The sequence below is a fragment of the Lolium perenne genome, chromosome 6 (assembly GCF_019359855.2).
Source record: "Lolium perenne isolate Kyuss_39 chromosome 6, Kyuss_2.0, whole genome shotgun sequence".
In the NCBI taxonomy this organism is placed as follows: Eukaryota; Viridiplantae; Streptophyta; class Magnoliopsida; order Poales; family Poaceae; genus Lolium; species Lolium perenne.
The window spans coordinates 32989386-33061474 of record NC_067249.2 but is presented as its reverse complement, the minus strand read 5'-3'; the positions used below and the strand labels follow the sequence as shown (position 1 = coordinate 33061474).

Sequence of the window (72089 nt, the reverse complement as noted above, 5' to 3'; positions counted from 1 at the left end):
CCAGACCAGTACCTCGCGGATTCGTGGCGGTCGGTCGGGGGGTAGACGGGGCCCGGGCGGATGATGAAGGTGACAGATCCGCAAGTCGCCAACTCGGAAGTTTGGCGGATCTTCTCCTTCTTCACAGAAAAGTAGTATTGGAAGAGAGAAAGCTCTGGGGTTACCCGGAGGTGGCCTTCGCAGAGAGCGACGTGGTTGCTGATGGCGAGCACGCTGTTCGGAGATATGTTGTGGGGTTGGAGTCCGTATGTCTTCAGAATCTCCCGGAAGAAATCCGAAGGCGGAAACGAAAATCCGCGCTCCACTAGTGCCTTCGTCAACACCATCTCGTCGTCCCTTGGAGCCGGAGCTGGTTCATTCGGAACTGACCTCCAGCTTCCGGGTTGCAGGAAGCCTTCCGACTCGAGATTCTTTAATTCCATCTCGGTGGTGGTGCAGGGCCACCACTTCCCCTTAGCTTCGGAGTCGCGCTTCCGAGCTTTTGACTTCTTGGCAGCTTCTTCTGTTTGCTGCTCCGACTGGCCCGCCCCGGAGGTTTTTTTCGGGTGCGCGGAGGTCCCCTCAGTCTCCTTGCCGGAATCCTTTGAAGGATCCAACCTGATGGGAACAAAGGGAGGAGGGGCGGAGGAGATTGGCGTCGCCATGATCGGTTCCGAGCTCGGAGGCGGAGTCGTTGAAGACATCTGAAGAAAAAGGTTGGCGGAAACTTTCCTTAGTCGGATCCCACTTCGTCTTCCCCAGGTTCATCCCTACCAACTACGACGCGAAGTTTGAGCTCGAGGGTTTACCGTAATGGCGCGTGCGGTGGTCGGAGTTGCCGGCGGCGAGTTTTTCGCGCAGTAGGTTCGCCGGAGTTAAGAACACGAAGAACACTGCGGCGGAGGGCTCGCTCCGGCGATGCTCCGGCAGCTTTCCGGCGGGTTCCGGCGCGGCGGAGAAGAGGTTCACGGGCGGCGCTCGGAAGAGAGGTGAGAAGGGGGTGAATGAGGGGTAAAGGGGTCGACGGCTGATATTTATAGGCTGAGGGGATAAGATTCGTGTTCCGCATCCTGTGGTCGGAACGCAAGCGTCGCGCCGTTGGATGCGTGACACGTGTCCCAAACCCTAGCGGTAAAAATGGCTAGAGATAAGTTACCGCGCGAATCGCGCGAAAATGGCGCCAGAATTGGCGGAACCGTTTGAGTCTTTTAAGATTCCGGGTAATTGCGTGAAGATAAGTTGGCTCTCGTTCGCGAGCATGGAGTAACCCAGAAATGTTCTTTGGAACGTCGATGGATGAAGTCCCGCAGGATGAGAGCATTTTCCGGCTGTAAGTTGGAAAAAGAAGAAAATGCAAAGTTGGAGCTCTTCAAGTTTCTCCGCGTTGCCGACGATGCCGGAAACCTAAGGAGCAAGCATGGCGGAAACTGCAGGCGAAACTCGGAGAACTCGGGGGCTCTTGTTGTGGGTATACTTCATGGGTGTACCATCGACGGTGCCTAGATCCGGCAAGCCCGGGTGGCCCACAGACGGTGATGAGGCATGTGGCCCATCGGGCGGCCCGATTCTTGTTGATCATGAAGGAAGAAGTCCAGCCCGGGATCAGCAGGCCGGATCCGTACCGACGTAGGAGTGACCCGGATCCATGGAGGCCCATGAGGGACCCGGATCCGGGGACGACGAGTATGGAAGGCGGATCCGTGGCGTGCACGGCAAGATATTGTACCGTAGCTAGGCTATACGTAATCCGGCTAGGACTCTCCATGTAAACCCTAGATCCGTGCGCCTTTATAAGCCGGATCTGGGAGCCCTAGAGGCACAACCACAACTCATTGTAACAACGCGAAAGCGCCCGGATAATTCAGGACAAGCGGCGGTAGGCCTGTCATCGTGCAGGTGTTCCGAAGCTGGGTAACTCGCGTACCACCGTCCCGTGTGCACTCCGCCCTATGGCCCCTACTTCTTCTCCCCCTCGTGAGGATCCCTCCTCCGAGGTACCGTCGATTAGGCAACGACAGCGCAACACCAGGGATTCCGGCGCCAACGTGGAACCTGCACAACACAACCAAAGTACTTTGCCCCAACGAAACAGTGAGGTTGTCAATCTCACCGGCTTGCTGTAACAAAGAGTTAACCGTATTGTGTGGAAGATGATTGTTTGCAGAAAATAGTAGAACAAGTATTGCAGTAGATTGTATTTCAGTAAAGAGAATTGGACCGGGGTCCACAGTTCACTAGAGGTGTCTCTCCCATAAGACGAACAGCATGTTGGGTGAACAAATTACAGTTGGGCAATTGACAAATAAAGAGGGCATGACCATGCACATACATATCATGATGAGTATAGTGAGATTTAATTGGGCATTACGACAAAGTACATAGACCGTCATCCAACTGCATCTATGCCTAAAAAGTCCACCTTCAGGTTATCATCCGAACCCCCTCCAGTATTAAGTTGCAAACAACAGACAATTGCATTAAGTATGGTGCGTAATGTAACTAGTGACTACATCCTTGAACATAGCACTAATGTTTTATCCCTAGTGGCAACAGCACAACACAACCTTAGAACTTTTACATCCTTGTCCCGGTGTCAATGCAGGCATGAACCCACTATCGAGCATAAGTACTCCCTCTTGGAGTTACAAGCATCTACTTGGCCAGAGCATCTACTAGTAACGGAGAGCATGCAAGATCATAAACAACACATAGCATAACTTTGATAATCAACATAACAAGTATTCTCTATTCATCGGATCCCAACAAACGCAACATATAGAATTACAGATAGATGATCTTGATCATGTTAGGCAGCTCACAAGATCCGACAATGATAGCACAATGGGGAGAAGACAACCATCTAGCTACTGCTATGGACCCATAGTCCAGGGGTAGACTACTCACACATCACACCGGAGGCGACCATGGCGGCGTAGAGTCCTCCGGGAGATGATTCCCCTCTCCGGCGAGGTGCGGAGGCCATCTCTGGATCCCCGAGATGGGATCGGCGGCGGCGGCGTCTCTGGAAGGTTTTCCGTATCGTGGCTCTAGGTACTTGGGGTTTCGTCACGGAGACTTTTTATAGGCGGAAGGGCAGGTCAAGAGGCGGCACGGGGGCCCCACACCACAGGGCCGCGCGGCCAAGGGGGGGGCCGCGCCGCCCTAGGGTGTGGCCCCTCCGTGGCCCCTCTTCGTCTCTCCTTCGGACTTCTGGAAGCTTCGTGAGAAAATAGGCCCTGGGCTTTGATTTCGTCCAATTCCGAGAATATTTCCTTACTAGGATTTCTGAAACCAAAAACAGCGAAAAACAAAGAATCGGCACTTCGGCATCTTGTTAATAGGTTAGTTCCAGAAAATGCACGAATATGACATAAAGTGTGCATAAAACATGTAGATAACATCAATAATGTGGCATGGAACATAAGAAATTATCGATACGTCGGAGACGTATCAGCATCCCCAAGCTTAGTTCTGCTCGTCGAGCGGGTAAAACGATAACACGGATAATTTACGGAGTGACATGCCATCATAATCTTGATCATACTATTTGTAAAGCATATGTAGTGAATGCAGCGATCAAAACAATGTATATGACATGAGTAAACAAGTGAATCATATAGCAAAGACTTTTCATGAATAGCACTTCAAGACAAGCATCAATAAGTCTTGCATAAGAGTTAACTCATAAAGCAATAATTCAAAGTAAAGATATTGAAGCAACACAAAAGAAGATTAAGTTTCAGCGGTTGCTTTCAACTTGTAACATGTATATCTCATGGATATTGTCAACATAGAGTAATATAATAAGTGCAATAAGCAAGTATGTAGGAATCAATGCACAGTTCACACAAGTGTTTGCTTCTTGAGGTGGAGAGAGATAGGTGAACTGACTCAACATTGAAAGTAAAAGAATGGTCCTCCATAGAGGAAAAGCATCGATTGCTATATTTGTGCTAGAGCTTTGATTTTGAAAACATGAAACAATTTTGTCAACGGTAGTAATAAAGCATATGCATCATGTAAATTATATCTTATAAGTTGCAAGCCTCATGCATAGCGTACTAATAGTGCCCGCACCTTGTCCTAATTAGCTTGGACTACCGGATCATCACAATGCACTGTTTTTACCAAGTGTCACAAAGGGGTACCTCTATGCCGCCTGTACAAAGGTCTAAGGAGAAAGCTCGCATTGGATTTCTCGCTATTGATTATTCTTCAACTTAGACATCCATACCGGGACAACATAGACAACAGATAATGGACTCCTCTTTTATGCATAAGCATATAACAACAATTAATAATTTTCTCATTTGAGATTTGAGGATTGTTGTCCAAAACTGAAACTTCCACCATGGATCATGGCTTTAGTTAGCGGCCCAATGTTCTTCTCTAACATATGCATGCTTAACCATATGGTGGTAGATCTCTCTTACTTCAGACAAGACGAACATGCATAGCAACTCACATGAAATTCAACAACGAAAAGTTGATGGCGTCCCCAGTGAACATGGTTATCGCACAACAAGCAACTTAATAAGAGATAAAGTGCATAATTACATATTCAATACCACAATAGTTTTTAAGCTATTTGTCCCATGAGCTATATATTGCAAAGGTGAATGATGGAATTTTAAAGGTAGCACTCAAGCAATTTACTTTGGAATGGCGGAAAATACCATGTAGTAGGTAGGTATGGTGGACACAAATGGCATAGTGGTTGGCTCAAGTATTTTGGATGCATGAGAAGTATTCCCTCTCGATACAAGGTTTAGGCTAGCAAGGCTTATTTGAAACAAACACAAGGATGAACCGGTGCAGCAAAACTCACATAAAAGACATATTGAAAACATTATAAGACTCTACACCGTCTTCCTTGTTGTTCAAACTCAATACTAGAAATTATCTAGACCTTAGAGAAACCAAATATGCAAACCAAATTTTAGCATGCTCTATGTATTTCTTCATTAATGGGTGCAAAGCATATGATGCAAGAGCTTAAACATGAGCACAACAATTGCCAAGTATCACATTACCCAAGACATTTATAGCAATTACTACATGTATCATTTTCCAATTCCAACCATATAACAATTTAACGAAGGAGAAACTTCGCCATGAATACTATGAGTAGAAACCAAGGACATACTTGTCCATATGCTACAGCGGAGCGTGTCTCTCTCCCATAAAGTGAATGCTAGGATCCATTTTATTCAAACAAAAACAAACCGACGCTCCAAGAAAAAGCACATAAGATGTGATGGAATAAAAATATAGTTTCAGGGGAGGAACCTGATAATGTTGTCGATGAAGAAGGGGATGCCTTGGGCATCCCCAAGCTTAGACGCTTGAGTCTTCTTGATATATGCAGGGGTGAACCACCGGGTGCATCCCCAAGCTTAGAGCTTTCACTCTCCTTGATCATGTTGCATCATACTCCTCTCTTGATCCTTGAAAACTTCCTCCACACCAAACTCGAAACAACTCATTAGAGGGTTAGTGCACAATATAAATTGACATATTCAGAGGTGACACAATCATTCTTAACACTTCTGGACATTGCATAATGCTACTGGACATTAATGGATCAAAGAAATTCATCCAACATAGCGAAAGAGGCAATGCGAAATAAAAGGCAGAATCTGTCAAAACAGAACAGTTCGTATTGACGAATTTTAAAATGGCACCAGACTTGCTCAAATGAAAATGCTCAAATTGAATGAAAGTTGCATACATATCTGAGGATCATGCACGTAAATTGGCTTAATTTTCTGAGCTACCTACAGGGAGGTGGACCCAGATTCGTGACAGCAAAGAAATCTGGAACTGTGCAGTAATCCAAATCTAGTACTTACTTTTCTATCAACGGCTTAACTTGGCACAACAAAACACAAAACTAAGATAAGGAGAGGTTGCTACAGTAGTAAACAACTTCCAAGACACAAAATAAAAACAAAGTACTGTAGGTAAAAATATGGGTTGTCTCCCATAAGCGCTTTTCTTTAACGCCTTTCAGCTAGGCGCAGAAAGTGTGTATCAAGTATTATCAAGAGACGAAGTGTCAACATCATAATTTGTTCTCATAATAGAGTCAAAAGGTACCTTCATTCTCTTTCTAGGGAAGTGTTCCATACCTTTCTTGAGAGGAAATTGATATTTTATATTACCTTCCTTCATATCAATAACAGCACCAACAGATTCGAAGAAAAGGTCTTCCCAATATAATGGGACAAGATGCATTGCATTCAATATCCAAGACAACAAAATCAACGGGAACAAGGTTATTGTTAACGGTAATGCGAACATTATCAACTTTCCCCAAAGGTTTCTTTGTAGAATGATCAGCAAGATTAACATCCAAATAACAATTTTTCATGGTGGCAAGTCAAGCATATTATAAATTTTCTTAGGCATAACAGAAATACTTGCACCAAGATCACATAAAGCATTACAATCAAAATCTTTAATCTTCATCTTAATGATGGGCTCCCAACCATCCTCTAACTTTTTAGGAATAGAGGCTTCGCGCTCTAGTTTCTCTTCTCTAGCTTTTATAAGAGCATTTGTAATATGATGTGTAAAAGCCAAATTTATAGCACTAGCATTAGGACTTTTAGAAAGTTTTTGCAAGAACTTTATAACTTCAGAGATGTGGCAATCATCAAAATTCAAACCATTATAATCTAAAGCAATGGGATCATCATCCCCAATGTTGGAAAAAATTTCAGCAGCTTTATCACGAGCAGTTTCAGCAGTTTTAGCAGTTTCGAGGCAGTTTTTCGCGCTTTGCATTAGAAGTGGAAACATTGCTAACACCAATTCTTTTATTAGTATTAGTAGGAGGTGCAGCAACATGTGTAGCATTAGCATTACTAGTGGTGGTAATAGTCCAAACTTTAGCTATATTCTTCTTTTTAGCTAGTTTTTCATTTTCTTCTCTATCCCACCTAGCACGCAGTTCAGCCATTAATCTTATATTCTCATTAATTCTAACTTGAATGGCATTTGCTGTAGTGGTAATTTTATTATGATGATTCTCATTAGGCAAAACTTTTGATTTCAAAAGATCAACATCGTGACAAGACTATCGACTTTAGAAGCAAGTATATCAATTTTCCCAAGCTTTTCTTCAATAGATTTGTTAAAAGCAGTTTGTGTACTAATAAATTCTTTAAGCATGGCTTCAAGTCCAGGGGGTGAATTCCTATTATTGTTGTAAGAATTCCCATAAGAATTACCATAGCCGTTGCCATTATTATAAGGATATGGTCTATAGTTGTTACTAGAATTGTTAGGTAAGCATTGTTGTTGAAATTATTATTTTTAATGAAGTTTACATCAACATGTTCTTCTTGTGCAACCAATGAAGCTAACGGAACATTATTAGGATCAATATTAGTCCTATCATTCACAAGCATAGACATAATAGCATCAATCTTATCACTCAAGGAAGAGGTTTCTTCGACAGAATTTACCTTCTTACCTTGTGGAGCCCTTTCCGTGTGCCATTCAGAGTAGTTGATCATCATATTATCAAGAAGCTTTGTTGCTTCACCAAGAGTGATGGACATAAAGGTACCTCCAGCAGCTGAATCCAATAAATTCCGTGAAGAAAAATTTAGTCCTGCATAGAAGGTTTGGATGATCATCCAAGTAGTCAGTCCATGGGTTGGGCAATTTTTAACCAGAGGTTTCATTCTTTCCCAAGCTTGAGCAACATGTTCAGTATCTAATTGTTTAAAATTCATTATGCTACTCCTCAAAGATATAATTTTAGCAGGGGGATAATATCTACCAATAAAAGCATCCTTGCATTTAGTCCATGAATCAATACTATTCTTAGGCAGAGATAGCAACCAATCTTTAGCTCTTCCTCTTAATGAGAAAGGGAACAATTTTAGTTTAATAATATCACCATCTACATCTTTATATTTTTGCATTTCACATAATTCAACAAAATTATTAAGATGGGCAGCAGCATCATCAGAACTAACACCAGAAAATTGCTCTCGCATAACAAGATTCAGTAAAGCAGGTTTAATTTCAAAGAATTCTGCTGTAGTAGCAGGTAGAGCAATAGGTGTGCATAAGAAATCATTATTATTTGTGGTTGTGAAGTCACACAACTTAGTGTTTTCAGCGTTGGCCATTTTAGCAACAGTAAATAAAGCAAACTAGATAAAGTAAATGCAAGTAAACTAATTTTTTTGTGTTTTTGATATAGCAAACAAGATAGCAAGTAAAGTAAAACTAGCAACTAATTTTTTTGTATTTTGATTTAGTGCAGCAAACAAAGTAGTAAATAAAACTAAGCAAGACAAAAACAAAGTAAAGAGATTGAGAAGTGGAGACTCCCCTTGCAGCGTGTCTTGATCTCCCCGGCAACGGCGCCAGAAATTTATGCTTGATGGCGTGTATTTCACACGTTCGTTGGGTAACCCCAAGAGGAAGGTATGATGCGCACAGCAGCAAGTTTTCCCTCAGAAAGAAACCAAGGTTTATCGAACCAGGAGGAGCCAAGAAGCACGTTGAAGGTTGATGGCGGCGGGATGTAGTGCGAGCGCAACACCGGGATTCCGGCGCCAACGTGGAACCTGCACAACACAACCAAAGTACTTTGCCCCAACGAAACAGTGAGGTTGTCAATCTCACCGGCTTGCTGTAACAAAAGAGTTAACCGTATTGTGTGGAAGATGATTGTTTGCGAAAACAGTAGAACAAGTATTGCGGTAGATTGTATTCGATTAAAAGAATTGGACCGGGGTCCACAGTTCACTAGAGGTGTCTCTCCCATAAGACGAACAGCATGTTGGGTGAACAAATTACAGTTGGGCAATTGACAAATAAAGAGGGCATGACCATGCACATACATATCATGATGAGTATAGTGAGATTTAATTGGGCATTACGACAAAGTACATAGACCGTCATCCAAGCGCATCTATGCCTAAAAAGTCCACCTTCGGGTTATCATCCGAACCCCCTCCGGTATTAAGTTGCAAACAACAGACAATTGCATTAAGTATGGTGCGTAATGTCACTAGAGACTACATCCGTGAACCTAGCCCTATAGATTTATCCCTAGTGGCAACAGCACAACACAACCTTAGAACTTTCATCACTGTCCCGGTGTCAATGCGAGGCATGAACCCACTATCGAGCATAATTACTCCCTCTTGGAGTTACAAGCATCTACTTGGCCAGAGCATCTACTAGTAACGGAGAGCATGCAAGATCATAAACAACACATAGCATAACTTTGATAATCAACATAACAAGTATTCTCTATTCATCGGATCCCAACAAACGCAACATATAGAATTACAGATAGATGATCTTGATCATGTTAGGCAACTCACAAGATCCGACAATGATAGCACAATGGGGAGAAGACAACCATCTAGCTACTGCTATGGACCCATAGTCCAGGGGTAGACTACTCACACATCACACCGGAGGCGACCATGGCGGCGTAGAGTCCTCCGGGAGATGATTCCCCTCTCCGGCAGGGTGCCGGAGGCGATCTCTGGATCCCCGAGATGGGATCGGCGGCGGCGGCGTCTGCGGGAAGGTTTTCCGTATCGTGGCTCTCGGTACTGGGGGTTTCGTCACGGAGACTTTTTATAGGCGGAAGGGCAGGTCAAGAGGCGGCACGGGGGCCCCACACCATAGGGCCGCGCGGCCAAGGGGGGGGCCGCGCCGCCCTAGGGTGTGGCCCCTCCGTGGCCCCTCTTCGTCTCTCCTTCGGACTTCTGGAAGCTTCGTGAGAAAATAGGCCCCTGGGCTTTGATTTCGTCCAATTCCGAGAATATTTCCTTACTAGGATTTCTGAAACCAAAAACAGCGAGAAAAGCAAGCGGCACTTCGGCATCTTGTTAATAGGTTAGTTCCAGAAAATGCACGAATATGACATAAAGTGTGCATAAAACATGTAGATAACATCAATAATGTGGCATGGAACATAAGAAATTATCGATACGTCGGAGACGTATCAATTACCTTCTGAGAGATTGCATTGAGGAATGCACATAGCTTCACAATGGCTACTCGAACATTTTGCGGCAGGAGCCCCCTCAAAGCAATCGGAAGCAATTGCGTCATAATCACGTGGCAGTCGTGAGACTTCAGGTTTTGGAACTTTTTCTCCGCCATGTTTATTATTCCCTTTATATTGGACGAGAATCCAGAAGGAACCTTCATACTGCTCAGGCATTCAAAAAAGATGACCTTCTCTTCTTTGGTCAGAGCGTAGCTGGCACGACCTTGAAACCGTTCCGGATGCCGGTCATCAGGGTCTTTCAAACTTTGCTGGTCCTGCCGTGCTTCCTTTGTATCATTTGACTTTCCATACACGCCCAAGAAGCTTAGGAGGTTCATGCAAATATTCTTCGTAACGTGCATCACGTCGATTGCAGAGCGGACTTCTAGGACTTTCCAATATTCTAGCTCCCAGAATATAGATTTCTTCTTCCACATGGCTGCGTGCCCGTCAGCTCCCTTCGGAACTGATTGTCCGCCAGGACCCTTTCCAAAGATGACTTTCAAATCCTTGACCATATCAAATACCTCAGCACCAGTGTGTTCCGCAGGCTTCGGCCGGTGATCTGCCTTGCCATTGTAATGCTTGCCTTTCTTTCTTACTGGATGACCTTTCGGAAGAAATCGACGATGCCCAAGGTACACGTTCTTCTTACAATTTGGCAAATGTACACTTTCAGTCTCATGTAAGCAGTGCGTGCATGCATTGTATCCCTTATTTGACAGTCCCGAAAGGTTACTAAGAGCAGGCCAATTGTTGATGGTTACGAAAAGCAACGCTCGTAGGTCAAATTCCTCTTCTTTGTGCTCATCCCACACACGGACACCAGGTCTGCCCCACAGCTGTAAAAGTTCATCAACTAATGGTCTTAGGTACACATCGATGTCGTTGCCGGGTTGCTTCGGACCTTGGATGAGCACTGGCATCATAATCAACTTCCGCTTCATGCACAACCAAGGAGGAAGGTTGTAGATGCATAGAGTCACGGGCCAGGTGCTATGGCTGGAGCTTTGCTCGCCAAAAGGATTCATGCCATCCGTACTTAGACCAAATCTTATGTTCCTTGCGTCAGCTGCAAAATCTTTGAACTCTCTCTCGATCTTTCTCCATTGCGTTCCATCTGCGGGGTGTCTCAACTCCCCGTCCGACTTACGGTCCTCTTTGTGCCATCGCAACAACTTGACATGCTCTTTGTTCCTGAACAGACGTTTCAACCGTGGTATTATAGGAGCATACCACATCACCTTGGTGGGAACCCTCTTCCTGGGTTTCTGGCCCTCAACATCGTCACCAGGGTCATCGCCTCTGATCTTATAACGCAATGCAGTGCATACCGGGCATTCATTCAAATTCTCGTATTCACCGCGGTAGAGGATGCGATCGTTGATGCATGCATGTATCTTCAGAACCTCTAAACCTAGAGGGCGGACAACCTTCTTTGCTTAAACATCTTGCCGGGCAACTCGTTATTCTTTGGAAACATATTCTTCAACATTTTCAGCAAGTTTTCAAATGCCGAGTCAGCTACACCTGCATGTGCCTTCCATTTCAGCAAATCCAGTGTGCAGGCCAGCTTTTTCAGACCATCATCGCATCCGGGGTACAGCGCCTTCCTGTGATCCTCTAACATGCGATCCAAATTCTCCCTCTCCTTTTCAGTTTCGCAGCGTCTCCATGCATCAGCAATGGTCCGACCAAGATCATCAACGGGATCATCACGTGCCTCTTCTTCACCTTCCCCTTCACCTTCAGCATCCTCCATGAAAGTATCACCGAAATGAGCAAGATAGGTTTCATCGATGAAATCATCCCCTTCTTCATCTTCTTCCATTATAACCCCTCTTTCTCCATGCTTGGTCCAACAATTATAGCTTGGCATGAAACCGTGCCGAAGCAGGTGCATGTGAACATCTCTTGAGGAAGAGTAACCCTTCTGATTCTTACGATTAACACATGGAATGAGATAACAAAACCCCCCTGCTTGTTCGCATTAGCCACTACGAGGAAATCTTTCAAACCCGTAGTGAACTCGCCGGAGAGTCGGTTACCGTACATCCATTGCCGATTCATCTGCATTATTATAATATAAAATATATAATTAACCATCATGCATTTGTTAAACTAACTAGCTACAAACAATATAAATTAAACAATGAACTACACACATGCATATTTTATCAATGACACATCAAAGGTTCAAGTTGCTAACCGCGATCGAGGAGGAAAAAATAAATGAGAAAGCTCAAGTGTGGCTCCAACACTTCATATCATGTTTGTTTCATGCTCTTGGGGCATTTCATCAAACACCTTATGTGCATAAGAGGAACCAAAAGCAAACCTAACACCCACTTGTGAAGTTTGTGAAGAGAATGGCTCCAAATGGCTAAGTGTTGGCTGCTGGATGGGTATATATAGGGGAGGGGCTTTAGTCCCGGTTGGCCTGGCCAACCGCGACTAAAGGCCTTCGGGCACCTTTAGTCGCGGTTGGCCTGGCCAACCGCGACTAAAGCCCCCCACGTGCACCAGCTGGCCACCGAGCGCCCTGGTCCCAGGCCTTTGGTCGCGGTTCGCCTCCCGAACCGCGACTAAAGGTCCCATTAGTCGCGGTTCCTATAGCTTCGCGACTTATGGGGCTGGACGGAAGCCTGTTTTTCTACCAGTGTAAGCTTTAGTCCAAGTAATCTCATATACGTTAAATGTATGTTGCCAAGTCATCTTAGAAGCACCTAATGTTTGCGAGGAAAGAAAAAAGGGTAAACAAACTACTCCTTCAAATCCATATTACTTGTAGCTGAAATAAAATGCATGCGAACCAAAGAAGACAATAAGACCTCATGGAACACATAGCTAGTGGAAATTTCTTTACGCATGTCAAGAAGACGGTAAGACACTCATTGGATAAGAGAAACCCTATTTCACCTAGAAAACAATAATACAAGAGAAACCTTTTCGAAAAAAACTGATCAACAAAAGACGTGTAGAAACAATCGCCATGCATAGGCGGCGACGGTGAGTGGCCGAAAGAGGACGAAAAGAAGATATTATATTCGTGGTGGATGAGTAATTAAGGGCAGACCGCACGGTTCAATGAGTGGTGCGGGGTACGAATAGCACTAGAGGTTACTCACTCCCCTTAAATAAATACACCCTAATTACTGTTCAAGTAAAAAAATACTTTGACTAATTTTTAATAAGAAATGATATATTAAGATAATCATATAGAAATAGTGTTATAAATGTTAAAACTACTTTTTATTTAAGCTATATTCTTTCATATCTTTTTAGGTCTCAGTTGATCTCTAATGATTAACTGTCATACCTAGCATATGGTTCGAGCGATGCATACAACACCACCGAGGACGGTGATAGAAATTCATCGCCATCTTGTTGACAAGATCTAGAAACCACCATCCAGATCTGGTCCAGCATATCCGCGCAGTTGCACCAATGCGCTCACCCCGGATGTTGTCGTCTCCGCTATCTTCCACTGACCATCTTGAAGGTGTAGATCGATGCGTCGACTGTCGTCACGACATCCAATGAAACCACCGTAGTGCTAAGCAGCACCACCGCCCTCACCTATGCACGTTCAGGTCGTCGTTGATACACAATGGAACCATGCCACTGAATACAATCTGCCGCGACAGCTTGAAGGCTCCGGAAGATATGTCTTGTGTAGAACCTACGGATCAGTTATGACTTAGCGTAGCACCTGTCGGCCAGGCATGACTTGACATCTCCGTCGAAAAATCTGTGCAAGGCGAAGTCGCACCCCCATCGCCACCACCATACAACATGACCCTCCAACCACGTTCGACTTCAAAAACGATGCCCACAAGAGGGTCATGGCATGGATGTCACCATCGTCCAATCGGAGGCACCGTATCTGAGGTTTCCCCCAGAGCAAGGATGGGAGGGAGACAAGCACCCGATCCTAGGAAAACGCCTCAAGAGGTAAACGATGCGCACATACATCATCGTGGTCAGCTCTGGCCAATATCTAGAGCAAACTTGCATTTGGCACCCACTCGCCGAGACTCTCCAGTTAACCAGTCCACCTTCAGCCCTTGCCCCTTGGTGCCGGCCAATCGTGGCTAGGGTGGCCCCATCCTCATCAGTGGCCAAGTCTGGCTGCCCACGGTGCCCCCCTGTCGCGTGCTCCCGCTAGACGCTGAGACGATGACGATGTTCCAGGCCACCACGTCACGCTAGCAATGCCACGATGACCCATTCACCGCTGCCACCTGTTGGACCGCCGGAAACACCATGGTGCCCAGCAAAAAGCACGAACAGCGTTAACGTGCACACCCGCTTCCCATTCCATGATATGAAGGCCTGCCCAGCCCCAGATGGATCACGGGCAGGCTCGAGGTCATTGTCGTTGCGGCAGCAGGGGCGCCTCCCCTGCAGGGAGACCGCGTCTCCGCCGTGCCACACGCTCTATCGGTGTCCCGCAACACCGCGCCACCAAATCGCCGATGAATCCGTGTGCAACCGCCCTGCCTAAGAACACGTCGCCACCGTACAAGGGAGCGAACCCCGCTGCCGCCATCATCCCCCTACCCGGGCTTTGCCCAGCAGGTCTTCAACGGTTCACGATATCAGAGACGGCAGTTACCTTGCTTGGCCGCGCAAATGCGATCACCTTCGAGTTGCTCCGTGTGACCTGGAGGTACCGTTTCCTGTTGTGTTTTTCTGAAAATGGGGGAAATTTTACTTTTCGGCACTTGGCACCAACTAAGGATGCACACAACCATTAAGCATGAGTCCTAGAGTTTTTAATCTTGATTAAGATTAAATCCTAATCCTCCAGATAAATTTCATAAGTACCAGAACCAGCCTAGGTGATAAGTATAAATAGAAACTTCAATTCGTATCCATGAGGATTTGAACGCATGTGTTAAATTTATACATCTACTTTCGCAACCTGTTGAGCTAGGCTCACTTCCTAAATGCATACAGGGCAATACGGCACCCTTTTCACGTTTTGGAGTGCGATAGTACTGCATATACAATTCAGGTTCCTTAAGATCATGTGGCAATATCATAGTGACCGAGGGTGAGGAGGGTTGCTTGCGATGACTAATCACGTAAATCAAGCTAAATGGCATAATACCAGCTTAAGTAGGTCCTCAACTTTGGAAGCTGCATGTTTTTTATAAAGGGCGTTTTATTATTTGAAAGATTTAAGCTTACACCTAGTCTTTGCATAGCTGAGATAAACACAGCTACACAAACATTGACGTCCAATGGTGGACGAAAGGTAAACTATAAAATGCACAATACAGTCGATCAAGTCAGAACCAGAACGAACGCCTAGGGTGGTGGAGATCCAATCAACAAATTACGCTACTACCCGTGTTGCAAAAACAAATCCCTCTCTATGTCCTCCAAATGTGTAGATACCTCCATAAATAAATCACATTTTTCAACGCGCTGAATAGACAACCATAAATGGAGCAAAATAGTGCATAGGTGAAAGGACATGGCTGCCACCTAGGTGTGAATAGGAGGTTTGAAACTTCTAAAATAAAGGCTTCGAAAAATGTGGAATAAAACTATTGTTTTAATATGTGAAGCACACAACTTATTGGATACCCCAGAAACACCACCAAGCAGTCTAGGACTGAAATACCCAAGAGAAACAAGCTACGGGTACAAGCAGCTGAAGGAAGATACTCATAAACTTTAATTTCCACGTACGTGGAGAAATCAAAATGATGAACCTAATGCAATGGCAAGTCCTTCACTATAAATTCCACCAAAGCTATAAGATCTTATGGGGGAATAAGAGGGAAAGAGGAAAGGAAATCCATAATGAACTCCAAGATCTAGATCTACTATATTCCTCTCACTTAGAATATTGATTGGCAGAAATGTAGATCTAGATCTTCTCTCACTTTTCCCTTGAAAAGATTCAAGAAGCATAAGAGAAATAGGGAAGTAGGGCAAGCTTTGAAGGTTAAAAATGGAGGAGGGAGATTAGGAAAGAAGCAACTCACCCATGGAAAGAAGGGGAGCTTTTTATAGGTTACCCGACAAAGTATAACCGTTACAACCACTTAACACCGGAGACTCTGCCCCCATATAGAACATAAGGTAGACTTGAAAACAGAGAGACCACGTTCAGACCGGAGTCTTCGGCCGTGGGAAAGACAGAGCTGAAATCAAAACAACTACAACTTGAGCATCCGAATTCCGATATTAATGATCTTGGGCTCGTTTTGAAGCTAGAAGCAAGATCTACAATATCATGAAGAGAACCAACATAGTACAGAAAGGGAGGATATAACTCAATGAAGAAAATTTGACATATCTAAAAGAACATACAGGTGAAAACTCCAATAACAAAAACGCAATAGATAATGCAAATGAAATCCGTTTTCGATGAACATGAGCTTGTCACGAAGATTAAAAAAATCTCTAAATCCTCCAATGGATAAGTATCAAATAAGAAACAACAAATATGATGACAATGATGTAAAAGTTTGAGCTCTCTCTGAATGGTACGATTAAGTTACTCATTCGAGAGCCCCTCTTGATAGTACGGCTATCTATCATATAAACTGATCTCACAACTAAACTTGGGACCGCTAAGAAAAAACCAATCAAGAACAAACCTTTTCTTTGCGCATATTTCACTTGATCTTGATGATGATGATTTTGTCCACCTCAAGATGAAATGTCTTTCTTGCTTGCACTTGCTTTTTGAAGTCTTGCGATTGCTCCGCCATATTCCACTATGGGAGAGCTTATATTTAGACATATCCTCACATATCTATGATCTCCATAAGGACGGGAAGCTTAAAGCATATGATCTCTTCAAGATGGCTCATCTTAAACTTGCACATATTTTCTTATTTCTTCATTATGTTGATGTTTTGAAGATAAACATGAGAGCTCACTCTAGCTTCTTCTTCAAGACATATTTACCACTTGATAATTCTTCATTTTCTTCTTCTTGCATCCTTGAAGCCAACATATGGTTCTATAATTGCCTATGAAAAAGTTCGACAAATATAACTCAATGCAAAAGTTAGTTCATAGCGATTGACATTAATTACCAAAACCACACATGAGAACACCAAGAACTTTGAGCCGGTAGAGAACCTGCAAGAGAGAAAAATAATTTATCATTAAAACCCTTATTATTTATACATAGTCACATCGACTAAATAATGGCAAGCTCTCCCGCCCTAATAAGTTTCGTAAACCTATGATCCACCCCACTTAGCCAGTTGCCGAATATAGTAGCAACGTTACATGGTGGATATAAGGTAAAACCTATTTGGATGACTAAACATATAGATCTAGCAAACTTGCACTAGAAGACTATGTGTTGATAGTATTGTCATGATGAGAAATTGTCCTTATGATAATTAGAACTATTCGAAGATACCGCGTAAAAACTTTTATTTTTAGTGATATCTTTATTTTCTAATTTTTATTATTATCAACTGGCACGTTAGGCTAGATCATAGCACTATACATGGACCCCGCATAGAATTTGCCACTCTCGTGTAGATTCTAATAAAACTTGTCAGTTCCATGCACTAACTGGACCATATCTAGATGCTGAAGCAAAACATTCCAAGATGCTAGTTTTGGACCAACAAGTTTTTTCTGAACGTCACATTCGGAGGTAAAGTTTCCATCAAATTTGCTAAATTATTCGACTTAGGAAGCACAATATTGTATATAAGTATATTGCATGATATTGTTCGTGGAGAGTGGCATTACCAAGCCACTTATCCAGAACCTTATACATTGCAAAATAACCCCATTAAATCAGTGAATCCATCCATTGCTGATCGGCATATCTATATATAGCTCAGAATATCAGATCTTCCGATCAGAACAAGAGGATGCATGCAGGCAACGTAATTAATCAATCATCTTCATTTTAAATCAAATCATCATTCATCCGTTCAATTTCAGAGCCCTCACAGGAACATAATTAGACTCAGGAGACACACTATCTATCTACTGCTAGCTCCACCACAGACAAATCATCATGTGTGAAAACGAAAACCAAAACCAAAACGAATGGTGATCCGGAATCGGATGGATGGATGGGATGACATGGATCATCGCACGACGGCGCGCGCGGACAGGCATGGCACCCATCCATCCAAACGATATAGGCAACAAAAATGCTTCTCCCATGCCACCGTACGTGATCGGTCGCACGGCGATTAGCTAGGCCTTGCTTGATCACCAGTTCACCGACGCGCTTCTCCTCCCGCCGACCGCGCTCCGGCGCCGCTGCCTCGACTCATCGGGCAGGAGCGCCGCGACGGTGGCGACGAAGTCCTCCTCGCAGCAGGGGATGCGGAGCCCGCCGGCCTGGCCGAACCCGAACTCCTCGGCGGCACGCTCCATGAGCGCCCGGAAGGCTGGCTGGCAGAGGAGGCTCATGGGCACCACGAACCGCCGAGCCTCCGCGCCCACGTACACCGCGAAGTACCCTTTGGGCACCGTGCCGGTCGATTCGCCGTCGAGGAGCAGCGCCGCGCGCAGGCTCTGGCCGTCCCTCTCCGGCGACGACGACTTCCTCCCGCCCAGCTTTGGTGCCCGGAAGTATCCCATCATCAACATAGTGCGGCGTCTAGGAAACAAAGATCAAGCCTTGCGGTGCCAGGAAACGGAGATCCTCAGGATCTTGGGTGTGCAAGCAGCAAAGAACTGGAGGAGGGAGAGTGGTTGGTGATGGGTGCGATGTTGGCTCTGCTCCAAGAAGCTGGCAGGGAGGGGATTAAGATGAGGAGGAGGAAGGGGGAGGGATCAAAGCATGTGATGGGTGTTCTTGGCCGGGCAGCATGTGTAGATATATTGTGGCTGCTGGGGTTGGTTGGGGTGTGAGGACAATGAGAAGGCTTTGTTCTTCGGAGTCTACATAGCTGGACCGCCTTGTAGCAAGTGTGCAATTTTGTATGAGCCTGGAAACTAACCCATTGATTGCTACGCGTACAACGCACATGCTAGCTAGTACTGGCTGATAATACCAGGTATTTTCGGTGCCACACGGATATTATCATGTTGAGTTGCATGCATCAACTAAGCAGATCAAGTGAAATGGGAAAATGCACTTCGACGTGAAAACTTAACAACACGCGTTAATTTTGTTGCAAGTGTTAATTTTCGTAAGCGCATTGCGTTCGTCCTCGATCTGCAAAATTTAATAGTAGAGAAAATATATGGTGATACATTTCCTGGAAGAAAAGATGATACTGCTAGGTTTTCCTAGTATGCAATGTAATGTTTACAAATATACTATTAGTAGCAACTACTATTTCTCTAAAAGACAAAAGTTATCCGGAGTCAAGGGTTTGCGTTCATATGTTCTCCAATAATTTCGTTTAGTTATTTGGATCCTTATTGCTAGGGTGGGTTTGATGATTCGGTTCAAGATATATCTTACTCCCTCCATACCGGATTAATAGGCAATTACGCACTTCGAGAAATAAATTTGACTATAAATTTGGTCAACAAAACATGAGATATATGCCACAAAAATTATACCATTGGATTCATATTCAAAAAATGTTTCCAATAATATAATTTTTGTGATGTATATCTTATATTTTGTTGACTAAATTAGTAATCAAACTTGTTTCTCGAAGTACGTAATTGCCCATTAATCCGGTATGGAGGGAGTATTTAATTGGTTGTGGAATGAACGAGTCAATTAACTAGCTGTAGCTGTACTAGCCAGCTATCTGTTCTTCAAGCAGTTTTGCTGTTTCAGTTTCAGTTATCCGTTTCTCCGAATAAACATGTTCCACGATAGCCTAATTTAAGGGTTTTAGTTTTATATAAAGTTCATTGTCTTGCAGAAATGAGCTTCTCTGTATAAAACCCTTGCAAACGAAAGAGAAATACTCCCCCCCTTCACAGAATAATGTCACAGATTAATCTAAATTTAAATGTTTCCATAGATACATTTAAATTTAGACAAACTTATGACATCTTTTTATTGAGAGAGGTGGTACTTGGAAGCTCCCCGTAAGGCATGGTGGAGATTAATATACATAGTAGACGCCAAGGCACTCATTTGGCTACAAGAGAGACCATTTTGACCTAAAAAGAAATACAAACTAGTGAAACCCTTTCGAAGGGAGCTGAATAAAGGCGCGTAGAAATTATCGTCGTGCGTTGGCGACGACAATGTTGACATTGCCAGAGTGGCTGGAAGAGGACAAAATGGTACGATCAGAAGAAGATATCGTAGTTTTCATAGATGGGTGCGCACGAAATGCGAAGGGTACGGTCAGATGAGGTACGGAATGACACTATGCGTTAGGTAGCATGCCATTTCCTCCTCTCGTTTCTCATTGATCTTCTTAAAGAAACAGATCCGAGTGATTCTTGGTATCTTTCCAGGTCTTAATCGATATCTGCTCTCTTGTACTTCTTTGGGTCATGCATACATGGCACCCTTTAAACAGTTTTCTTGTTTCAGAGTATATGACAGCGCCATAATCCATCCAGGGTTTCTAACTGGATAGCTGTACTGATTTGCTAGCTGTTCCTTAAACAGTCTTGTTGTTTCAGAGTAATCCGGGTTTTCCGAAGAAGCATGGGCATGGCTCATGCATGCCTAAGCTAGTTTTTTTTTTTTTGCGGGTAATGTTTAAGCTAGTTAAGACTTAAAAATACAGGAATCATGTCTCTGTTTTAAATTCACCGACTAAGGTTGGTCTGATCTAACTATTCTCAGATCATTGAGCGTAAGACATGAAGTTCTCACTCGGCCACATACTGAAATATTTATTCACTTTCAAAATATCTATTGCTTGTGGGAGAAAAAAAATCTAATTCCCATAGAAATATGACAAGTTTTTCTTTTTTGAGTGGAGGAACTAATCGTTTTTATGAAATTCATGCGAAAATATGGGATATACTCACCCACCGAATGTATAGTGGAAATTAATCTACACAAACCAAGAAAATGCCAAGAAATTCACACATGTATATCCCCATTGGCTACAAGAGAGGCCCCATTCCCAAGAAGGGGTGTGTAAAAATTACCGAGGTTGTGCGTCAGCCGGGACGTTGATGATAGTGGATGGAAGAAGAAGAGACGGTGAGATCGAAAGAAGATATTGTATTCTTCAAGGATGAGTGTGAAGGGTAAGGTACGGTCGGATGAATGTGACAAAGTACGGATGGCACTAGGGTACAAACAAAAAAAATCTTTCTTTACTCCTTACTACTCAAAATATTTATTTCACTTTCAAAACATCGTTGTTTTTGAGAGAAAATGTTATGTTTCTTGGTGATAGAAAATAATATTTTTATGAGGTTCGTGCAAAGCAAAGATATAGTCCATGAAACTCATGGTACCATGGTGGAAATTAATCTAGCAAGTCAAGAAAATGCCATGAAACTGATGCATGTATATATTTCCTCATTTGCCAAAAAGGAGGCATTACTTCCCAACAAGAAGAAGGGGCGTGTAACAACAAGAAGAAGGTGCGTCAGTGGCGACGTTGGTGACAGAGTGGAGCACGGAAGAAGAGAGATGGTACGGTCGATAGAAGATATTGTATTCTTCGTGGATTAGTGCGGAGGGTAAGGTACGGTTAAATGAATGCGAACAAGTACGGATAGCGCCAGGGTACAAACAACAAACTGTTTGTGTTCATACGTGCTCAGCAATAATTTCTCTAGTTATTTGGGTCAGGCTAGCTAGGATGCCAAGAGGTATATTTCAATAGTTATCTAATTTAATATGCCAAGGCATGGATGAGTCAAGTGGCTAGCTGTACTTCTGCTAGCTGTTCGATCTCCAAGCAATTTTGATGCTTCAGTTTTAGTAATCAGGTATTTTCCAAAGAAGCATATCATGTTCCGTTCTTGCCTAAATTAAGTGGGGATCGGTGGAGGAATCCATCTTTCAAGCGGGCCATCTTTCAGTTCTAAGTTCACCTACTAACGTCAGCTAAGATTTAGTCTAATTAATCTGAAATCCGCTAACTTTAAGTTGCCAAGTCATCTCAAAAGCTTCTCTCGTTTGTGAGGAAAGGAAAAAACAGGAAACAAGCTAGTACTTTTATAAAATGCGTGTGAACCAAAGGGATACTTAAAACATCACGGAATGCATAGTGGAGATTAATCTACTTGAAGAAAATGCCAAGAAACTTATGTATATATCTTCACTGGCTACAAGAGAAGAGGATTTTTCGAAGGGAGCTGAAAAAGAAGGGCGGGCGCGTACGTAGAAATTATCGAGCCTGTGCGTTGGCTGGCGGCGACGCTGATGAGAGAGTGACAGAGTGGATCGAAGAGAGGACGAAACAATATTATATATACGATCAGAAAGAAGATATTGTATTTATCGTCATGGTTTAGTAAGTGCAGACGGTACGGTCGAATAATGGTATGAAGTACGGATGGCACTAGGGTTAGGTGGCACGCCACTTCCTCGCGTTTCTTAATCAAACTCAGAGTGATTCTTGATATCTTTACAGGTATCACGCGTTTTGGAATATAATAGTGCATAGATTCCAGGTTTCTATTTCTAAGGCTATGAGGCAATAGTGAAGTGACGAATGACGACTAGCTATCCACATGGGTTTACAGAAGGTGATCGTGGAGACGGATGTGAGGTCGTCAATCTCTTGAAGTATCCTGGGCGCTAGTAGGTCAATTATTACTAGTATCTCCCAATAAATAAACGAGCTTAGTGGGGTTTTCTCTAGCTTTGAGATTAATCATGTATGGCTAATATGCCTGCCCATACATGTGCTCATAGAACTAGTGCTGCTAGAAGGAGGTGCATGTAGATAAATTTTATCCCTACCTTCTTAGAAGATATCCTTAAAGCATTGTAACCCCCGTGTTTAATCAATAAAGCTCCTGATTCGAAAAAAAAAAAAATCTAAACTTCAGAGCGTCTACAAAGGCGTGCCATGGGACGTGACGAAAATACAATAAAGCTGACCCTTACTCTAAGAAGCAGAACTGAGTTCTATGGCAGGTCTATTTTCTTCTTTTATCAACAAATGTTTTGGTTTCATTGACTTCGTACACCTGCACCAAGTACAGATGACACACGACAATAGACAGTCGTTTGATTCTCGTGGTGGTGGCGCTGATCCTCCCAACGCGTCAAGCCTGCCGTGACTTGTTTCCTCTGCAACTACTAACTCCCCAACCAACAGAAGAGCAACGCCAGGCTGACCCAACCCAAGCCATGTGAGCCCAACTGCTCAGCTACAAGGTGAGAGATGTCAGAGTTCCTGGAAGGAAAAAGTCTATTTCAAACCCTGATTTCGTAGTGGTTCGGCAGATCAAACCCCGAAGTCCAAATCCCGGTCGTTTGCACCCTGAACTTACCAATCCCGGTCAAAATCGAACCCTAAAGCTGTTTTTAGAGGAAATAAGATTAAATACGAAATTAATAGTCTCAATGACTATATGGGCCTACATGTCATAGCCCGTGCATCTCTCCTTCATATCGCCCTCCGCAGAAGCGGCCGAAGCGCCGGTTGCCACCGCCGTGGTTCGTCGCCGTTCCAGGATACCCCGGACGAATCCAAGAGCGCCATCAGCTTCGCCTCGCCGTCTTTGTTCGCCTAGTAGAAGGAATTGAATCGGGTTACAGGGAATCGTCGCTAGTGGACTTCTTCCTGTCCGCGGCCGCCGCTCGCCGTCGTCCTAGCCATCGCCTCCGACCTCCCCAAGCCAAACCAACCCCACCAAGACACTCCTGGTGAGCACCATGTCCTCTGCGACTAATCCCCTTTTCCTCATGAGCGCCGGTTCGCGCTGCTGTCAATTGTTGTCGTCCGCCGTTGCTCCGGTCGTGGGCCCCCGTCTCTCTAGACCTGCGTGCTCTGGAGCCCACATACGCCCAATAATGTGGCATCCCAGAGAGGCAGAGCAGGTCCGCGCCGCAGAGCACATCATGCGCAGGCTCTTGAGGTTGTGTGCCCTCGGGTCCATCTCGGTCGCCCCATTGCACTGCCGATATCACTGCAGCGCCGCTAAATTTTTTTCGATTCGGCTCAAAGATTTGGCGAAGAAGACGAGTATGACACACTGGCCCCACTGTCAGTGAGCGTATCCTTTAATCCCGACCGGGATCGTTGCTTTCCCGGTTCACCAAACACCTACAGGGTTTAATTTAGACCGGGATTGGTAAGTTCAGGGTACAAACGACCGGGATTTGGACTTCAGGGTTTGATCCGCCGAACCACTACGAATTCAAGGTTTGAAATAGACTTTTTCCTTCCTGGAAGCCCGCAGAACCAGACGCATTGACACGACGACACAACAAACTACTCACATTCCAGGGAAGTGTTGCATTACAAAAGATATACAACACACGCAATGGAATAGAGGTACATTCACGAGGCGTAAATTGAGAAACATCACCGCATGTAAGCATTACGTGTTGGATGGTATTCTCCGACTCGACAATCTTCGGTCGGTACCACGGAGTCATGGTTTCCTGTGCTGGAGCATCAACAGCCTGCGGCCTTCAGGAAGTTGTCGTATGGGCTTGATGCCGGCAGCTTTAGCAGATGTTGCTGCTGCAGGTTACCACCGGTCTGGGCGCCACCATCGGTTGGGTAGTTTTCCTGGAGGAAAGGGTTTGTATTTTTCTACAAGCAAAGAATGGTCAAGAGTTAGCTCCTCACGCACACTGCACGCACGGTACCCTATCTCATTATCCATTTGTCTCTCCATTCCTATAAAAATTGGCATGTGTGCCTATTGTCAGGAGAGCAACAGCGTTCCGGTTCTCTCTTTTCATGCGATGCAGTGTTCCAGTTCATGTTTTGTTGCCTTATCCGGAACAAAGTTGTCTTTTTTTCTACTTGATAGCTGTTGGACAGTATATGGGTTGCATTCTATCTAGTGTCTTCCTTTTCGGATCCATGTGGCCCATTAGCCCAAGTGACCTGGGATGGTATATAAGTGAGATTGGTCTGTTACAAACCCTAAGACATAACATAGCAGTTGATGGTTGCTGCCTCTAGGTTAGCCACTCTTCCTCTTCTAGATGGTATCAGAGCCACCGGCGGCGGTGGTGGTGGCGCTGGCGACAACCAGGGTGACGATGATGGTGCTCCTCTGGTGGCTGCTCTGAGGGGCAAGCGTGGGGTGGTGCGGGATCTCGTGGCAGCAGTGAAGAAGTGGATTGAGGACAAAAGGGTGATGAAATTTTTGAAGGGATTGAATCTTGCATTTGAGGGCAGGAGGGATGCGCTGATGCATCTTCCTCAGCTGCCTACACTGGAAGAGGCAATTGCAGCTATGGCACGAGAAGAAATTAGGATGAAACAAATGGAGAAGCAAAAAACAACCAGTAGTATCAAGATCAACTGCAGAAGGTAGAAGCAGAGTTCAGAGCCATGTCTCTAGGACTAAGTGAGATGCTATGGATAAGAAACCTTCTGAGTGAGTTGAAGATCTAAAGGCTGGACACTTGAACGTGTGGTGTGATAACAAGTTAGCAATATGCATAGCAAACAATCTAGTCCAGCATGATAGGACAAAGCACATTGAGATTGACAGATTCTTCATTAAAGAGAAACTAGATGCTGGAATTATCAAAATCAACTATGTGAGCACAGGGGAACAGATTGTTGATTGTCTGACAAAAGGTTTGGCTACCAAGGAGTGTGATCGAGCTTGTGACAAGATGGGGATGATAGATATCTATCACCCATCTTGAGGGGGAGTGTTGGACAGTATGTGGGCCGCATTCTATCTAGCAGCATGTCTTCCTTTTCGGCCCCAGGGATGGTATATAAGTGAGGCTGGTCTGATAGAAACCCTAAGACATAACATAGCAGCTGCTGGCTGCTGCCTCTAGGTTAGCCACTCTTCCTCTTCTACAATAACTTTGCATCTACTCCTTCGGATCCATAATAAGTGTCGGAGATTCAATACAAAGTTGTACTAACTTTGTACTAAATCTCCGACACTTATTATTGATGGGAGTACCACTGAATCCCCGACACTTATTATGGATCAGGGGGAGTAAGAATGGCAGGGAAAAACGATGACCCCGAGAGCAGAAGTACATTGTTCTGCCTCACGCACCTGCTCGTCGAAGATATGGGCCGCTTCCGCGTGGTTTATCGGATCGCTTTCGGGGATAGGTGCTTGCCAATTGTGTTTGAAGCTCATGAATGCAGACATCTTCTGCTGTTTTCCCATAGAAAGAGCCTCACACTGGCTAGTCATGTCCATGAATGGCATGTCCGGAGCCGTTGACACTGAGTACCTTGTCGCCTGAGATGATGTGCCAGCGCCAACCTGTAGAATGCAGAGACATCAGTATGAATTGACAGCACGATTTTGGCAAGCAAGCATATCTTCTACTTACAGCCAAAATCTTTACTCTTCAAGTACTAAAAGATGGAGCAAACAAAAGAAAGACAGGACGAGAATTTTATTACTAGTCATGCAAAAGAGGGGAAATGGGGGAGACCGATGGTTCTGGGAGCAAGAACATACTGTTTCTAGAAGCTCATCGATACCCAAAAGATCTGTTGTGGGAACAGACATGCCTTTACTAGTTGGCATAGTTTCGTATACTTCTTCCAGGGTTTCATTACCCATATCGATAAGTGGAGCCTGCTTGAAGTTTTCAAGTACTTTAGAAAGTGAAAATAAGATGAGATATATTTTGCGACATCTATATACCTCTTGATGGAAGAAATCGTCTTCCGACACTGACAGTGGACTTTTGCTGGGTGCTTCAAAAAACTGAGCATTTATTGGACACATTTCGTCAGGACAGAAGTCATTTAGCAGTTGACTTCTTATACTTTCTAACTCCATCTGAAGAAATTGGAAAAGGTCATCACTCGCATGGTGAATGGAATTCAGTTCGAACAATATAACAGAGACATAAGAAGAAAGAATGGAATATTACATCTGGTAAATCTGTTAAACTGTTCATGATCATTGAGGTCATGAATTGTCGTGAATGGCTCCCTGTTAAGTTTACTGCTGAAAGAAACTTCAAAGCGTTAGCATCATCCTCTGGTGATCCATATGTCTTAGATGGATCTTCTGAATAATCTTTCACAGCCTGAAGTTTGGTCTCATGTACTAAATGAAGAAAGGGATCCACCTACAAAAAAGCACCAGATGAAGTTCAGAAAGGAGGGAATACATCAAGGCAACAATACTGACTCCAAGAAAAACATTATTAGATAAATGTACCAATGGGCATCATGTAGCGTGTGATTAGTGCAGTTAACTAAAAATAATTCGACGCATGCATTATTAAATGCCCCTTCACCAGTTTGTTCAATTCCCAAGAAGCATGTCACAGACATATAGTTCAATAAGGAAACAAACTATGCCATAAACAAGATATAAAGAAATTTGATGAGACACATACTGTTCTTTCATTGAGCAAAGATTTGCAAATTGGGATGAGAGGTGCCACATTGAAAGCTCTTGAAGAGAAAATGATCATAGATGTAGCCAGAGTAAACAAGGACCGACGACGAGATGGTGACAGAGAATCTAAGAACACAATGGAGACACAATTGGTTATGTAAGTGGATTTAAAGCAAACATTGGTAACCACTAGGCCTATGGTGCATAGTTTTGTTTGTCATGCGAAAATCGAACTTGTGTTTCTTTTGCGACAGATACTGGTCCCAGTGATTTAACCACCTTACCTGTTTCTTGGAGTGAACGTGCCATTAAAGAAAATGCAACCTGGAAACTGGGAGCAAGAGCCTCAAATATTGCCATCTGAAGGAGCAGAGGGAGAAAATATATGTGAAATTTATTCCAGACAGATCAGGAATTAAGTTTCAATAGTGTGTAAAGAACATTACAAATGAGGCATAGATATCAGACTACTGAAAATGAAAACTAAATGAAGCATGATATTAATATTAGATGGGAAATTTCCCTATAGAATCAGCAAACCATATAAATCAGATTTACAAAACTAAATGGCTTATACATGCACTGTTAAGAATAAGCAGTGAAAGCAACAGAATATTGAGTAATGGAAAGAAAAATACAGATATATAAGATGGCAGTTAAGTACCTTCGACCCAGAAAACAATAGAAGCAAACTATAAGTATGAGCAATAGCTTCATAATTTTGAGGAGAATTTTTATGAGATATCGCTTGAGCCCAAATGGATGACAGTAAAAGTGTGGCCTGGTGACTGCTTAATCTTAAGAAAGCCCGTTCCTGAAAGTATAAGAAAGGTAGCTAGAACTTAGAAGGAGCTGAACTGTAGCAAAGGTTTTGCTCACATGTTAATAGCATGTTATATACTCTCATTCTAAACAGCAGGTTGAGATAACGTTGCACATGACACAACATACCATTTCATTGCATGACTCAGTTGAGGAATTTTGACTTTCCTTCAAGGACACAGAAGATCGCAGAGATGATGAAGGAACCCTTTTAATAGATAAATTAGGAACTCTGAAGCTGCGTCTACGGCTTTGCGAACCAGACAAGTTCTTGGGCGAAGCAGTTTCATCACCAATACCGTACAAAGTTTTATTCCGGCTTCCATCCTGTGTATTTTCCCTGAAGGAGGTTTTGTCCCTCCTCAACTTATCAAACAAAGCAGCTGAAGATGAGAAAACAGAGACAGCCCTTGAGAGTGTCCTCTGAATTTCCTGCTTCTTAAGCTGGTCTGGGGATTCTGAATGAGGGAAGGGAGAAACAGAAGATGGGACAAGGACAACAGAAAATATACGGTGTGCAGAAACTCGAGTTTCATGGTCAGGGTGGACCATTGCTAACAGTAATTGGTGAAATAGTACTTCCGGAAATACCTGGAAGTTATGGTAGATAATCAGTTTTCAGAACATAAATATTGTTAAGTTTCCAGAACACAACTATGGCTATAGAAACTAGAGAAAATTGCATTCTGGTTAGGACAGCATACCTTATTCTTATAGGACAAATTCGGAATAGATGAAATTATTTGGGCAGTGCGATAAACTGCAGATGTAGTTGCAATAGCAATAAGAGGAGTTCGCGAGATATTCTCTAACATCACAGACATCATGTCAAGGACAGGTCCAGCATCACCTACCTGATCAATAATACCAGACAATAAGTTGTAGGCCCTATAAAGGTGACAAGCTCAATTTGAAATCAACCATAACGATAATCATGCAAACAACACTAAGAAGCTTCTGGTAAAATTGCAAAGAATAAAGTAAAGAGAAGAAAGTAGAATGCCATAAAAAAAGTTTTCGTTTGAGAGGAAAGGACCTTCTTGGATAGCTGGACTATGCAGTCGTCAACAGCCTTCCGGAGTTTGTCATTCCACTTTACCAGTTCCAACTCTCTGCTGCCTACAGCAACCTGCAATGTCTTCTTCATATGTCTCACAAGGTCACTTATAGCACCAATCATTGCTGCTGAAGCCTGAGCTCTTGATTGTTCTGCAAGGGAAGCTATCACCTCCACGATGCTGAGTTGCACCTCTGGTTGCTTTGATACGGACTTGTGTTCAAGGTGCTTTACCAATATTGATATCATGAGGTTCATGTTTTGCCCTGCAGAAGCTGGTTACATTAAATAAACAGACAGTTGCATGTACAGTCTCAAAGGTTCTGGGACAAATGGAGCACCTGAATTTTCCATCAACATTTGCATGTCCAATAAAACAGAGAGAGCAAGTGTGTTCAGGGATGACCATGAATTATTATTATGAAAGTGACGAAATAGGGACTCCAGAACACGACGGAAAGTGGTTGCCTCCCTGGATAGCTTGGCCATGTTGTGCACACAGATTCTTGACCAAAAGTTAGGATCCTTTGCATCTTTCCTGAAACACACGAGACAGTTCAGAATAGCAGGGCACGATACTTGAGATGGTGACAAACTGAAGTGATAGAAATTCAAAGAAGATTATATTACACAGGCAGTTGAATTTCTCCCTTATCACTAACTATGCTCTTCCAAGAAGGTATCCTAGAGATGGTAAATGAGGAAGGAGAGGAAGAGGCACGACCCTCTGCTTTAAGAACTTCTGTCCGCCCACTGCCTTGAGCTTCAGGACCATTATTGTCATCGTGCATCTTTTGAGGCCTATAGCTTTCCAATACTACTTGAACAACCTAGAATTTTATTTAAAGGCCACAGTTTAAAAAAATGACATCTGGTATGCTTAGAAAAATCACATTCAGCAATCTAGCAGTAAATACTAGTGTCATAGATGTCAAATATTTAAAAGGTGTGCATTCGTATAACAGAAAACGCAATTCAAGAACTATAACAGCTACTCACATTATCAAACTCGGATGAGATATGAGAAAGCTCACCCATAAACCAGATCTGTTCAACACAAGAAAATGAGTAGTCAATATTGAAGGATATTTACTTCAGTTAGTTTGCAATGACGGGAACTATACTTTACGACGACACCGTTTCGCTCCGCGTCGCTCCCCGCGGGCGACCGGGGCGAACCCTAGCCTCACCCCGCGCCCCGCCCCTCCCTCCTCCTCTCCTCCCCGCCGCCGCCGGCGAGCGCCGCCGGGCAAAGCCCGCGGGGGGCCGGCGGCGGCGGGCTCTTCCTCACCCGCGCGCGCGGGCTCTGCGCGGGGCAGTTGCAGCCGGCGGCGGTGCGCTTCGGGGCATCCGGGATTCGGTCCGGCGACGACGGCAAGGCATGGCGGCGGCGGCTCATGGCGAAGGAGGTGGCGGCGCAGCGCGAGCTACGGCAGGCGGCGCAGCGCGGCGACGGAGGGGGCAGCCTGGCGACACGGCGCAGGACGGGGCAGCTGGCCCCGATCTGGGCCTGGTGGTCACTGACCATGGCCAGGCGGGCCTGGGCAGGGCCACCGCCGGCGGGGCACCCTCCGGGCTGCACTGCGGCCGGATCTAGGTCTGGGCCAGGAGGGTCCAGATCTGGCGGCCCGGGCAGCTCTGCGTTCGTCCCCGATCTTGCTCGGGCGAGGCGTCGGATGTTCTTGCCGGCGTTCAAAGGCGAGTTCTTGGATGCCGACAAAGTGACGGGCTTGATCGGCGGCGTGGTGGCGTCGGTTACGGTGCAACTATGTCCCCGGGCGTTGCGGCGGGGGTGCTCCTTTGCGGCGGTGTGCGGCCTCGGTCGGGGCCGTCTTGCGAGGAGTGAGGTCGCGGTGACGCCGCTCTTGGCATCTGCCTAACACATGGTGGTCTGCCGGTGGCGGCATGGGTAGGCTCGGCACAGAGCTGCAGTTGGATGGCATCGGCGACGTGGGCATAGCAGCGCAGTAGCACGTCTAATGGGGCCTGTTCCGGGCCTGGCAGGCGGTCGGGCCTGATCTAGGCCTAATTGGTAGTGTTACCACGTCCGGACGGTGGGCACCTTGTGTGCCGGAGGGCGGATCCCCTCCCCTAACTAGCGCTGGCCCTGATGACTGTTAGCTATGGTGTTGGCCTACCCTGTCCAATCCGTCGGCGTTGCCGCGTGGTGGCTAGGTCATGGGCTCGAGCTCGTGGGATGCCGGGGCGGCGGCCCCGGAAGGCGGACTGCACGGTTGGCTCTACGGCGGGCAACGTTGCGGTGGTGGTGGTCCCACTCTTCGGTCATGCGGATGGCGTGGAGCGGACAATGGGTGTTCCTGGGGTTGACGGCGCTTCGGCTTTGGTAGCTCCCAGATCTTGTTTCGGAAACCTACCTCGGTGGCTACGGGCGGCTAAGTTCTCCGGGCGTGGTGCGAGGATGCTTCCGGGCGAAAGCTCAGCGCCTCGGCGCCAGCGACGGCGATGCCTGCGGGTGTCGCAACCCTCTTGGGGGCGTCGTTGTGGGCATCCTCCCTGCGGGACGGCTCCGGGTGAAAACCTAGACCTTGCGGTCTCGACGGCGGCGGCGTAATGCGTCGTTACCCTCTTGGGGGCGTTGTTGTGGAGCTCCGTTGCAACTCGGGCCGGTCTCAATGTCGCTGCAAGTTTTGGTTTTCGTGTTCTTTTTTGTTTATTCTTGATCTGCTTTGTAAGAGGTTCTCCTCACCACCTTGTATCGGTTCGGCCGTTGCGGCTTTATTTATAAAGCGGGGCGAAAGCCTAGTTCGAAGAAGAAGAAGTTTGCAATGACAGGTATGAAAATTGTAATTAGAAAACAAAAGTAAAATCAGAGGTTAGTACATGAAGGATCGATCTTGGGCTGCAGCTGGTGCGATCAGCTTAGACGCCTTGATCCAGTACTTAGACCTAATGGGTTGAGTTTTAGGGTGCTCGGTGGTCCTGAGCTTGTAAATATTTGTAAAAAACTCTAGTTTCTATCAATGCCTCAAAACCCAGTGCTTTTTTGTGTTTTCACGAAAAAATATTTGGGAAAGCGCACAAACTTCTGGGGGGTGGACCAGTGATATATAATTAATTTAAATGACTTGAAGAGTTGGGTAATTTCGTCTACAAAACAACTAGACATTTCTGCTTTGGCTGCTTAATCAATTTAGAAAAATGACGAGAAAATATAGCTACAAGGGTTTGATGCAATTACCCCTAGTTATGACATAAAGCGAAATCTTGGAACCACCGAATTGTGATGGGCATTACAACGTTGAAAGCTTGATTAGCGCTACACTTCGAAATTGTTAACATGATTTCAAAATTGCAACCCCTTCACATCCGTTTTAACAGAGTGAAATGCGGGATTTGCAGAAAACGCCAGGAGAAACGGTACAACGGCAGATACTCATAATGTCATGCAGTGTGTTCCACCAAAAGAGATCATGCAGAGGACATACCATAGCTGAAAGGGCTTGGAGGGCTGCTGCACGTAATGCATTAGACTTCTCTTCCACCTTGACTACCTGAGCTAGTTCACAGAGTCTTGGGACAAGTTCTTCCATATTGAACTGATAGGTTCCATCCACCTGGAACGAACATAGGAGTCAGAGGATGCTTCTAGCTTGGAACAGATATATGGAACAGATAAAGGTATCCAATGCTGTCTGGCTATACATATTGGGATACCTGAGAGACAATAAAATCAAACAAGGTTTCACACCCTATGATGCGCATATCATCCTGCCTCGTGTGATCCAAGAGAGTGCATATGATGCTCAGCAAGCTGCTTGCTAGTAACGGCCTGCACTGAGCGAATCAGATTTTAACCTTTACAACCATTCGAAGAGAAATTACCAATACGGAAACTATCTTCACTCGACAGCCAAGTCTCTGGACTGCTCTCCATGGAAGGGAGCAGATTTGGTACAAAACCACTGAAACGTAAACTGGAAGTCTGCACATGACTTACATCTGGTCTTTACAAGATACCAACAATCTGCGGTATATCAGCACAACCACTTTCGCAAAACCATACTGCTCCTTCCTCAACTCCTTGTAACACCTTTGCTCCAAGTATTCAGTGATCTGCACACATAGTAACAGTGCAGGTCTATTAGTAGCTGTAAGCTGTCGGGTACATAGGTCCAGGGTAGACAAGCAGGGCAGTGAAGACAGTACGTTTGGCACGCGGTGAGGGTTCCGAGCAACATAGTCGCACAGCTTCCCGATCCTCCTTTCATTCGGCGGCTCTTCCTGCAATCGCGAGAAATTGTGTCATGTTTCCATAGAGCATCATCAGCAAGGCAGCTAGCTATCAGATAACTGGTGTAGGTCGTCATACTGTCGCAGCTTCTACTTTAGTGAAAACTAGTACCAGGCTATCAAAGAATGAACCTAGTGGCTTGAGAAAGCAGAGGCAGAATTTTATGCTACGGTTGTCTCCACATTTTCAGCAGTTGGTCAATGGAAACGGGAGGCCAATGACACGGCCGTAAGCATCGGCAGTCCGTAATTACAGTACACGGGTACAGTAGCGATTGATTTCATCTCATTTCCTCGTCTTCCAACGCAATGCAATACTAGAAGGGGAGTCAAATGCCGAGCAGGGATAGAGCTACGGAGGAGGAGGGGATCGGATTTGAACCTGCGTTGCGGGGAAGATTTCGGCGAGGATCTTCTTGTAGCGCTTGACGGGCTGCCTGGAGCGGGCGCGCAGGGAGGGGCAGAAGTAGCACAGCCCGCCGCACGCCGGCAGCACCTTCCTCGACACTACCCCGGACACGGCCGCGCTGCCCATTCCCTATCCTCCTCCGCCGCGTCCTCGACCACCAGAACCGAGACGACCCCGCGCGCGCTCCCCTCCTCGCCGTCTGCAGCCGATCGAATCGCCTCTCCCGATCGCCTGGGCTACCAGATCGGGTCAACGGGAGCGGAGCACGGCGCCTGGCTGGTGTGGCGGCGGAGGATCCCCGCCGCCGCCGACCTGCCGCCGTCGGCCCGCGACGGTGGAAGGAGAGCGCGGGAGGAAGAGGGGAAGGAACAACGGCCGGCCCGGGAGTTGCGCGAGGATGTGCGCGCATTTGCTAAATTTTTTGGGGAGGTAAATGCCGGTCCCACCTGTCAGTGACAGGTGGGCGCTGACGGGTCAGTGGGTCCCAGCTGCCGTCGTGGGCCGCTGCGGCCGGCGGCCGGCCACCGGTGCTCACCTGCTGCGGCTATGTCTTTCTTCTTTAGCTCTCGAATATGTCAGAGGTGTGCAATTAAATATACATCTATTATGCAGACATATAGCATTTCTCCCAAAATAATGGGTGTACACTTGTACACCTAGGTGGCTAAGTATATAACGGGCTCCACGGATGCATATAATGCAGCATAGTAATATATAGCAGTACCCCTGCAGGCGAACATCCTCTTTGGCTCCCGACCTCTAGTGCTCACTTTATTGTAAAAAAACAAAAAAACATATTTAAATGTTTTTTAAAAAATAAAAATGTAGATATAGTCAATGATGTACCCTACAAACACACACAAAATTGTAACGTTAAATCCCTTGAATTCAAGGCTATAAAACTGACAAAATATGATGAACTGAGTTTTAAAAATAAGCACTGTTCACTATACTCATATTTATTTATTTTATTTTTGTGTGGCTCAACATAAAAATATTTTAAATTAAGATTCTAATTGTTTGTAGGATACATAAATGTGTAAAACAAGAAAAAATCTACAACTTTTAAAATCTTGCAAAAATAATTTTTTGTTTTTTTTAATAATGGAGCACTCGAGCTCGGCTAGAAATCAAGGTTTTAAATAGCACGCTATTTCTCCCCTTAAATATCAAAGAGTAATTTTGCTCGATGTCACGCTATTTGCGAAATAGCATGCTATATCGCGCTAAAACTTCATAGCGTCAGCGCGCGCTATTTTTTTCAGGCAAGTTGGTTTCACTTTTTCGTGGTAATGAATTGCAATCTGTTGGTTCCACTTCTAAATCAGAAGATAATATCGCTAATGCTAATAATTTTTAATAAATAATTTATACTATGTTCTTGCCTTGTGAAATGTTGATGTTAGCCTTCTAAAATATTTGAGATATTTTTTATATGTGATTATGTATGTATGATTGAGTCACTTTTGGACTACATATCAATTCGTTCTAATAAAATTATTTATTTTTAGGCTATATTTAGTATTATTTTGAAAACGATATTTCAAATATATCACGCTATTAGCACGATATAGCGTCCATAGCATTTGAAGGATGCTGCCGCTATTTCATTTAGCACGCTATTTTAAACCTTGCTAGAAATCCTCTTTCATATTTTATTTTTCTTAGTTAGGACTTTTTTTTGCGGGGACTCTTGTAAAACCCGATTTCTAATTCCTGCCATAGCACTATGTTGTCTTACCGGGTGCACACCTCCCGCGTGCGTCCGATTAAGAGCATCCCCACTCGTTGGCGCTCCCCACGCCCAAATCCGGCGAAATTTTCGTCCGGATTGGAGGAAGATTTGGCGTGGGGAGTAGTAGTTTCCCAGCCGCGTGCCCAGGCGAAGTCGACGATGCGAATTTAAAAAACGGAAACTTGACAAACTACGGCTAAAAACGGGTGAATATAGACTAAATTTAATGATATTTATTACATTACGGGAGGAGTTCATACATAGAGGCCGAATTCGACTATATTTCGAATTCGGCTAGGGGAATTCAAACGCTAATTTTAAAACACGGCGCTCTACATGCCGAAATGGCGGTAGAACACCGTGTAGTCGCCGCCGTCGTCGTCGGAGCCATCGTCGTTGGCCTTCGGCTGCGCGGCCTGGCTGCTGCTGCCCTGGCCGGCGTCTCCCCACCCCGGGGATGGCTTGTACCAGTCGTCGTCGGAGGACTCGAGGTCGACGACGGGGACAGCGACGCCGGATGGAGGTGTCGCAGGACGGCGGTACCGCGCGACATCGTCGTTGGCGGTTGGAGCGGCGCGGGCGGCGAGTTGGCGTGCGGCGGCCGGGTCCGGCGGCCGCCGTCGCTCCGCCTCCTCGCGCTCCCGATCGCGCTGGCCCGATCCGGTGCGGCGTCGTCCGCGCGCTTCTCCTCCTCCATGTCGTGCGGCGACACGGCGATCGCCTCCGCCATCGCGGCGTCCTCCGCGCGCTTCGCCTCCTCCTCGGCGAGGCGGCTTGCGGCGGCCTCTTTCTTCGTCTTCTTCCGGCCGCTGCGGCGCGGAAGGCTGTTCTCGGATGACGAGGGCGCCGCTGCTGCGCCCTCGGTCGCCGGCGGAGACGCCGGCTCCTTCTTGACGCGCACCGGCGTCGAAGGCGACGTCGCCTCCTCCTCTTCACCGGCGCCAAGGATGACCTTGACGCCGATCCGAAGACGACGAGTCGCGGCCATGCGCCGTGGCTGCCGACGCTTCCCCGACGGCGGCTCGCCGATGCCCTCGATGCCGATAGAGGGGGCATCGTGAGCACCGGGAAGTTGCCGCCCTCGATGTGCGCGACGACGTTCGCCAACGTCCTTTCCGGCGCGCTCCACCACCGTCGGCGGCCCGCGGCGTTGTTGCGCGCGAGCGGAGGCGGCGGGCCGTCGTAGGCCGCGACTCCCGCTCCCACCGCCGGAGGAAGTAGGAGTTCCACCGCGTGTAGTTCTCGGGGTGGTGGCGCGGGTCGGCGCGCTCCTCGTCGGTCATCGTCATCCTCGCCTCCTCGATGGCGACGTCGAGGCATGGCCCCGCGGCGGCGGCGGGATTGGAACGCCGCCGCACTTAGCCGCCGGCCGCCTCCGGGAGGCCTCGTGTCCGGCGGGCAGGGGTACCCCGCCTGGTGGAGGAGGTGCCCCTCCCACGCGTGGAGCGACCGGCGGGGGAAGCCGTTGTTGGCTGCGCCGTCGTCGTCGTAGAACGCCATCTTGAGAGTAGAGGGAGAGTGGAGGGAGAGTGGAGCACGGGGTACGCTTCGCGGCGAGTGGACCGGCGTATATAGGCGTGGCTGGCGCGGGGATTAAATGCCGCGTGGATTGCGACGCGTCCGCGGCGAGCCGGCGGCGGCCTTTAGTGCGCGCGGAAGACGATGCGTGCGCGGAAGACGACGACATTAACTCGCCGCGTGGCCGGCGAATGCACCGGCGGCGAGGCCTTACGACGCGCGGAAGACGATGCGATGAGGACGACGATCTGTTTCTCTCGCCGACAAGTTGGGGCCACCAGACGCGCGGGAAGTTTCCTCGCCGTTTCGCGCGTTTTCGTTTCGTCCGGAGTCCCCGAGAGCTCCCCGGGGGGCCGGGGATGTCGTGGGATCGCCGGATGAATTTAGGCCCAAATCCGGACGAAAACGAGGAACCGGGGGCGCGACTGGGCCGAATTACGCCGTCCGGATGGAAAAAACGCTCGCCGGGGGCCTGTTCGGGGGACGAGTGGAGATGCTCTAAGACCCGGCGGTTCGCGAGTGGAATGTTTGGGCACCACAGTGTCTAGATGTGCTTTTTCTAATTCCGATGGCCATCCCGTCCAAATCCCCATCTCTCCCTAGCATCTGGTTTGGAGGCGCTCAACGGAAGACTGGAGGGGCGGCGCCACCACATGGAGCTGCAGTGGCCGTCTCCATGGCGCGCTGCCGGAAAATACCTCGCCCCTACCGCGCGCTGCAGGGGCCGCCTCCATGGCGCGCCACCGGGAAGGGTCTCGCCCCTACCGCGCGCTATTGGCCCCGTCTCCATGGAGCGATGCAGGGGATTTCTCTACCGCGCACCGTCGGGAAGGGACTCGCCTCTACCGTGCGCTGCTGGCCCCGTCTCCATGGCGCGCTGGGAGGATGGCCGTCTTCATGGCGCGCCGCCGCGAAGGGCCTCACCCCTGCCGCGCTCTGCTGGCCTCGTCTCCATGGCGCGCCAGGGGGAAGGGCCTCAACTCCAACGCCCGTCGCGGGTCCAGCACGCCGTCGGGCTCTGCCAATGGATCGAATCCTCTTCCCCTCAACTCCCGCACATCCCTTTGATCCAAGGATGTAATAATAGCAGGTTCTCTATATTTTCTTCTTGTAAATTTTAGAGCTAGGATATACTTTTTGATTTTTTATACATCTAGATTTTTTTTTTCCTTTTTCTACATCCAGAATGATGGCAACAGATGTAATTTTTTTCTTTTTCTACATCCAGATCTTGAAAATATTAGGTTTTCACACATTTTTGTATGTAATTTATTTCTTTTTTCTACATTTACACTGCCCCTTTTTTACATCCTCAATTGGAATCACAAACACTAGTATATTTTCTGGGATTTAACTTTTTGTGGTTAAACTCCAATTTTTTACATGCAAATATTTGTTCTGAATTCAAGGAAGAAAATAAGAATATACAAGATGCATTTACTTTGTGTTTTATTTTGTGTGAATTTGTACGCTATCTAGAGCTGTCTTTTGTTTCTGTCATGAATTTGCAACGGAGCGGGGTAATGAGAAGGCGGTTCCCGTATTTTACGTGCAGACCCGGGCGGTAGAAGGAAAGAGGGATCAAAACTTTTCTTATTTTGGAACACGGAGATGTCGAACCATTTTATTTCCTAATTTGGGTGGAGCACCGTGGTAGACTAATTAGTGCTATAGCACCCTGTAGCAGGGTCCCTTGTAAAAGCCTAAACCCTACCTCTCAGTTAGGATCGATCGAGAGGACTGGTGGTAGTCACCTCGCCGGCGACGATGAACCGCCGGTTCCTGTACATGCTGGTCAGAGCCTCCCCCTTGTGCGGCTCTTACACGCTGCGACGCACGAACCCGTCCCGCCTTTTCTACCCCATGGACTCGCCGGAGCGCGCGGCGGCGGCGGCGGCGGCAGCAGCAGCAGCTGGAGCTGCGACGGCGGCGACGTCGAAGCCGGCGCCAACGGAGAAGCCGGTGGAGGACGCTCGACTGCCTCCGGCCACCACGACCTTCCGTTGCTACAACACCGACAGGCCGCACTTCGCGCTCCTAGGCCGCAATAAGGACAAGATCCTCGTCCTCGACGAGAACGAAGCCGTCAGCCGCGCCGTCCTGTACGACGACGCCTCGCGCTGCATCCACATGTTGCCCAGCCCGCGGGAGCCCAAGATAGAGCCCTTCTCTGTCGCCGTCGGCGACAACCTGTACCTCATGGAGGGGAATCCTCAGGGCGACGAAGATGACTGCGACGAGCACGAGCGATCGCAATACGAAGCTACCGTCGAGGCGCTTGTTCCCGGTGGCGAGGACTCGTACTGGTGGCGCTCCGTCCCGCCGCCGCTCTACGCCGCGCGGACGTGTAATCTCAACGACGACGTCAGGGCCTACGCTGCTGTCGGCGAGTCCAGCATCTGGGTGTCCACGGATTTATACTACGGCACGTTCGCCCTTGACACGGCGAGCGGGGCGTGGAGCAGGGCCGGCGACTGGCCGCTGCCGTTCGAAGGGCGCGCCGAGCATGTCCCGGAGCACGGCGGCCTCTGGTTCCGCCTCTCTGACAGCGGCATCCTCCACGCGTGGGACCTTCGCGCCGAAGGCAGGCCGGCGGCGCGGCGCACGTGCGGGCATATCGCCGACATGGCCGAGGGGCTCTTGGTTGGATCGGAGGTCGCCCACCTTGGCGACGGGCGGCTCTGCGTCGGAAGGCTGTTTGAGGTAAAACAAGAAGGATCACGCGAGCACTGCACCTGCTGCCGCTACCACTGGAGGCCTTCGCGCGTCTTCGCCATGTTCACCGGCGTGGAGGTGGAGGACGCCGGCGACGGGACGTTACACCTGATCGAGCACAAGTCGTGCAGATATAGCTTAGGCGTAGGCAAGTCCGCCCAGTTTGTGTTCTAGTTTATTTCAGAGCATTTTAGATTGATTGTATTTTCTACTCCAAAAATAGTTCCAACAAGGGAGAGTGATAATAAGAGAGAGTTGGTAGAAATTGGAATGCATTTTAGATCGTTATAGTTCTTGCAAATCTTAAAAGAGGTTTAAATTTTTAGTCTTATATAGTTATAGTTAAGAAAAAAGAAACATAATATGCTAGGACCCAAGAATTGGTAGAAATTTAGAGCTAAACATGCACGCTAATTGAATTTGGTAGCTCAAAAACTACTAACCTTCAGAGATTAGCATTGAATTTATACTAAATATAGAATTATTCTAATTAAAATTCAAATAATCCGTATATGCATGCTATTTGTTATAACATATGCTATATCTATCTTCAGCACCCATTCGAAATCGAATATCCTTATCCTCCAAGCTCTTTAAAATCGGATATAAATACCTTAAAACGAATTTGAGGCCGATTTTGACGCTGAAATTATTCTATTCATTTAGGGCATCTCCAACGGGGCGACCCAAATCGCGTCCGCGCGTCCGGATGGGTCGAACCGGACAAAAACACGGCCCAGCGCGCGGACCTATCTCTAAAACGGATGGCCGCGGCGTCCGGGACGACCCAAACCCGGTCCAAATCTGGGACGAGTTTGCGTGGCTGATACACTGTATCAGCACGCGTCCGTTGGGAACCCCAAGAGGAAGGTGTGATGCGTACAGCGGCAAGTTTTCCCTCAGTAAGAAACCAAGGTTTATCGAACCAGTAGGAGCCAAGAAGCACGTTGAAGGTTGATGACGGCGAGATGTAGTGCGGCGCAACACCAGGGATTCCGGCGCCAACGTGGAACCTGCACAACACAACCAAAGTACTTTGCCCCAACGAAACAGTGAGGTTGTCAATCTCACCGGCTTGCTGTAACAAAGGATTAGATGTATAGTGTGGATGATGATTGTTTGCAGAAAACAGTAGAACAAGTATTGCAGTAGATTGTATTCGATTAAAAGAATGGACCGGGGTCCACAGTTCACTAGTGGTGTCTCTCCGATAAGATATAGCATGTTGGGTGAACAAATTACAGTTGGGCAATTGACAAATAAAGAGGGCATGACCATGGACATACATGATATGATGAGTATTGTGACATTTAATTGGGCATTACGACAAAGTACATAGACCGCTATCCAGCATGCATCTATGCCTAAAAAGTCCACCTTCAGGTTATCATCCGAACCCCTTCCAGTATTAAGTTGCAAACAACAGACAATTGCATTAAGTATGGTGCATAATGTAATCAACAACTACATCCTCGGACATAGCATCGATGTTTTATCCCTAGTGGCAACAGCACATCCACAACCTTAGAACTTTACATCACATCGTCCTGCATTTAATGGAGGCATGAACCCACTATCGAGCATAAATACTCCCTCTTGGAGTTAAGAGTAAAAACTTGGCCAGAGCCTCTACTAATAACGGAGAGCATGCAAGATCATAAACAACACATAGGTAATAGATTGATAATCAACATAGCATAGTATTCTCTATCCATCGGATCCCAACAAACACAACATATAGCATTACAGATAGATGATCTTGATCATGTTAGGCAGCTCACAAGACCCGACAATGAAGCATAATTAGGAGAAGACGACCATCTAGCTACTGCTATGGACCCATAGTCCAGGGGCGAACTACTCACTCATCACTCCGGAGGCGACCATGGCGGTGAAGAGTCCTCCGGGAGATGATTCCCCTCTCCGGCAGGGTGCCGGAGGCGATCTCCTGAATCCCCCGAGATGGGATTGGCGGCGGCGGCGTCTCTGGAAGGTTTTCTGTATCGTGGCTCTCGGTACTGGGGGTTTCGCGACGAAGGCTTTAAGTAGGCGGAGGAGATAGGTCAGGGGGCCACACGAGGGCCCCACACGACAGGCCGGCACGGCCAAGGCTTGGGCCGCGCCGCCCTGGTGTCTGGCCACCTCGTGGCCCCACTTCGTATCATCTTCGGTCTTCTGGAAGGTTCGTGTGAAAATAGGCCCCTGGGCGTTGATTTCGTCCAATTCCGAGAATATTTCCTTACTAGGATTTCTGAAACCAAAAACAGCAGAAAACAGCAACTAGCTCTTCGGCATCTCGTTAATAGGTTAGTGCCGGAAAATGTATAAATATGACATAAAGTATGCATAAAACATGTAGATATCATCAATAATGTGGCATGGAACATAAGAAATTATCGATACGTCGGAGACTTATCAGCATCCCCAAGCTTAGTTCCTGCTCGTCCCGAGCAGGTAAACGATAACAAAGATAATTTCTGGAGTGACATGCCATCATAACCTTGATCATACTATTGTAAGCACATGTAATGAATGCAGCGATCAAAACAATGGTAAATGACATGAGTAAACAAATGAATCATATAGCAAAGACTTTTCATGAATAGTACTTCAAGACAAGCATCAATAAGTCTTGCATAAGAGTTAACTCATAAAGCAATAATTCAAAGTAAAGGTATTGAAGCAACACAAAGGAAGATTAAGTTTCAGCGGTTGCTTTCAACTTATAACATGTACTCCCTCCGTTCCTTTCTATAGTGCCTATTGTATTTTGGCACGGAAATTAGCGCAAGCCATTTTTTGACACAAAACCCCCTAGCGATCTTAGAAACAAAATAGGAAACTGAAATCAGATCTCAGAAAATAATCTTGTTTCCATAACCGATCGCGTCATGTACTCCCTCTCTCCCGCTATTCTTTCCATAATCAGATTGGTTTCCACATTTTCTGGACGGGAACAAATTGGTTTCCAAATTTACTGGACGGGAACAGATTCATTTCCAGATTTTCTAGACGGGAACAGATCCGTGGAAGGGGTTCTTTGCAAAAAAACATAGCTTTACTCTTATATTCTGAAACAAAAGCGAAAAAACAATAGGCATTATAGAAAGGAACGGAGGGAGTATATCTCATGGATATTTGTCAATGTAAAGTAATATAACAAGTGCAATATGCAAGTATGTAGGAATCAATGCACAGTTCACACAAGTGTTTGCTTCTTGAGATGGAGAGAAATAGGTGAACTGACTCAACATAAAAGTAAAAGAAAGGCCCTTCGCAGAGGGAAGCAATGATTGCTATATTTGTGCTAGAGCTTTGGTTTTGAAAACAAGAAACAATTTTGTCAACGGTAGTAATAAAGCATATGTGTCATGTAAATTATATCCTACAAGTTGCAAGCCTCATGCATAGTATACTAATAGTGCCCGCACCTTGTCCTAATTAGCTCGGATTACCTGGATTATTATCGCAATGCATATGTTTTAACCAAGTGTCACAAAGGGGTACCTCTATGCCGCCTGTACAAAGGTCTAAGGAGAAAGCTCGCATTGGATTTCTTGCTATTGATTATTCTCAACTTAGACATCCATACCGGGACAACATAGACAACAGATAATGGACTCCTCTTTTATGCATAAGCATTCAACAATTATTAATTTTCTCATATGAGATTGAGGATATTTGTCCAAAACTGAAACTTCCAAAATGGATCATGGCTTTAGTTAGTGGCCCAATGTTCTTCTCTAACATTATGCATGCTCTAACCATTCTAGCGGTAAATCTCCCTTACTTCAGACAAGACGGATATGCATAGCAACTCACATGATATTCAACAAAGAATAGTTGATGGCGTCCCCAGGAACATGGTTATCGCACAACAAGCAACTTAATAAGAGATAAAGTACATATTCAATACCACAATAGTTTTTAGGCTATTTGTCCCATGAGCTATATATTGCAAAGGTAAAGAATGGAAATTTTTTAAAGGTAGCACTCAAGCAATTTACTTTGGAATGGCGGAGAAATACCATATAGTAGGTAGGTATGGTGGACACAAATGGCATAGTGGTTGACTCAAGGATTTTGGATGCATGAGAAGTATTCCCTCTCGATACAAGGCTTAGGCTAGCAAGGCTATTTGAAACAAACACAAGGATGAACCGGTGCAGCAAAACTCACATAAAAGACATATTGTAAACATTATAAGACTCTACACCGTCTTCCTTGTTGTTCAAACTCTTTACTAGAAATTATCTAGACCTTAGATAGACCAATTATGCAAACCAAATTTTAGCAAGCTCTATGTATTTATTCACTAATAGGTGCAAAGTATATGATGCAAGATCTTAAACATGAGCACAACAATTGCCAAGTATCACATTATCCAAGACATTTTACCAATTACTACATGTATCATTTTCCGTTTCCAACCATATAACAATTTAACGAAGAAGATTCAACATTCGCCATGAAATTATGAGTAAAGCCTAAGGACATATTTGTCCATATGCAACAGCGGAGCGTGTCTCTCTCCCACACAATGAATGCTAGGATCCATTTTATTCAAACAAAACAAAAACAAAAAATAAACCGACGCTCCAAGCAAAGTGCATAAGATGTGACGGAATAAAAATATAGTTTCACTAGAGGAACCTGATAATGTTGTCGATGAAGAAGGGGATGCCTTGGGCATCCCCAAGCTTAGACGCTTGAGTCTTCTTGAAATATGCAGGGGTGAACCACCGGGGCATCCCCAAGCTTAGAGCTTTCACTCTCCTTGATCATATTATATCATCCTCCTCTCTTGATCCTTAAAACTTCCTCCACACCAAACTCAAAACAACTCATTAGAGGGTTAGTGCATAATAAAAGTTCACATATTCAGAGGTGACACATTCATTCTTAACACTTCTGGACATTGCACAAAGCTACTGAAAGTTAATGGAATAGAAAAATCCATCAAGCATAGCAAAACAGGCAATGCGAAATAAAAGGCAGAATCTGTCAAAACAGAACAGTTCGTAAAGACGAATTTCATTGAGGCACCAGACTTGCTCAAATGAAAATGCTCAAATTGAATGAAAGTTGCGTACATATCTGAGGATCACTCACGTAAATTGGCATAATTTTATGAGTTACCTACAGAGAATTAGGCCCTGATTCGTGACAGCAAAGAAATCTGTTTCTGCGCAGTAATCCAAATCTAGTATGAACCTTACTATCAAAGACTTTACTTGGCACAACAATGCAACAAAACTAAGATAAGGAGAGGTTGCTACAGTAGTAACAACTTCCAAGACTCAAATATAAAATAAAGGTACTGTAGTAAAAACATGGGTTGTCTCCCATAAGCGCTTTTCTTTAACGCCTTTCAGCTAGGCGCAGAAAGTGTATATCAAGTGTTATCAAGAGACGAAGCATCAACATCATAATTTGTTCTAATGATAGAATCAAAAGGTAACTTCATTCTCTTTCTAGGGAAGTGTTCCATACCTTTCTTGAGAGAAAATTGATATTTAATATTACTTTCCTTCATATCAATGATAGCACCAACAGTTCGAAGAAAAGGTCTTCCCAATATAATGGGACAAGATGCATTGCATTCAATATCCAAGACAACAAAATCAATGGGGACAAGGTTATTGTTAACGGTAATGCCAACATTATCAACTCTCCCCAAAGGTTTCTTTGTAGAGCTATCAGCAAGATTAACATCCAAATAACAATTTTTCAATGGTGGCAAGTCAAGCATATTATAGATTTTCTTAGGCATAACGGAAATACTTGCACCAAGATCACATAAAGCATTACAATCAAAGTCATTGACCTTCATCTTAATGATGGGCTCCCAACCATCCTCTAACTTCCTAGGAATAAAAGTTTCGCGATTTAATTTCTCTTCTCTAGCTTTTATGAGAGCATTTGTAATATGTTTCGTGAAAGCCAAATTTATAGCACTAGCATTAGGACTCATAGCAAGTTTTTGTAAGAAATTTATAACTTCAGAGATGTGGCAATCATCAAAATCCAAACCATTATAATCTAAAGCAATGGGATCATTGTCCCCAATGTTGGAAAAAATTTCAGCAGTTTTATCACAGGCAATTTCAGCAGTTTCAGACAGTTTTTCACGCTTTGCATTAGAAGTGGAAACATTGCCAACACCAATTATTTTACCATTATTAGTAGGAGGTGCAGAAACATGTGGAGCATTAGCATTACTAGTGGTGGTAATAGTCCAAACTTTAGCTATATTATCTTCTTTAGCATTTTCTTCTCTTTCCCACCTAGCACGCAATTCGGCCATCAATCTTATATTCTCATTAATTCTAACTTGGATGACATTTGTTGTAGTAACAATCTTATTATTATGATTTTCATTAGGCATAACTTTTGATTTCAAAAGATCAACATCAGCAGCAAGACTATCGACTTTAGAAGCAAGTATATCAATTTTCTCAAGCTTTTCTTCAACGGATTTGTTAAAAGCAGTTTGTGTACTAATAAATTCTTTAAGCATGGCTTCAAGTCCAGGGGGTGTGTTCCTATTATTGTTGTAATAATTCCCATAAGAATTACCATAGCCGTTACCATTATTATAAGGATATGGCCTATAGTTGTTACTAGAATTGTTCCGATAAGCATTGTTGTTGAAATTATTATTTTTAATGAAGTTTACATCAACATGTTCTTCTTGAGAAACCAATGAAGCTAACGGAACATTATTAGGATCAACATTAGTCCTACCATTCACAAGCATGGACATAATAGCATCAATCTTATCACTCAAGGAAGAGGTTTTTTCGACAGAATTTACCTTCTTACCTTGTAGTCCAAGCTAATTAGGACAAGGTGCGAGCACTATTAGTATACTATGCATGAGGCTTGCAACTTGTAAGATATAATTTACATGATACATATGCTTTATTACTACCGTTGACAAAATTGTTTCTTGTTTTCAAAATCAAAGCTCTGGCACAAATATAGCAATCGATGCTTTTCCTCTTCGAAGGACCTTTCTTTTACTTTTATGTTGAGTCAGTTCACCTATTTCTCTACCTTAAGAAGCAAACACTTGTGTGAACTGTGCATTGATTCCTACATACTTGCTTATTGTAGGATAACGTTGCATAGAAAACAAAAATTTTCCTACGGCGAACACGCAATCCAAGCCAAGATGCAATCTAGAAGACGGTAGCAACGAGGGGGTATCGAGTCTCACCCTTGAAGAGATTCCAAAGCCTACAAGATGAGGCTCTTGTTGCTGCGGTAGACGATCACTTGCCGCTTGCAAAAGCGCGTAGAAGATCTTGATCACGATCGGTTCCGGCGCCACGAACGGGCAGCACCTCCGTACTCGGTCACACGTTCGGTTGTTGATGAAGACGACGTCCACCTCCCCGTTCCAGCGGGCAGCGGAAGTAGTAGCTCCTCTTGAATCCGACAGCACGACGGCGTGGTGTCGGTGGCGGTGAAGAAGTCCGGCGGAGCTTCGCTAAGCTACGCGGGCTATATGGAGGAGAGGGGGGCGGCTAGGGTTTGGGAGGGGGTGGCCGGCCACTCAAGGGGGGCGGCCAGCTTATGGTCTTGGGGTGGCCGGCCCCCTCCCTTGGCCCCTCATTATATAGGTGGATCCCCAAGTGTTGGTGTCCAAGTCTTCGAATAAGACCCGAACAAAAAACCTTCCATAAGAGGGGGAAACCTAGCCCAACTAGGACTCCCACCCAAAGGTGGGATTTCCACCTCCCATGTGGGGGGTGGCCGGCCCCCTATGGGGGAGTCCACTTGGGACTCCTCCCCACCTAGGGCTGGCCGGCCATGGAGGTGGAGTCCCATGTGGACTCCACCTTCCTTGGTGGTTTCTTCCGGACTTTTCTAGAACCTTCTAGAACCTTCCATAGAACCTTCCGCGACATTTTATTTCACATAAAATGACATCCTATATATGAATCTTATTCTCCTGACCATTCCGGAACTCCTCGTGATGTCCGGGATCTCATCCGGGACTCCGAACAAATATTCGAACTCCATTCCATATTCAAGTACTACCATTTCAACATCCAACTTTAAGTGTGTCACCCTACGGTTCGAGAACTATGCGGACATGGTTGAGTACTCACTCCGACCAATAACCAATAGCGGGATCTGGAGATCCATAATGGCTCCCACATATTCAACGATGACTTTAGTGATCGAATGAACCATTCACATACATTACCAATTCCCTTTGTCTCGCGATATTTTACTTGTCCGAGGTTTGATCTTCGGTATCATTCTATACCTTGTTCAACCTCGTCTCCTGACAAGTACTCTTTACTCGTACCGTGGTATGTGGCCTCTTATGAACTCATTCATATGCTTGCAAGACATCAGACGACATTCCACCGAGAGGGCCCAGAGTATATCTATCCGTCATCGGGATGGACAAATCCCACTGTTGATCCATATGCCTCAACTCATACTTTCCGGATACTTAATCCCACCTTTATAGCCACCCATTTACGCAGTGGTGTTTGGTGTAATCAAAGTACCTTTCCGGTATAAGTGATTACATGATCTCATGGTCATAAGGACTAGGTAACTATGTATCGAAAGCTTATAGCAAATAACTTAATGACGAGATCTTATGCTACGCTTAATTGGGTGTGTCCATTACATCATTCACACAATGACATAACCTTGTTATTAATAACATCCAATGTTCATGATTATGAAACTAATCATCCATTAATCAACAAGCTAGTTTAAGAGGCATACTAGGGACTTCTTGTTTGTCTACATATCACACATGTACTAATGTTTCGGTTAATACAATTCTAGCATGATATATAAACATTTATCATACACATAAAGATATAAATAATAACCACTTTATTATTGCCTCTAGGGCATATCTCCTTCAGTCTCCCACTTGCACTAGAGTCAATAATCTAGATTACATTTGTGAAGATATAACACCTTGGCCTTCTGGTGCTTTATCATGTATTGCTCACGGGAGAGGTTTCAGTCAACGGATCTGACACGCTCAGAAACGTATGTATTTTGTAATTCATTTGCGTCTCAACGCATCACTCATTTCCAAATGAGTCGGCATTTAAATATGTTTGGTCTTCTGGTGGAACCTTAATTCCGCGGTCCGAAATATGTTACTAATATTGTCACACACAATATAGCTTCAAAATTCGACTGTCGGATCTACACCAAGTTCTCAAAGAACCTCTTGACTTTAACATCCTTTGTCATTTGTCAAAACAATGACATATTCTGCCTTCTTTTGTAGAATCCGTCACAATATTTAGAACTATTCTAAATCTAGCATAGACAACTTCTAGCTCATTGTGCTACCTTTTAAAACAACACTTAGTCTAATTTGAGATTGAAATTTTATTTTCATATGTGACAAAACAAATATCGGTGCAACATCTTACAGCGATTTGTTTGTCATTTCTCCATACAAAACTATATATATATATATATTCTTGGTTCTTCTTAAGTACTTCAAGAATATTCTTACTGTTTTTCAATGATCATCTCATGAATCATTCTGGTATATGCTCATAACATTTTAGAGCACAAGATATCTGATTGTGTACATATTATTTGTGATCTAAAGTTACTCATGTGTTTTTACTCATTGAGTGTCATATACACTCAAGTCTTGTTAAAACTTCACATGACAAGAACATCTTCTTAATATTTCTATATTGAACTATTTCAATATCCATTCTATGTACTTTGACTTAAACTTATTTTTGTGTTTCAATCTATCTTCATAGATCTTGACACTAAATTTGTTTCAGTCCATATCCTTTCATTGAAGTTTAATTTTCAATGAAACCTTTTAATCAAGTATATAATTACATCATTTATAACCAACTATATGTCATCTACATAAAGTATTATAAATATGTCTTAGCGCTCCCACTTAATTTCTTGCAAATGCAAGCCTCTTCATCGTTTCTGATGAAATCAAAAAACTCTTTGACTATTTCATCTGGTGAAGATTCTAACTCCGCGATACTTACTTCATCCAATTGAAGTTCGTATACCTATCTAGTATTCCATGGACCAGCAAAACTCTTGGTTGTATCTTGTATACACCTTTAATACACACTTCTGTTAAGTAGTGTATTTTGCCACTCTACTAACATATCTCATAAAAGAAATATGTAGTGATTACTAGAATAATCCACATAGACTATAAGCATTGCTACGGAAGATTTAATCTTATCGTAGTCAACTCTTTGAACTTTGTCGTAAACAACTTTTCGACAAGTTGAGCTTCTTCAAGGATATTTCATCCAAGTCCATCAATTTCATAGATCCATTTACTTTCAAAAAGTATTCATCTATCTTGGATTTCATGGCGTATAGCCATTTTAACGGAGTCAGGGCCCATCATAACTTCTTTGTTTGTAGTTGGTTTATTATTGTTCAAAATCAATCCTTTGTCCACAAATCTTTTATTTGATCACAAAGTAAACCATACCTACAAGGTTCAATATGTATTTCGATCTCCATGGCTAAAACACTTTGTAGTCATGAGAGCCATGATCGTCGTAGCCGCTTCCGAAACCAATTCCGATGCTACGCTACTCTGATCATTATGCTCAGGTTCATAAACCTTATCAAATTATATTGTCCTCCCACTCAAAAACTTCACTAGAAACAATTTCTTGGAAATAAGAAACATTGACAAACACTTTTGTCTTTGTCTCGTGGGAAGAATTCCCAATTAAATCTCTGGGATAACCAACAAAGACATTCATCCGATTTTGGTTGAAAACTCTTAGACCAAAATTTAAAGAAAGGACTATTAAGGTTTATACCCATGCCATAACTCGTATGGTGTCATTTCAACGGATCATGATGATGCTCTATTCAGTGTAAAAGCGGTAGTCACTAAAGCATAATCCACAAAAATATAATGGCATCAATATTTTATCTCATCATTGATCCAACAAGGTTTGGATACATATCTCGGATACTATATCATCATTATGATACTCCAAGAAATGTGAGTTGTAGAATAATTTTATAACTCTCTTAGATGTTCGCTAAAACTCGTAATTCAAATATTTCCACCATGATCCAATCATAGATATTTGACTTTTCTATTACGTTGATTTCCACTTCATGTTGAAATTTATTTGAACCCATTCAAATGTTTCAAACTTCTTCCTTATCGAATATATCCATATATATATACTCAATTCATTGTTGAAAGTTTTCATGAAGTAGAAGAATCTCCCGCACACAACTATGCTCAGTGAACCACATACATCATCATGTATTTTTCCACTAAGTTAGTTGCCCGTTCAACTTTTGGCCTATGAACGGTATTTTAATCATTCTCTTTAGAAAAGATTTGCAAGCGCCAAATGATTCAAAAATCAAATGACTCCAAAAATCCATTTTCATGGAGTTCCTTCATGCGTTCCTTTCTAACATGACCTAAATGGCGGTTCCACAAATAAGTGGAATTCAAATCATTTGCCTTATGGCATTTTAGCGTCAGTTTTATGTATGTGTGTTTCACCATTAAGATTTATAATAACTTATCCATCGTACATGGAGTAATGTCATAATTTGAACAACTCATTGTTTTCATTTGACCAGAGCAAAATAACAATTATTAAGTTCTTTATTATAAATTCTAAGGGCTAGATAGAATGCCAACGACGAACATAATAACACTTTATTTTGTTCCAGACGTGCATTCCTATCATATTCCTTGTCAATCACTTAGGCCATTGTATTCTTGTATTGCGTTGTTTTGTATGACACTTCATACCAACCAATATAGTACTAATACCCAAGAATTTCAAAGTGTGACTTAACTAGGAATACAACCATAACATGTATATCATTTATATACACCTGAGCTAGACTTTCTAGTCTTTTCTTTTCTTTTTGCCAAAATATCTTTTGCAGTTTCTCTTTTAGCTTTCCTCATTATTCAGAAAAACACTTCAACATCATTAACTTCTAGGTTTGTTGGTCAAATACCAATAACCTTGAGGTTCTTACTTTGAAGTTGATCATCATATGACAAGTGTTCCCGATTTCACTATTAGTAACTTTGTAATATGATGAACAATTTCACTCATAATTTTATCCATCATATCATGATGACTTTCCGAGACCATGTCTGTACATGCTAGGCTCGTAAAGTTTTAACCTTGGTATTTGCATGTGCAAATCTAGCTTGCACCCGTTGTATGCACACGTAGAATCTATCACACCCGATCATCACGTGATGCTTCGAAACGACGAGTCTTAGCAACGGTGCATATTAAGGATGGTCACTTCATGGATATGCGAATATTATTAGTGCCCCAATAATTGGAGGATTGTGACGCCTGGCGTCTTCAACCTTCATACATTCCCATAAAACTTATGAGTTTATGTAGTCTCACCAAATTATATTCTATCATCTTGCAATAAGGTCTTAGATATCACATATATCTCACACCTTGATTATTTCTGAAAACAAAATTTTCAGCTCCTTACTTTTCAAACAGATTTGAACTTCAAGTTTCACGGAGACAAGATAACTTTAGGTACTAATTGAAACCATAGCTCTTTGAATCAACAATGTGAGGTTTACTAAAAGTTTGCAATAGGACTTAATCAATTCTTGATTCTTTAACAATACGGTACCAATCCGTAAAGTTTCTTGTCAGATTTTAACAGTATTTCTATCTCAATAACAAGACTAGCGCATAGTAGTAAACGGATGCCAATACTACAAAATTAATACAAAATACTACTCAGACTATGTTTATGATAATTAGTTCATGTTTTAATCTAATTACTAATGAACTCCCACTTAATACAACATCCCTCATAGTTGTTAAGTGGTACACGATCCAAATCCACTACACCAAAACCGATCATCACGTGAGATGATGTAGCTTCAATGGTGAACATCAACATGTTGATCATATCATCCATATGACTCATGTTCAACCTTTCGGTTTCCGTTGTCCCGAGACCATGTCTGTACATGCTAGGCTCGTCAAGCAAACCCAAGTATTCCGCGTGTGCAACATGGCTTACACCCGTTGTATGTGAACGTTGAGTCTATCACATCCGATCATCACGAGATGCTTCGAAACGACGAACTGTTACAACGGTGCATACGAGGGGAGAACACTTTATTATCTTGATATTAATGTGAGGGATCATCTTATAATGCTACCGTCGCGATCTAAGCAAAATAAGATGCATAAAGGATTAACATCACATGCAATTCATATGTGATATGATATGGCCCTTTAGTCTTTGCTCCTTCGATCTTCATCTCCAAAGCACGGACATGATCTCCATCATCAACGGGCATGATCTCCATCATCGTCGGCGTAGCGTCAAGGTTCATGGCGCCGGCTTCATGGTTGTTCACCTCATGTAGCAACTATTACAACTACTTTGAAATACTACTCAACATGAAATTTAAAGACAACCATAAGGCTCCTGCCGGTTGCCACAATACAATAATGATCATCTCATACATATTCATCATCACATTATGGCCATATCACATCACCAAACCCTGCAAAAACAAGTTAGACGTCTCTAATTTGGTTTGCATATTTTACGTGGTTTAGGGTTTTCGAGAGAGATCTAATCTACCTACGAACATGAACCACAACGGTGATACTAGTGTTGTCAATAGAAGAGTAAATTGAATCTTCACTATAGTAGGAGAGACAGACACCCGCAAAGCCTCTTATGCAATACAAGTTGCATGTCGAACGAGGAACAAGTCTCATGAACGCGGTCATGTAAAGTTAGTCCGAGCCGCTTCATCCCACTATGCCACAAAGATGCAAAGTACTCAAACTAAAGACAACATAAGAATCAACGCCCACAAACCATTGTGTTCTACTCGTGCAACCATCTATGCATAGACACGGCTCTGATACCACTGTAGGATAACGTTGCATAGAAAACAAAAATTTTCCTACGGCGAACACGCAATCCAAGCCAAGATGCAATCTAGAAGACGGTAGCAACGAGGGGTATCGAGTCTCACCCTTGAAGAGATTCCAAAGCCTACAAGATGAGGCTCTTGTTGCTGCGGTAGACGATCACTTGCCGCTTGCAAAAGCGCGTAGAAGATCTTGATCACGATCGGTTCCGGCGCCACGAACGGGCAGCACCTCCGTACTCGGTCACACGTTCGGTTGTTGATGAAGACGACGTCCACCTCCCCGTTCCAGCGGGCAGCGGAAGTAGTAGCTCCTCTTGAATCCGACAGCACGACGGCGTGGTGTCGGTGGCGGTGAAGAAGTCCGGCGGAGCTTCGCTAAGCTACGCGGGCTATATGGAGGAGAGGGGGGCGGCTAGGGTTTGGGCGGGGGTGGCCGGCCACTCAAGGGGGGCGGCCAGCTTATGGTCTTGGGGTGGCCGGCCCCCTCCCTTGGCCCCTCATTATATAGGTGGATCCCCAAGTGTTGGTGTCCAAGTCTTCGAATAAGACCCGAACAAAAAACCTTCCATAAGAGGGGGAAACCTAGCCCAACTAGGACTCCCACCCAAAGGTGGGATTTCCACCTCCCATGTGGGGGGGGGCCGGCCCCCTCTGGAGGAGTCCACTAGGGACTCCTCCCCACCTAGGGCTGGCCGGCCATGGAGGTGGAGTCCCATGTGGACTCCACCTTCCTTGGTGGTTTCTTCCGGACTTTTCTAGAACCTTCTAGAACCTTCCATAGAACCTTCCGCGACATTTTATTTCACATAAAATGACATCCTATATATGAATCTTATTCTCCGGACCATTCCGGAACTCCTCGTGATGTCCGGGATCTCATCCGGGACTCCGAACAAATATTCGAACTCCATTCCATATTCAAGTACTACCATTTCAACATCCAACTTTAAGTGTGTCACCCTACGGTTCGAGAACTATGCGGACATGGTTGAGTACTCACTCCAACCAATAACCAATAGCGGGATCTGGAGATCCATAATGGCTCCCACATATTCAACGATGACTTTAGTGATCGAATGAACCATTCACATACATTACCAATTCCCTTTGTCTCGCGATATTTTACTTGTCCGAGGTTTGATCTTCGGTATCATTCTATACCTTGTTCAACCTCGTCTCCTGACAAGTACTCTTTACTCGTACCGTGGTATGTGGCCTCTTATGAACTCATTCATATGCTTGCAAGACATCAGACGACATTCCACCGAGAGGGCCCAGAGTATATCTATCCGTCATCGGGATGGACAAATCCCACTGTTGATCCATATGCCTCAACTCATACTTTCCGGATACTTAATCCCACCTTTATAGCCACCCATTTACGCAGTGGTGTTTGGTGTAATCAAAGTACCTTTCCGGTATAAGTGATTACATGATCTCATGGTCATAAGGACTAGGTAACTATGTATCGAAAGCTTATAGCAAATAACTTAATGACGAGATCTTATGCTACGCTTAATTGGGTGTGTCCATTACATCATTCACACAATGACATAACCTTGTTATTAATAACATCCAATGTTCATGATTATGAAACTAATCATCCATTAATCAACAAGCTAGTTTAAGAGGCATACTAGGGACTTCTTGTTTGTCTACATATCACACATGTACTAATGTTTCGGTTAATACAATTCTAGCATGATATATAAACATTTATCATACACATAAAGATATAAATAATAACCACTTTATTATTGCCTCTAGGGCATATCTCCTTCACTTATTGCACTTGTTATATTACTTTGCATTGACAACTATCCATGAGATATACATGTTACAAGTTGAAAGCAACCGCTGAAACTTCATCTTCCATTATGTTGCTTCAATACCTTTACTTTGAATTATTGCTTTATGAGTTAACTCTTATGCAAGACTTATTGATGCTTGTCTTGAAGTACTATTCATGAAAAGTCTTTGCTATATGATTCACTTGTTTACTCATGTCATATACATTGTTTTGATCGCTGCATTCACTACATATGCTTACAAATAGTATGATCAAGTTTATGATGGCATGTCACTCCAGAAATTATCTTTGTTATCGTTTACCTGCTCGGGACGAGCAGAAACTAAGCTTGGGGATGCTGATACGTCTCCGACGTATCGATAATTTCTTATGTTCCATGCCACATTATTGATGATATCTACATGTTTTATGCACACTTTATGTCATATTCGTGCATTTTCTGGAACTAACCTATTAACAAGATGCCGAAGTGCCGATTCTTGTTTTCGCTGTTTTTGGTTTCAGAAATCCTAGTAACGAAATATTCTCGGAATCGGACGAAATCAACGCCCAGGTTCCTATTTTGCCCGGAAGCATCCAGAACACACGAGAACCGCCAGAGAGGGGGCACAGGCCCACCAAACCCTAGGCCGGCGCGGCCAAGGGGGGGCCGCGCCCCCCTATAGTGTGGTCGCCCCTTCGACCTCCTGACGCCGCCTCTTCGCCTATATAAAGCCCCTGGACCTAAAACCTCGAGACGAAAAAGCGACGGTACGAGAAACCTTCCAGAGCCGCCGCCATCGCGAAGCCAAGATCTGGGGGACAGGAGTCTCTGTTCCGGCACGCCGCCGGGACGGGGAAGTGCCCCCGGAAGGCTTCTCCATCGACACCGCTGCCATCACCACCGCCATCTCCATCAACGCTGCTGTCTCCCATGAGGAGGGAGTAGTTCTCCATCGAGGCTCGGGGCTGTACCGGTAGCTATGTGGTTCATCTCTCTCCTATGTACTTCAATACAATAATCTCATGAGCTGCCTTACATGATTGAGATTCATATGATGATGCTTGTAATCTAGATGTCGTTATGCTAGTCAAGTGAATTTTACTTATGTGATCTCCGGAGACTCCTTGTCCCACGTGTGTAAAGGTGACAGTGTGTGCACCGTGTGGGTCTCTTAGGCTATATTTCACAGAATACTTATTCACTGTTATGAATGGCATAGTGAAGTGCTTATTTATATCTCTTTATGATTGCAATGTGTTTTGTATCACAATTTATCTATGTGCTACTCTAGTGATGTTATTAAAGTAGTTTTATTCCTCCTGCACGGTGTAATGGTGACAGTGTGTGCATCCGTGTTAGTACTTGGCGTAGGCTATGATTATGATCTCTTGTAGATTATGAAGTTAACTATTGCTATGATGGTATTGATGTGATCTATTCCTCCTACATAGTGTGAAGGTGACAGTGTGCATGCTATGTTAGTACTTGGTTTAGTCGTGTTGATCTTTCATGCACTCTAAGGTTATTTAAATATGAACATTTTGTGGAGCTTGTTAACTCCGGCATTGAGGGTTCGTGTAATCCTACGCAATGGTGTTCATCATCCAACAAGAGTGTAGAGTATGCATTTATCTATTCTGTTATGTGATCAATGTTGAGAGTGTCCACTAGTGAAAGTATGATCCCTAGGCCTTGTTCCTAAATACTGCTATTGCTGCTTGTTTACTGTTTTACTGCGTTACTACTGCTGCGTTACTACTGCTTGTTTACTGTCCTGGGCAAAGCACTTTTCTGGTGCCGTTGCTACTACTTATTCATACCACCTGTATTTCACTATCTCTTCGCCGAACTAGTGCACCTATTAGGTGTGTTGGGGACACAAGAGACTTCTTGCTTTGTGGTTGCAGGGTTGCATGAGAGGGATATCTTTGACATCTTCCTCCCTGAGTTCCATAAACCTTGGGTGATCCACTTAAGGGAAACTTGCTGCTGTTCTACAAACCTCTGCTCTTGGAGGCCCAACACTGTCTACAGGAAAAGGAGGGGGCGTAGACATCAGAGGCATAGGTCGCGGCCCCGCGCTGCTTTCGCCGCGTCGTAGCAGAGTCGGAGGACGCCGTCGCCGTCGCCGCTGTCCTCCCACCGTCGCGAGACCTCCCGCCATTCGCAGCTGCGCCGTTGCCGCCGGAGGTTAGCTCTCGTGCACCGTGTTTGCAGACCGCAAGTCGGCCGAGACGGCCATGGCCTGCAGGTCCCTATGGACGCACAGGATGGCCTCCACGTGCGACGTGTTCGATGAAATGGGCATACTAAAATTTGTCCCTTTTCATCTGTAGATCATGGTGGACAGCGACGACGACTACTTCTTCAAGAACTTCATCGACACGTCGTCCGACGAGGACTCGGACGACGAATTTTTCATGGATGCTGCGCTGATCATCCACGATCACATTGTCTCGCAGATCCCCGTGCACCGGGGGTCCTTGCCAGGGCGCGCCGCCGCCTTGGACCGCAAAAGAGAACGCGGCCAGGACCAGCTCTTCACCGATTACTTCCAACCCAAGGCATTGTACACGTCGGCCATGTTTCGCCGTCGTTTTCGGATGTCCAGACCGTTGTTCCGCCGGATAATGGATGGCGTCAAGCTCTACGACGACTACTTCCACGCGAAAGTGGATGCAATTGGCAAGATAGGCCTCTCTTCGTACCAGAAATGCACGGCAGAGATTAGGATGCTTGCATATGGCGTTGCCGGTGATTTCGTAGATGAGTACACGCGCATGAGTGAGTCTACCGGCTTGGAAGCGATGTACAGGTTTTTCAGAGCTGTGATCAGTTCGTTCGGAGAACAGTACCTCCGGCAACCTAATGCAGAGGACACAGCTCGTCTGTTGTCAATCAACGCTTCCAGGGGGTTTCCTGGGATGCTTGGCAGCATAGACTGTATGCACTGGGAGTGGAAGAACTGCCCCTTTGGTTGGCAGGGGCATACAGTGGCCATTCTAAGGGGTGCATAGTCATTCTTGAAGCTGTTGCTTCATAGGATACATGGATTTGGCACTCATTTTTCAGAATGGTTGGCTCGCACAATGACATCAATGTGCTGCAGCGCTCTCCGGTGTTTGATAGGCTAGCGTACGGTCAGTCCCCTGATGTGGATTTTGAGATCAATGGCACCACTACACCAAGGGTACTACCTTGCTGATGGTATCTATCCACCTTGGGCTACACTCATGAAGACAATCCGAAAACCCAACTCAGTGCAGGAGGCAAGGTTTGCCAAAGAGCAGGAGGCAGCCCGGAAAGATGTCGAGCGGGCGTTTGGCATCCTCCAAGCTCGTTGGGCTATCGTCAGACACCCTGCCAGAGCCTGGGATGTGCAAACTCTGTGGGAGGTGATGACCGCATGCGTAATCATGCATAACATGATTGTTGGGGTAGAGCGGGATGATTCACTCTATGATAATGACTGGGAGGGCCAGAGAGAGTTGGTTACTCCTCAACGTGGCCCGGCATCATTCCAGGAAATTCTTCATGCACACCATGAAATTCGAGATCTAGCTGTACACAACCAGCTGCAGGCAGATTTGATCGAGCACGTCTGGCAGCATGTAGGCAACAATGCTGCAAACAACAATGATGAAGGAAATCCGGAAGCCTAGATCATTTGTATCGTTTTTTCATTTTTTTTTTGAATAATACTTTATCCTTCATTACGTGGACAATGTAATGTGTAATTAATTTTGAGCATTTGAACTATTTTATATATTTTCTACAATTTATTTTGTGTTTTTATAGTGGATTTACAAGAAAAAGTACTGTACGGGGCCGCGACCCAAACCTGCCGCGTTGGGCGCAGGGCGCGACCCAAACGAACGCGCGGACGCGGGGCTCCGTCCGCGTGTCCGCTCGGCCACCTAAACGGCCCAAAACGAACGGACCAGCGCGTCCGTTTGGGTCAGCCGGTTGGAGCCCTTACACCCCTATACAGAGTTCTTAGCGACTAGTTTTATAGTTTTTATAGGGGAAGACTTGTAAAAAGACTGTTGGCAAACGCATAAGCCCTAGCCCTCGTTAGGCAGCCAGAGAAGATCGATCAGGCGGCCGGCCGGGCGGTACTCACCTCGTGCTCGCGGCGACGATGAAGACGAACGAACAGGCGGTTCCTGTACATGTTGGTCAAAGCAGCCTTCGGGGAACACGGCACGTACACGCTGCGCCGCATCAACCCGTCCCGCCTTTTCTACCGCAAGGATTCGCCCGAGCGCGCGGCGGCGGCGGCAGTTGCTGGTGTTGCGAGGGCGACAACATCGGAGGCGGCGGCGACGGCGAGGGTGGTGGAGAACGCTCGCCTGCCTCCGCCCACCACGACCATCCGCTCCGACTCCTACGGCCCACTGCGCTGCGCGCTCCTCGGCCGACACAAGGACAAGATCCTCGTCGCCGGCGACGAGGACAAGATCCTCATCGTCGACGACGAGGACGACCCCGTTTTCCGCGCCGTCATCTACGACGACCGCTCGCGCTCCTTCCACGCGCTTCCCAGCCTGCGTCATTGCATAATCGATCCCTTCTGGGTCGCCGTCGGCGACAGCCTGTGTACTTTGTGAGCGGCTACTACCACTATGACCGCTCCGGCGACGACGATGACAGCTACGACGACGACGCCGAAGACAATGACATCCACGACGAAGAAGACGACGAATACGCAGCAACAGTCGATGCGCTTGTTCCGGATTGCGACGGCCAGTACGCTTGGCGTGGCGTCGTGCCGCCGCCCCACGAGAGTATGGACTGGAACTCCAAAAGCAGGGCCTACGCGGCCGTCGGCGAGTCCAGCATCTGGGTGTCCGCGGGATGCCACGGCGCGCTCGCCCTGGACGAGCAAAGTGGGCGACTGGACGCTGCCATTCGTGGGGCGCGTCGTGCACGCCCCGGACCCGGAGCACGGCGACCTGATCTGGTTCGGCTTCTCGGGCGGCACCCACCTCGAAGCGTGGGACTTGCGCGCCGATGGCGGGCCGGCGTCGCGCCTAAGGTGGGGTGATATGCCCGGCGTGGTCGACGGGAATGTGTTTCAGTCGGAGGTTGCAGTCCTCGGCGACGGCCGCCTCTGCGTTGCCAGGCTGTTTGAGGTTCACAAACCGCCGCCGTTACGCGGGCACTGCTCCTCTGCTGCTACTACCGCACCCACCAGCACAATATTAGGCTTCTTCGCGTCTTCGCCATGCTCACTGGTGTGGAGGTGGTGGACGACGGCGGCGGTAGGGGGCTCCGCTTGATCGAGCACAAGTCCTGCCGATACAACATAGGCGTAGGGTGCAGCTTCGCCCTCGCCCAGCGTAACTTCGCCCAGTTCATATTCTAGTATTTTTCAAAGGGATTTGTGTCCTGATTTGGTGAGTGCTAGAGACTATGCTAAAATATGTTTTTTTCTCTCTTTCAAACGGGAATGAACTCATGTAGATGGTACACTCCCAAACTTTGAGGGATACTATAGGTACTTCAATAAGCTCAATGGAAAATGACAATCCAGTCGGTGCATAAAGAAGTTGATAGTTGTTAGATTATATGTTTCGGTTAAGCAAGACTTGTAACGCAAGCTAGGGTTTTAGGCTTAGTCGGTTGGCTCTACTATTTATATCCCTTGTACCCCAAACAGTTTTTGCATCAATTGTGAGACATAATACAATCCTACATGGTATCAGACTAATCGATCTTGACCTATGGTGCCGCCGCCTAAGCCGCCGCCGCTGCCGCCGCCTGGTTACTTCGACCAGCACGCCAAAGCGGTCGCCGCCGCCGAGGCCTCGACCTCTTCTACCCCTCCCACGGCTACTCCTCTCTCCTATGCAGACACCATAGCCGATGTCACCCCCTTCATACCTATTACTTTAGATCTTGCCCAACACAACTACTACCATTGGCGCCACCTCTTTGAGGTTCACCTCGGGCGCTGCAACCTCCGTCACCACATCGTCGCCGACGCCGCCCCTCGTCCTGACGACGCTCGCTGGACCACAGATGATCTCGCCATCATCCAATGGATCTACACACGCGTGTCCACGGAGATTTTCAATCTCGTTTTCCGTGAGGCCGCCACCGCCGCCGCCCTCTGGGCGTCCCTGCGCCAGCTCTTCCAGGACAACGCTGACGCCCGGATCAACAACCTCCACTCCGCGATCCGCAACACCCCTCAGGGGGACTCCTCGCTCAGCGTCTACTGTCAGCGCATCCAGACGATGGCGGATGAGCTCCGCGAACTAGGCGATCCTATGCCTGATCGCCAGCTTATCAACATCCTTCTCCAAGGGCTCGGCGACCGGTTCAAGCCTCAAGCGGCCATGATTCCCTTCATGCAGCCTCGCCCTTCCTTCAAGGAGATCCGGTCCCTGCTGCAGAACGCCGATGATGACCTCACACGACGGGAGGCGCGGCCTCACGTCTTCGCCGCCTCCACCCGGCCGCCCTGTGGTGACCCTGCATACCACTGCATGTTGTAGTATGCCAGTCGTTGATATAACATTCACGAAGTACCATTCCGCAAATGTTACATCCCTCAGAGTAGTACAACAGAACATAGCAGGTCCATAACTCATTCACATCTTATTACAATTAACATACACATGTCGTCTCGGAGCTCCTCTTGGGTCCTAAGAGGATTACTCCTGGGTTCGAGGCGAACCCAACTTAACTTACAATACCAGAGTCTCATTAATCTAAACATTTATTTCATCGAGCAGCTAAATATTAAGAGTTCGTGCTGCTCGGCTACTACTACTCTCGGATATCTCTAGGCTTGATCTCCTCCGGAAGCCTCCCCGGATCCGTAGACTATGAGATAGTCTACGCCTTCAACTCCTCCTGAGAGGTCTGGTTCCTCGTAGCCGATAATCTCGGCTCCTTCATTGTTGTCGTAGTCCTCCTCCAGACGGTTCAGACAATCTAAGCATGGGATTTAAGAGTGGTATGAGTACGAGCGTACTCAACAAGTTCATTATAGGTAAGAGGTGTTTAATGCACTAGCTACGATATTAGACCAGAAAGTCTAATACCAATGCAAGTTTTAATAAACATTTCTTCAAGAGATTGATTTTATTTCAAAGAGCTATGTCCGTCAGCTTTCACCGGTTTACTAGAACTTCATGGAGCTCCTTTCCGGCCGCGTTCGCAGTTCCTCATCCCGGAACAGGGAGTGACAGGTCACAGTTCTTTACACTCTGCAGAGGTGTGTTGCTTTACCCATAAGAGATCTTAACCTTGGTGCCAACCGGGCAGCTTTCCCGTCCACACTTCCTTCGGTGTGAGGCCCGGAATAAGGTCTAGCCAATCATGTTCCTCCGCTACCTCGAACACCCACCCTTTGTTGCATGCCCCGACCCTGGGTCCTCGTCGGTCCCATTATTCCCACTCACGGGTGGACCCCGACCACGACGACAGTTTGGGATCGAACCAAACTCCTTCGCCGGTAGCTGCAACCCATCATAGACCGCAATACCGTGGGGACTTAAGGCTTCCCCAGCCAACCGCTTGCCCTGACAGATACAAGTGTCTACGGTAAAGCGCATCCGTTGATGAACGAGAGGTGGAAACACTTTTGACTACTCCGTCCCACTCCGGATCTTATGGTTAACACGGGTATTACGGCACAAGAATCACTGGCGACATTTGTTGTTTAATCCTAGATGGATATAAACCCGTGCAATGGAACCTCCACCATATCAACACAATCCATGGTTCCATTGCCCACCACATAGTCATATTCATAGTTATGAAAGTAGTGGTTTTGATTTTTGTGCAATAGTGATAACCATAATACTTTGCAAGTAATTTGATAAAAATACTCAAATGATATGAGCAAGTGATGAACTTGCCTGAACACTGCAAAGTTTTGCAGTTGGAAGGTGTGGACTGACCCTTGTCCTCTGTCTCTGAAAAATAGCATCATTGTCCGATAAGGGCAATGGTTAAAGAAGCAATTATGCATGATTCCATTTTTAGGGTTTGTTCCCCCCTTCCGATGTCGTTATTATTTCATGTAAGAGGTTAATACTAAGAATAATTTGAGGATACTTGATTTAAAGTAAAATACAACCTTGAAATGTTGTCAGGGTGTTTTTAAAGTCCAATTGCATTGATGGACTTATTTTCATTAATGAAAATAATATGTGTGATTTAAATCATTATTTAAATCCTTAACATAGGACTTATTCTTAATTGTCTTCAAAAATTCTCTTTGATATTTTATTTAAATAGAGAATTTTATGCTGATCCTTTTTCATATTTTTAATTTATTTTTAAGAGCTTTAAATAATTTTCTATTGAATTTCAAAATTTCATGTTTTTATTGAATTGTGAAAAGTCCTTTTTGCCCCTGGGCCCACCTGTCAGTGGAGCCCAGTGGGTTGGGCTAGACCAGCTCGGGTCCAACCGACCCGAGCGGTCGGTCGCTCACTCCCGCACCTCGCGCCGCTCGTCCTAACCCTAATCCCCTCCGCTCTCACTGGCGACCTGCGTCGCCCGCACCGCCGCCGGCCGATTCCGGCGGTCTCCGGCCGCCATGGCCTACGCCATGGGGCGCAATCGAACCGCCAGACGACGGCGATTCGTTCTCTCCGCGTCGATTTGGAGCTGACGCCGTCCCTCGCTCGCCATCGACCCTCGTCGCCATGCCTAGGGTTCGGGATCCGCTTGATCCCGTGGTTCCCCAAGCTCCGGGCGAGATGGTGCTGTGGCCGCCACGATGGGGTGGTGCTGTGGCGCCGCCATGGCCTGGCTTGGCCTGGCGCCGCCACGCCCTGGCGTGTGCCGCCGTGGCCGCCATGGTGGTTGGCCTGCTCGACCCTGGTACGTCCTCCACCTCTTCTTCTCTCATGTGTGCCTGTTCTTCTTCCTCTCTCAGTAGCTCTAGCTAATGCTTTCCTCCCAATGGAGGGCCTGCCGTGGCCGTTGTTGCTTTCTGTTGCGCCTAGCTTGCTGTGTGGCGTGTGCTGCTGCTGCTAGAGCTACTGCCATGAATCCTAGCTACGGTGCTGCCCTATTCTGCCTATTAGCTGGGCTTAATTCTTGCTATCTTGATTGTGCACAGTTCTGTGCATGTTCCAGAGCCACATGCTTGTTGAATCTTGCATATCTGGCTTGGAACCTTCCCTGTGCCTCTGTTCTATTTACTATTCTTGCCAGTCATTCATGTGTATTCAATTTGGCTGCCCTGGCTTGATTACCATGTGTAATCCTTACAATTTGCAAGTTCCAGGGCACTGATATGCTGTCCCTTGTGCTCAATTTCATGTGTAAGCTTGGTTGAGCATTACTGCTGGTTAACTGCATGATTCAGTGATGAGCACCAAGTGCTTTACTTATTTATCTTGATCTAGGGTTCATCCTGCCTTGGGTGTGCTTCTGGATACAATCATTTAATTATCTATTTGGTTGCCTGTGAAACACTTGTTGATTATCTGTGGCCAGTTAAATACTTGGTCCATGCTCTGTTGCTTAGTGATGCTCTAGCATGCTCTAGCATGCTATGGCAAGCTCTGATGATCATGTGATCATCAACAGCTGATAATTGGTTTGCTTACCTGTGCCTGTGCATTGCTGTTACCTATTTATGTGCATGTGTGTGGCACAAATCAGTGCTGGTGCTTGCTCAAGCATCAGCTGATGCTTGCAATGATCCTTTAGATCATCTGCAAGGCTCTGGTGCTTTGATTACTTGTGTAGTTCATTTATCTGTATTAGCTTGCTTTATTAAATGGATAAATGATGTGAACTGCCTTGCAGTGATGATCATATTAATTAAATTAACTAGGGCTAGTTGGATGACAACCACTGGTTGGTACCCTAGCCCTCTACTGAACCCTACTGGGTGATGATGTGGTGGATTAAGGTTTTGGTTATGGGTTGAGGTGGCCCTGGCAGCTCTTTGATCTTTGTCATGGGTAGCTCCCCTCTCTCGTGGCTTATTGAGGCTTGGTGGATACATCTCTGGGCAATCCTTGTTGGATTTCCAGTGCTCTTTGCTGTTGACAAACTATAATAGGCACAAGTGGCCTATCTGTCTGATGGTTAGCAAACCATGTAGTGCTAGGTGAGTTGGGTAGGCTAGCTGTGAATCTTTTCCTTGCTGGATGCTTTGGTTTACCTCAGTGTTAATACAGTGGGTTTGACCATTTCTTCCCTGGGATGATTTCTTCTGGCTTAATTCCCTTTTTGCCAGCATCAAATGGTTTGATCACCAGATGATGATGCACACAGGGTACCCATACCCTCTGGCTTGTGTATATGTTATGCACATGCTTATTTATGAGCAAAACAGAGTTTTGCTCAGGTTGATCTTGTTTATACCTCACTCCAGCTCCTAGATGATTTGTTGATGTAGAGGTTTTGCTTCTGTGATGATCTTGTGGTTGGTTTACTTGCCCTGCTCCTCCTGGTGATCTTGTGGGGCTTGATTCGGTCTTTGTGGTGAGTTAGCGGATTGAGCAATGTGGGCTGTTCTTGTGTTCTTGTGTTCTTGTGTTCTTATGTTCTTACCAGTGAAGCCTGTCGATGGATATGGCTTAGGGTTTGCTTCTGAAAAGCTTATATGTGGTGCTCCCTTGCTCTCCCTGGTCGACAGCTCTTGCTTGTCACTTTAGTGACTCACTGTGTGTGTGTGCTGCATGCACACAGCCCTGTGAGCAGGCTGTGTGTGTGTGTAGACATGTGCTGTGCACCTGGACCTGGAACTTGACTATGGCATGGATCAGCTCGGCCACTTTGGTCCTATCTGCTCATTTCATATTTTCATTTGATTTCTAACCTGCCAAGTGGCTATGCCACTTGGCATAACTTCTTTTTGTTGTGATTTTGTGCAGGGATCAACAATTGATCAAAATGGACATGGAGGTCATCAAATCCAAGATCAAGTGAAGATGATCTTGTAGTATTTAGACTAGGATACATCCTTGTACTTTTCTTTTTATTTTCTTTTATTTTTCAATTTCACCAATTCTTGTAATGTGTTGTAATATTCATTCATTTCCATTATGATTATTGTAAAGACAATGTATCTTGTGTGTTAATCAATAAAGCTCAAAGTTTCCCCTAATGAGCTTTACTTTATTATAATTGTTCATATTGTTTATTATTGATTATATACTTAATGAATTTCCTCATAATTGAATTATTTAGGTTAAGTATTTAATGTTTGAATTTGAAATTCAAATTCAACATTGGTTTGAATTCAACTATGTCACTTTAGAAATAATTCAATCATGCAAACTCTCCCTTCTCTTCTCCAAACCCTAAACTAGTTAAGTGAGATGCAAGTTTGTCGCACTCTCGAAACCCTAACCCTGTAAGGTGTCGAGAGAGAAACTTGTCCCCCTTCGATGCAGTTTTTGTTTAAAAGCGCGAAATTTCCCCAGAATTTACTATGCAATGCACATCCCTTTCTAAAATCTACCCCTCGATCGTCTCTAAACCTGGGACATTACAGCCTTTCCCCCTTAAAGAAAACTTCGTCCCGAAGTTGTGGTTGTAATACCTGAACAGCTCGGGGTATGTTTTCCTCAGGTCTTCCTCTTTTTCCCAGGTGGCTTCCCTCTCGGGGTGATGCTTCCATTGTATCTTACAGTACTTGATCGCTTTATTTCTGAGTTGTTTCCAGCTCTCCTCGAGAATCTTGGCTGGCTTCTCGATGTATGTCAAGTCTGGTTGTAACTCGAGCTCATCATGTGATATTGGTTCATCTGGGGTCTTCAAACATTTCCGAAGTTGTGACACATGGAAAACATTGTGAACTTGAGCTAACCTTCCCGGTAGATCCAATTCAAAGGCTAAACCTCGGTTCTGACTCAGTATCTTGAAAGGTCCTATATATCTAGGACTGAGTTTTCCTTTTACTCCAAATCTCTGGAGTCCTTTCATCGGGCTTACCTTAAGATAGACCATGTCTCCAACTCGTGGCTCCCATGTTCTCCTCTTCTGATCGGCATAACTCTTTTGCCGACTTTGGGCTATCTTGAGCCTGTCTCTGATAATGTCAATGATTTGTTATTTTTCCTTGACATAATCAGGGTTGAACTCTTTGCTTGCTCCGGCTTCATACCAACATATCGGTGATCTACACTTCCTTCCATACAGAGCTTCGAATGGTGCCATCTTGATGCTGCTTTGGTAACTATTGTTATATGAAAACTCTGCTAGTGGTAAGTGCTCCTCCCATGATCCTCCGAAGTCTAGGGCACAAGCCCTAAGCATATCCTCTAGGATTTGATTGGTTCTCTCCGTTTGTCCACCTGTCTGGGGATGATAAGCGGTACTATAGTCCAACTTGGATCCTAAAGCTTCGTGAAGTTGCTTCCAGAATGCTGATGTGAACACGGATCCTCGATCCGACACTATCTTCTTAGGCACTCCATGCTTACTCACGATCTCTTTGATATAAAGATCGATAAGTTTCTCTCCTTTATCCTGCTGGTTTACCGCTAAAAAGTGTGCACTTTTCGTCAACCGGTCCACGATTACCCATATCATGTCCTTCTTTTTATTAGTCATGGGTAGTCCGGTGATGAAATCCATCCCTATTTCTTCCCATTTCCACTCTGGAATAGGTAAAGGTTGTAACTTCCCTGCCGGACTCTGGTGTTCAGCCTTCACTCTCTGGCAGGTATGGCATTCCGCCACATATTGTGCTATCTCCCTCTTCATGTTATTCCACCAGAATAGTTCCTTTAAGTCCATGTACATCTTTGTACTTCCCGGATGTATGGAATATGGTGTTTGATGAGCTTCCCGGAGTATTACTTCCTTAATTTCAGCAATATCCGGAACGCAAATCCTTTTCTGGAACCATAATGATCCAGATTCTCCGCGGTGAAATTCTGATGGTCTTCCCTCATCTATTCTTCTCATCTCCTCCACGATGAATGGATCGTCCAGCTGACCCATCATTATCTCATTCTTCAGGTTGACATTCAACTCATCGGCTACTTGCAACGCCGATAATCCTTCATGGGCTTCCTTCTCCCAAAGTTGTATTTGGGCTTGACTTATTTCCTTCCTCAACTCCGGTGATATTTCTTGTTCCACTCCTCCGGTACTCTTCCTACTCAGGGCGTCTGCTACAACATTAGCCTTCCCTGGTGTGTAATTGATTGTCAGGTCATAATACTTGATCAATTCTAGCCATCTTTTCTGTCTCATGTTGAGTTCCTTCTGAGTGAAGAAATATTTGAGGCTTTTATGATCTGTATAGAGCTCACACTTAGCTCCATAGAGAAAATGTCTCCAAGTTTTGAGTGCAAATACGACTGCTGCTAATTCCAAGTCATGTGTTGGATAATTCACTTCATGAGGTCTGAGTTGCCTCGATCCATAAGATATCACTTTCCGATCTTGCATGAGTACGCAACCCAATCCATGTTTGGATGCGTCACAGTACACGGTGTAATCCTTGCCAACTTCCGGAACTGCTAAAACCGGTGCCGTGGTGAGTTTCTCCTTCAGAGTTTGAAAACTCTTCTCACACTCCTCTGACCACACGAATGGTGTGTTCTTCCTTAACAGCTTTGTCATAGGTCCTGCTATCTTAGAGAATCCTTCAATGAATCTCCGATAATATCCTGCCATTCCTAGGAATCCTCGGATTTCCTTGACAGTCTTGGGTGCTTCCCATTCTAGAACTGCTGCTACCTTACTCGGGTTGACAGCGATTCCATCTTTGCTAATGACATGACCAAGAAATTCCACTTGATCTAGCCAAAATTCACACTTGCTGAATTTGGCATAAAGTTGGTGTTCCCTTAGTGTTTGCAACACCAACCTCAAATGTTCGGCATGTTCTGCCTTGTTCTTGGAATATATCAGAATATCATCGATAAATACGATGACAAACTTGTCTAAATATGGCATGAAGATCTTATTCATGAGATTCATGAATATTGCTGGGGCATTGGTCAATCCAAAAGGTACTACAAGGTATTCATGATGTCCATACCTTGAGACAAAGGCAGTTTTCGGAACGTCTTCCTTCTTGATCTTTATCTGGTGATAACCGGATCTTAGATCAATCTTGGAAAAGACTCCCGCGCCTCTCACTTGATCAAATAGATCTTGTATTCTTGGAAGTGGGTACTTGTTCTTGATTGTAACGTTGTTCAGATTCCTGTAATCTCCGCACATCCTTCTTCCTCCATCTCTTTTATCCACGAAGATCACAGGTGATCCCCATGGTGAAACACTCTCTTGAATGAATCCCTTTTGTTCCAAGTCATCCAGTTGCTCCTTAAGTTCTTTCAACTCCTTGGGCCCCATCTTATATGGTGCTTTGGCAATCGGAGCTGTTCCTGGGATTAGGTCGATAGTGAATTCTATCTCCCTATCTGGTGGCATACCAGGTAATTCCGCAGGAAACACATCCTGGAATTCATTTACTACAGGTATATCTTCTAACTTCACCTCCTTCATGCTGTTAAGCTGTAGCTCAACTTCAATCTATGTATGTTTGTTGCCTTGGTAGATCATTCTACTTCCATCGGGACTTTTCAATGATACCGTCTTGTTTACACAGTCGATCAATGCTCCATTAGTTTCTAACCAGTTCATACCAAGAATGACATCAATGTCCTTCATCGGTAAAATGAACAGGTCCGCGTCAAACGCGCACTTATTGATCATAATGACTTGTTTTTGTTTGGCATGGGTTACTACTATCGTTCCCCCCGCAGAAAGTATGGTTATGGGTGTATCTAACTTAGTGCAACTAATCCCATGTTTGGTGATGAATTGTTGAGAAATGAATGATGTAGTTGCACCAGTATCAAAAAGTACTTTGCCAGGATGAGTGAGTATCTGGAGCGTACCTATCACCGCCTGGTCAGAGTTGACCACCTCCTCCAGACTGGTACAATTCAGCTTGCCGAAGGGCTTCTTATTCTTCCAGTTGCCTCCGGTGTTTCCTCCTCGACCTCCTCCTCCTCCTGACTGACCTCCTCCACTATTTTTCTTGGGGCAGTCCTTCAGCATGTGCCCCTCCTGGAGACAACCAAAGCATATTACCCTTGGCTTTCTACAGTCCTTGGTAAAATGCCCTGGAAGTCCACAGATTCGACAGACCATTGGATTGGCGGTCTGGAAAGCTTGATTCCTCCTACTACCGTAGTAGTTGTTGTTGTTGTTGTTGTTGTTGTTGGTGTTGTTGTATCTGGGCTTGAAACTCAAGCTGGTATTAGGCTTGTTACTAACAAACCTCTTAGGCTCAAACTTGGCCTTTTTCCTCTTCTCCTCCTGTAATTGCTTGAAATCATCTTCTAGAGTGATGGCGGCATCCACCAACTCTTGAAACTCCGTCGCTCTCATCATACGGAGCTGTACTTTGAACTGGGGACTTAACCCCCTCAGAAATCTCTTCTTCTTCTTGTCCTCGGTGTTGACTTCTTCAACAGCGTACCGGGACAGTTTAGAGAACTCCCTGACATAGGTCAGGATTGCCTTGTCCTTCTGCTCGAGACTTTCAAATTCTCGACGCTTCAGTTCCACAATACTTTCAGGGACATTGGATTTCCTGAACTTCCTCGTGAATTCCTCCCAGGTAAATACCTTCCCAGCCGGATAAACAGCTACAATATTGTCCCACCATGATGCGGCAGGTCCACATAGCAGATGAGTAGCATAACGAACCTTCTCTTCGTCGTTACATCCAACGGTGTTGAGCTTTCGCTCAGTATCCATCAGCCAATCTTCCGCGTCCATTGGCACGGGCGCGTATGCGAAAGATATAGGCTTAGTGTTTTGGAAGTCTGTTAATGTGACTCCCGGGTTCTCAGGTCTCTCCACCCTGTTTTGCTACAATAAATCCTGAAAGAATTTGTTCTGCTGCTCCAGTGTTACACGATGTCGCTCCTCTACCAGCTGCATGTACTGGATAAAATTTTGCTGCGTCATGGGTGGTGGTGGTGGTGGAAACTGATCTCTGGCTGCACCCTCAGCCTCTTCCTTTTGTTTTGCTTCGCGCTCCATGCGCTGTGCTTCAGTCTCGTCTCCTAGCGTTCCCGACATAACCCCCTAGTTCTGCAACACAAGATGATACTCATAATTACTCCATGCGCAAGTTTTCTGAGCTCAACTTTGTGCACAGAACTAGTCACGCAATGGAAATCAAGAAGCAAATCCAAATCATACAAAACATATATCCTGTATATACATACTTAAGTGGTCTTATTACAATACTCAAGTCGATGTGAGTATGCAAACTCACTTATTAAAGTATATGTACAAATTTATACAAATATTACAAACTATAATACACGTGGTACTTGTGTATTATAGCCTCGCCTCCCTTGGTGGACTCTAGTCGATCTTCACTCCCGGTACATCCCAGGCTTCCATCCGGTCGAACGTGTCGTCCTCCTGATAGACCCTGGAACATAAGGTCTCCCCGTTGGCTTGTAGTCCGAATCAGATGATGATCCTAAGGAGA

The 72089-nt window shown here is 45.3% G+C and overlaps 3 protein-coding genes across 4 annotated transcripts; 1 reads left to right on the top strand and 2 right to left on the bottom strand.

The window, feature by feature from the left end:
- Positions 1 to 17912: 17912 nt before the first annotated feature.
- LOC127308376 (auxin-responsive protein SAUR21-like) lies at positions 17913 to 18900 on the bottom strand. Its single transcript, XM_051339181.2, has one exon. It carries the CDS (start codon positions 18611 to 18613, stop codon positions 18230 to 18232), a length of 384 nt encoding a protein of 127 aa, XP_051195141.1. The 5' UTR covers positions 18614 to 18900; the 3' UTR covers positions 17913 to 18229.
- A 5379-nt stretch (positions 18901 to 24279) lies between these two features.
- LOC127308378 (protein SEMI-ROLLED LEAF 2) lies at positions 24280 to 34321 on the bottom strand. 2 transcript variants are annotated; one of them, XM_051339182.2, is made up of 19 exons: positions 33901 to 34321; positions 33435 to 33509; positions 33226 to 33341; positions 32943 to 33057; positions 32714 to 32842; positions 30267 to 30314; positions 29898 to 30097; positions 29609 to 29805; positions 29247 to 29533; positions 28915 to 29064; positions 28340 to 28801; positions 28053 to 28202; positions 27673 to 27748; positions 27387 to 27514; positions 26913 to 27113; positions 26681 to 26818; positions 26492 to 26611; positions 26075 to 26290; positions 24280 to 24627 (listed from the first exon to the last, which is right to left on the bottom strand). In XM_051339182.2, exons 1-19 carry the CDS (start codon positions 34051 to 34053, stop codon positions 24487 to 24489), a joined length of 3102 nt encoding a protein of 1033 aa, XP_051195142.1. In that variant the 5' UTR covers positions 34054 to 34321; the 3' UTR covers positions 24280 to 24486. The 2 variants fall into 2 exon arrangements, with proteins under 2 accessions (XP_051195142.1, XP_051195143.1); XM_051339183.1 differs by lacking the exons at positions 33435 to 33509; positions 33901 to 34321 and having other exon boundaries at positions 32943 to 33062.
- Positions 34322 to 38947: 4626 nt separating this feature from the next.
- On the top strand, positions 38948 to 40069 carry LOC127310605 (uncharacterized). Its single transcript, XM_051341263.2, has one exon. The coding sequence runs from the start codon at positions 38948 to 38950 to the stop codon at positions 40067 to 40069; it is 1122 nt and encodes a 373-aa protein (XP_051197223.1).
- The last annotated feature ends 32020 nt before the right edge of the window (positions 40070 to 72089 follow it).

Coding starts and splice junctions, on each gene's coding strand:
- LOC127308376 (XM_051339181.2), bottom strand. CDS start 18,613: ATGTTGATGATGGGATACTTCCGGGCACCAAAGCTGGGCGGGAGGAAG.
- LOC127308378 (XM_051339182.2), bottom strand. CDS start 34,053: ATGGGCAGCGCGGCCGTGTCCGGGGTAGTGTCGAGGAAGGTGCTGCCG. Junction 33,510..33,900: donor AAATCTTCCCCGCAACGCAG/GTTCAAATCCGA, acceptor TCGCGATTGCAG/GAAGAGCCGCCGAATGAAAG. Junction 29,806..29,897: donor GGAGAAATTCAACTGCCTGT/GTAATATAATCT, acceptor CGTGTGTTTCAG/GAAAGATGCAAAGGATCCTA.
- LOC127310605 (XM_051341263.2), top strand. CDS start 38,948: ATGAACCGCCGGTTCCTGTACATGCTGGTCAGAGCCTCCCCCTTGTGC.